Below are 62,500 nucleotides of genomic sequence, written 5' to 3' on the forward strand. Positions count from 1 at the left end.
GTCAGTGTTACGAAGCACTATGGTTCGTTTGGCTCGTATTTCCGGGGGTAGAAGAGGTTGAAAGTTATCGGCTCTGAGTAGTTCTAAGGTAGTGGAAGAAAAGATTTTATCCGCATCATCGTCCGTCCTGGTGAGTACTAAGAAAGCGTCTGGTGTCGTGATAATCCGAGTAGCGTAAATGAGTTGGTCAGATAGTGTTCTTAAGAGTTTTTGTTTGTTAGTCCCCGAAGGGGAAGGAGTGGGGAGGGAGACTGGCTTACCAGTATTTATAGGCTCCTACTCACTAGATGGCAAAATCTGATTGGTTCACTAAGAATTTCCTATCCAATACAAAATATAGTACAAAATTCTAATCTGTCATAGCTAATGCAAAAAAAGAGAAAATTTATGATGTACAACAGTTAGTCTATTACAGAAATATTTTAGCCTGAACGAAATACTCAATGCTGATTGGTTGAAACAAAGAACACGTATATGAACTTACGACTCCTAACTATGCTATAATGACACTCTCACCAAGTTCGAAAATATTAAGAGAAAATTGATTATTTGGTAGCTATTTCTGTACCATTTAACTCTGGCTTCTCTTACAATAAATAAAGATTCCGTTATCCTAAGGTCTGAGTTACAATATGCCCTATACTTTATGTTGAAGTCCTGATCAGTAAATGCATGAATACAATGTAATGCGTGTTCTCTTATATTTGAGAAACTACGCTCAGTGATACAAGCATTTGTTTTATACGATACTCCCAAGTGCTCAGAAATTCGAATTTTTTAGGTTCCGACAGGTGGAACTAATATACTGTGACATACAGTCCGGACATCTAAAACAATATACAATTTTTGAGCACAAAGGAGTAGGAATAGCATCTTTAAATTTAAATAGAGAACCTATGGTATTTTTAACAAAAATAAATCTAAAATCAACACTCAGAACATGTTCCTTGAGTAAATGAGACATTGTATTGCGTAAATGGTAACTAAATTGTCCAAAGAAGGGTAATGTAATGTATCTAACTTTTTTTGTTTTATCCTCCACAATTTTGTGGAGGATAAAACCAAAGAAGTTTGATAGGCTATTAGGAAAAGTAAAACAATACTCACAGAATTATTTGTTGTTTTATTCGAATCAGTATACAATGCCGTTTGTGTGATTACTTTTTCAAGATGGCATCAGAAAGATGGTAGCCATCTGTAGCGATGCACTGTTGAAGGCGATGTCTGAAGTTTTTGGCTGCTCTTCGGCACATCTCAAGGGGTATTGCAGCGATTTCCTCCCGAATTCGCATCTTCAATTCTTCCAAATTGTGTGGCCGTTTTCTGAACACTTTCTCCTTGAGATATCCCCACAGGAAAAAGTCACAAATGCTCAAATCAGGTGAGCGTGGGGGCCACTCGAAATCACCCCTCCGAGAGACGAGGCGTGCCGGGAACATCTGTCGCAATTTGACCATTGCAACTTGAGCAGTGTGGGCTGTTGTTCCATCTTGTTGGAACCAGATGTCTCCCAGATTTGTTTCCTCACTTAATTCTTCCAATTTTGGTTCAAAAAAGTCTTCCAACATTGCAAGATAACGATGAGAGTTGACGGTGACAGATCTTCCATCCTCCTCAAAGAAATAAGGTCCAATTACCCCAAATTTGGAAACTGCACACCAAACAGTAACTTTAGGGGAATGGAGCGGTCTCTGGTGAAGTTCTCTTGGATTGTTTTCAGCCCAATAACGACAATTTTGCTTATTCACGCTTCCAGAAAGGTGGAAGTGGGCCTCGTCACTGCTGAAAAAAGTTGACGGTTCGGGGATATGGTTTAACATTTCCTGGCAGCAATTCCTGCGATTTTCAAAGTCAGTAGGCTTCAGTTCTTGAACAATCATTATTTTGTATGGATGGAACGATAAATCGTAACACAATATCCACCTTAAAGATCGGTTAGACATGGCCAATGCAAGTGAATGCTTCCGGGCAGAGCGTCTTGGTGATTGTTCGACAGCTGCTTTAACTAAGGCCGCATTTTCCGGTGTTCTCACCGTTTTTGGTCTTCCACTACCCCTAGGTCTTCTTGTGGAACCAGTTACTTCTAGTGCTTCAACCCAACAACCTGATTGCCTTGCCATCAGGGATGGGACCATGGCGTGGAATGTTGAAGTGAAGGCGGAAGGCGCGCTGGGTGGCGATGACAGAACTGTCATTTTCGAGATACGTGCGCACTGCAAAGCCGCGATGTTCACCCGACCAAGGCATGGCTGCTGCTGAAAACGGCGGGGTTTGGCGGTCACAACGAGACCACACACATCTTCCCATCACCACCAAAGCCGTTGCGCGCGCATTTCAAAACTCGGGCATTTGATTTGCCCCACCCTGTATATATATATATATATATATATATATATATATATATATATATATATATATATATATATATATATATATATATATATATATATATATATACCTTGCCATCCCCACCTCCTGCCATAATGATCTTGCCACACTGACTTTGCCACGGCCTGAAGAGTGGTGCAGGGAGCTTTATTTCTAATGTTGCGAAGATTTATCGCAATTAATCTTAGAAAAGAGAGATTATGATATGGAGTTAGTGATGTATTGGGAGGTAGGTAGTGTTAAGGAACAAGATCAAAGAAAGTATTGGTGTGAGCTGTTCCGGCATGGCGATGTATCTACCATGCCAGAAGGACAATAAGGTAACAAAGTGGCTGGAGGACCATAACGTGAAGTGGCTAGGAAACTCGCCAATCACCTGAACCCAATAGAAAACTTTTTTTTTTTTTTTTTTACATTACAAGGGCACTGGCCAAGGGAAAACAAAGTGTTGGAAAAAAAAATCCCGCTGGTTGCCAGGCCCTGTTAAGAGGAAAGTAGGAGAAAGAGAAAACAAAAAATCTAAAAGGAGGGTCCAGTTAACGTAAGAGGTGTCTTGACACTCCTCTTTTGAAAGAGTTTAAGTCATAGGCAGGTGGAAATACAGACACAGGTAGAGAGTTCCAGAGTTTACCAGTGTAGGGAATGAAGGAGTGAAGATACTGGTTAACTCTTGCATTAGGAAGATGGACAGAATAGGGATGAGAAGAAGTAGAGAGTCTTGTGCAGCGAGGCCGCAGGAGGGGGAAGGCATGCAGTTAGCAAGTTCAGAAGAGCAGACAGCATGAAAACAGCGGTAGAAGACAGATAAAGATGCAACATTGCGGCGGTGACTTAAAGAATCAAGACAGTCAGTTAGAGGAGAAGAGTTGATAAGACGAAAAGCTTTAGATTCCACCTTGTTTAGTAAAGCTGTGTGTGGATCCCCCAGACATGAGAGCCATACTCCATACACGGGCGGATAAGGCCCTGTACAGAGCAAGCAGCTGGGAGGGAGAGAAAATGGACGAAGACGCCATAGGACACCTAACTTCTTGGAAGCTGATTTAGCAAGAGTAGAGATGTGAAATTTCCAGTTTAGATTTTTAGTGAAGGATAGACCGAGTGTGTTTAATGTAGAGGAGAGGGAAGTTGAGTGTTATTGAAGAAGAGAGGATAGTTGTCTGGAAGGTTATGTCGAGTAGATAGTTGTAGAAATTGAGTTTTTGAGGCATTGAACAAAACCAGGTTTTCTCTGCCCCAATCAGAAACAAGTGAAAGATCAGAAGTTAGGCGTCCTATAGCATCTCGCCTTGAGTCATTTAATTGTTGTTGGGTTGGGCGTCTGTTGAACGCTGTTGAATAATGCAGGGTGGTATCATCAGCATAGGAGTGGATAGGGCATTGAGTCAGATTTAGGAGATCATTGATGAATAATAGAAAGAGAGTGGGTGATAGGACAGAACCCTGTGGAACACCACTGTTGATAGTTTTAGGGAAGAACAGTGACCGTCTACTACAGCAGCAATAGAACGATCGGAAAGGAAACTGGAGATGAAGGTACAGAGAGAAGGATAGAATCCGTAGGAGGGTAGTTTAGAAATTAAAGATTTGTGCCAGACTCTATCGAAGGCTTTCGATATGTCAAGGCCGACAGCAAAGGTTTCACCGAAGTCCCTAAAAGAGGATGACCAAGATTCAGTTAGGAAAGTAAGAAGATCACCAGTAGATCTGCCTTTACGGAAACCATACTGGCAATCAGAGAGAAGGTTGTGAGCTGATAGATGCCTCATTATCTTCCTATTAAGGATAGACTCAAAGGCTTTAGAAAGGCAGGAAATCAAAGCTATAGGGCGGTAGTTAGAAGGATTGGAGTGGTCACCTTTTTAGGGACAGGTTGAATGTGAGCAAACTTCCAGCAAGAAGGATAAATAGAAGTAGAGAGACACAGATGAAAGAGTTTGACCAGGCAGTGAGCGAGTTCGGAAGCACAGTTTTGAGAACAACAGGAGGGACTCCATCCGGACCGTAAGCCTTCCGAGAATCAAGGCCAGAGAGGGCCAGGAAAACGTCTTTATAAAGAATTTTAATTTTAGGGATGAAGTAGTCAGAGGGTGGAGGAGTAGGAGGAATATGCCCAGAATCATCCAAAGTTGAGTTGGTAGCAAAGGTTTGAGCGAAGAGTTCAGCTTTAGAAAAGAAGAGACAGCTGTAGAGCCATCTGGATGAAGTAAAGGAGGGAAAGACGAAGAAGTAAAGTTGTTAGAGATATTATTGGCTAGATGCCAGAAATCTCGAGAGGAGTTAGAATTGGAAAGACTTTGACATTTTCTATTGATGAAAGAGTTTTAGTAAGTTGGAGAATAGATTTGGCATGATTACGGGCAGAAATATATAGGGCATGAGTTTCAGCAGTTGGATGGCTACGGAACCGTTTGTGAGCCGCCTCTATCATTGACAGCACGAGAACAAGCAGAGTTAAACCAAGGCTTTTTAGCTTTAGGGTTAGAGAAAGTATGAGGAATGTATAGCTCCATGCCAGAGATAATCACCTCTGTTATGCGCTCGGCACAAAGAGAAGGATCTCTGACATGAAAACAATAATCATCCCAAGGAAATCAGAATAGTACTGCCTTAGTTCCTCCCACTTAGCAGAGTTAAAATGCCAGAAGCACCTCCGCTTAGGCGGGTCCTGAGGCTGCACTGGAGTGATAGAACAGGTAACGGAAATTAGATTGTGGTCGGAGGAGCCCAACGGAGAGGAAAGTTTAACAGAGTAAGCAGAAGGGTTGGAGGTTAGGAAAAGATCAAGAATGTTGGGCGTGTCTCCAAGGCGGTCAGGAATACGGGTAGGGAACTGCACTAGCTGCTCTAGGTCATGAAGGATAGCAAAGTTGAAGGTTTGTTCACCAGGTTGGTCAGTGAAAGAAGATGAAAGCCAAAGCTGGTGGTGAACATTGAAATCCCTAAAATGGAGATCTCAGCAAAGGAAAGTGAGATAAGATGTGCTCCACCTTGGAAGTCAAATAGTCAAAGAATTTTACATAGTCAGAGGAATTAGGTGAGAGGTATACAGCACAGATGAATTTAGTTAGAGAGTGACATTGAAGTCTTAGCCAGATGGTAGAAAATTCTGAAGATTCAAGATTGTGGGCACGAGAGCAAGTGGTGTCGTTACGCACGTATGCGCAACATCCAGCTTTGGATTGAAAATGAGGATAGAGCAAGTAGGAGGGAACAGAAAAGGGCTGCTGTCAGTAGTCACAGACAACTGTGTTTCGGTTAGGAAGAGAAGATGAGGTTTAGTAGAGGAGAGGTGGTGTTCCACAGATTGAAAATTAGAACGAAGGCCACGAATGTTGCAGAAATTGATAGTGAAAGTATTAGATGAAGTGTCAAGACACCCAAGGTCGACAGCAGAGGGCAGTCCGACCTGGGGACATTTATGGTCCCTCCCAGAGGGGACTCCGAGGCAGGGCGTGGTGAAGCCATTATTAAATTTTGATTTGAAGAGAGTGTAAAAGTGTAAGGTGTTGTAGTGTAGTGTAGGAAGTAGTAGAAGTTGTCTTTAGAGGGCAGGCTGCAGCTGCTCAATTGTATAAATGAGACCACAAAGGGAACCGGGAAGAGAGGACACGGGAATCACTCAGTCTGCAGCACTGCCTACATCCCGTAAGTACCTCTCCTGGAGTATTCCACCGGGCGGCAGGTGACTACTGCCTACTATGTCAACTCGAGTTATCAAAGACTTAGTTAAGTAGGGTGAGTCAGAGTGTCACGTGACTACTTGTCTCTTAGAATACAGAATCGTTCTGCATTGAAGAATGAAATGTTGCTTCTCGTTTTTAACCAATACTGGACGCCATTTGTTTCGCACTTGTCGGTCGAGCAGATTAAATAACTTTTCAAAATCATCGTGACCAAATATTGAGGCAAATATATAACCAGTTCACAAAAACATGAGTGTTAGGAGATGGTTCTGGGATACATGATCAGTATACGTCGTATTATCTCTCCTTCCATCTTACCAGTGACGGCATAGGGTAACTTTCGTGTCTCTATATGACTGGGGTTCTCAACCTTTTTAGTCTTGTGTATTCCTTGAAGCCTTTCAGTATTGGTCACGTATCCCTTACCCACAATGGACCAGCAAGAAGAGTAGAAAGAAATACATGGTTTATTGACTTGGTTTATTAAGTTTAGAACGAGTAAGAATAACTATTATATTGTGGGTTTCCAAGGTTGTGTGACAACTGTAGTCCAAGAGAGCTTTTTCTCAAATGACATAACTCCAAGAGATTCCTTGTTAACATTGTCACTTTTAGTACCTACTGCTCTAATGGAGGACGCATCGAGCCTAACACATATGCGCCACTTTCTATATAAACATGTTTGCAGATATTCAAAACCGAATTATTTTCAAAAACTTCCTCTCACGTACCTCAGGTTGAGAACTCCTGCTGCAGGACAAGGAAGCTTTCAGAAGTTGACAACATTTCTGTCACCTCCAACGGCTCACTAGTCACGGCCAGTGATACCACTCTTACACTTTTTAACCCAGATATATATATATATATATATATATATATATATATATATATATATATATATATATATATATATATATATATATATATATATATGTTGTTGTTGTTGTTGTTTTCAAATAAAACCTGGGTTTCTGGAATTTTTTTTCTTAATTCCATGATTTTTTTTGTTCAATTACTTCAGTATGCACTTTTGCTAGAAGTAGTAATTTGACAGAGATACAGAGAAGAAACTGCAGGAAGTTCCTAGTATATTTGTGTACAAATGAAGAAGGGGTTCCCCTTTCAAGATCGCTGTGTTATTGCTCTGTTGAAAAATCTGAATCCTAAAGTTGCTTTGTCACTTCTCAGAAATACTTCCATCATCAGTTTCGCGGTACACTTTCGAAACTATGATTGTACATTAGAAGATGGTAACATAGTTTACTGTATGCCAAGGAAACTGCTAAACCTCTCTCAAACAGCTACATCATTTTGGAGTGAACTGCAACAGGTAAAAGACGACAGTAACAAAATGTAATTTGGAGTACTTTCAAGACTTACATGTATGTGACCTTTTAGCCTTGCCTCACTCATTGGCTTGTATAGAAAGTGTTTCCCCAAGTTAACATCATAAAGACATCACAAACTAGCAACCATCGTTAACAGACTCCTAGCAAAACAACCAATGGTACGCAAAGAATTAGATGCAATGACTGGGAGCCATCAGCATGTCTTATTACTGATTTGAAAAGTGGCAGGTGTCATCATGTGAAGAGATGCAATAAACTTGAGGTATCAACCCTACACCCTTCCTTTGACACTGACAGCGATGATGGCCCTGATGATCCCCTGCCAGATCTTCTTCAGTAAAACGATGTTAAGTAAGTACCATGAATTACATGTTTTTTAGTACACATATATCATAAAAGTTTTGTGCACCATTAGTATTATGAATTCGTTAATACTTTAAGGTTTATATTTATTATTCTTTTCGCGGAATCTGCCTGGTTTTAGGGAATCAATTTGGGTTTTTTCAGCATTTTGTGAGTGGCAACACTCGTCATGGCCTGTAACCCTTTAGTCTAGACAGAGTAAGTGCGGAGAACGCTGCAGCTTTCCCGGGTCTCAGCTTTGCTAGGTAATACAGAGCAGTGAGCAATAACTACTTTCTGATTCAGAGAGGCATCATCAGAAATATCGACATGAATGAGAAATTGATTATTCATGGCTTCAGTAGTATATTATTGACAGCTCCATTGATAAAAGCGTTAAGAAAAATATATCCTCGCACGCATTTAGTCCTGCATAACTTTAGATTACTCACAATACAGGATACATCTATGAGAACTTAACTGAAGCCTCGCTGATAGCTGGGCTCTCTACACTCGATAATTGCAATCACTATTACAACATTACTGCTTTCCTTTTTTTTTTTTTTTTTTTTTATAGATGAAGTGGACGACCTTAGTAGAGGAAGACGCCGGACACTCTCCTGGCGGTGAAGCAAAATGCGACGCACAAAAGGCAGTGTCAAAGAGCAAAATAGAGAGTTTTGGTGTGGAGGAGGAAATGGACATGGAGGACACAGCCCCTGACGGAGGGTGGGGTTGGGTGGTAGCCTGGGCATCCTTCGTTACGTGGGTAAGTTTCCAGTAGGTAATAAAATCTTTTTCTGATCTTTCTTTAAGAATCAATGCCTGTCATATATATATATATATATATATATATATATATATATATATATATATATATATATATATATATATATATATATATATATATATATATATATATATATATATATATATATATATATATATATATATATATATATATATATATATATATATATATATATATATATATATATATATATATATATATATATATATATATATATATATATATATATATATATATATATATATATATATATATATATATATATATATATATATATATATATATATATATATATATATATATATATATATATATATATATATATATATATATATATATATATATATATATATATATATATATATATATATATATATATATATATATATATATATATATATATATATATATATATATATATATATATATATATATATATATATATATATATATATATATATATATATATATATATATATATATATATATATATATATATATATATATATATATATATATATATATATATACATACACACACACACACACACACACACACACACACACACACACACACACACACACACACACACACACACACACACACACACACACTGTTTCGATAATTTTGTAGACAGACTGTATGGTCCATCACTGTGAACGATATACTAAAACCTGTTAATGAATAAGGAGAAGAAGGTTCTACCATCAGACTATGTGAACATAATCTCATTGGATTAAGCAGAATTTACCTTATTTTAGTATTTCCATATCTTTTACATATGTTCTTTACTTCAGTTATTTATTTATCTTTTTTTTATCACTTGTTAGACACTGGCGCAAATCATCAGCTTAAACTTCGGCATGCTGTTTTCTGGGATCCTGTTGGAGATGGGAACGAACGGTCTCTTTATTAGTTGGATATATAGCGCTGGTCTTGTGATCTCCTGCATCATAGGAATCTTCGCGGATTCCTTGGTGGGCGTGTTCGGCTGGCGCAAGATTGTTACGGTGATGGCAGTTGTGAACAGTTTTGCTATAATTATATCCTCTTTCGCAAACACGGACGTCTTCCTATTCTTCACTTCACTGGCAGCAGGTGCCCTCTGCTAGGAACTGGTGTTCCTTATGTTAATACTGATTTTTCATGAAGTGTTTAGATCATTCAATGCATGTGTGCTTGCGTGTATTCATACATAACATACATAATTAGACACAAAAATCACAATTAAACCCTTAAACTTTCCCTTCGTCTTTCTTTCATACTTTTCGTTTCTTGGTAATGCAAGCCAGCAGTTATCTCATTATCAGAATTCTCTCTCTCTCTCTCTCTCTCTCTCTCTCTCTCTCTCTCTCTCTCTCTCTCTCTGTGTGTGTGTGTGTGTGTGTGTGTGTGTGTGTGCAGAATATTGTCACTTTCTATATAAAATATTGTCAATTTTCCATACTGGTATAATTAAAAAAAAAAGAAAGCAGAATTTAAGACTGTAGGTAGTCATTACATTGTATACATACATGTATGTATGTATGTTTGTTTGCATGTATATATGCTCACCGTTTCTAAGTGTTGCACACCACCACAACCCCAGCGTGATTATTTTTTCAGGGTCGACGGTAAGCAGCCAGATACTCATCACCTACTCAATCATCTGTCAATATTTCACGAGGCGGAGGGCCTTTGCCATTACAATCATGATTCTTGGATCATCATTCAATATGCTGGTGGTCCCTTATTTACTCTTGTACCTCCATGCTGAATTTGGCTTCAGAGGTGCAATTCTCGTTACTGGCGGTGTTTGCCTCAACCAGATCCCAGCAAGCATGGTCTTCCATCCTGTAAAATGGCACTCCAAGAAACCTCACCACTGCGCTACAGTTCAAGAGCGGGATTGCAAGACGGACCACTTACGCGCTGTGCTGGAAGCCTTTATCAGCAACCTTTCGCTACTAAAGTTTACGAGAGTAGTTGTCATTTCTCTTCCATTTGCTGTATATTTCACGGGAGTTGTATTTACATCAAGTTACATACCTTTTGTGATGCAGTCCACAGGTTACACTCTAGAAGACTCAGCCTATTGCTTGACAATAATGGGCATATTTCACATCATGGCAACATTGATCCATCCATGTCTTTCCTTTGCCTTCCGCGGGAGTCATTTCCCCATCATGGCTGTCGGCTATGGTAGCCTCCCTGTCGCACTCGTAGGTAAGACCATCGATTTAATACAGATAATTATTTTAAAGACCTTGAGCAATCTTTTCTCTTGTTAGGCTCTGGTCATTTCACTGTTGTCAGGAGTTACTGTCCTTGTGAGGTCTTCCTCCTGACACAGCCACAGCCTAGGCCCTAGGCCGACTGGGGCCTCATGTGGGTGAAAGGACCGTGGACTATATCCATTATGCACAGCACGTCTAGTTAGTCTTAATACTTTCCCTTCGCTCATTTGTCATTGGTTATTTTAAACCTTCAATTAGAAGTCACTTAAATTTCGATGCCTAGTGATGTGACATATTTGCATCTATTTATTTATATGTACTGTATAAACACTCCTTAAGTTATGAACAATTAAGTTAGGATCTAGACGACCGTTCGTATGCCATATGTTCGTAAGTTGTTGATTTTGTTAAATACTTTTGATCTACTGTACCCAATCAGGTTTTGCGCTTGCTTTCTTCCAAAGTCATACCAGTGACTAAACTAAAGGATTGCGAAACCATGGGTAATGAAAACCCAAATCATGGATGTTCGTAAATCGGGAAGCGTCTGCATGAAGAAAATTGCAGTCGAGGTTTCTGGCTAAACGTAAAAACTCACAAGAAAATTAAGCAGATGCGTTTTGACATGTACTATTTATTGATAAGAGTTTGAAAAGGCGGAGAACCAAACGCTTGTCCAACCAACTTTTATAATGCTGTCATTGCAGTGCTATTATAAAAAGTTTCAGATGTTAAAGATCCGACCGAAGAAATGTTAATCTTTCACCAGTTATATTGGTAATGTTATGTCTTATCGTTTATTTGATCGATCTATTGTGAATTCATGTCATATAAACCTTTTTATATTTAAAAAGGATGTTAATAGATCATCTGGCATCGCTTCCTTTAAGACTAAATGAATTAAGTTTATTAAAGATTTTCTTCATAGAGGAAGTTTCTCAGCTAAAGTATGCTTTTATAGTGGGGCCAAGCTGTCCCTTGCTGTCCTCGCCTGTCGCTTTTCTGCTGCACTCCGTGTTCACTTTGAAATTATCCTCGCTAAATTGATTTATCACTCGGAGGAGGGGAAAATTTTATTTTGGAATTATTTACATGTAAAAGGATTTTGAATGTAATAAATTTACCAGATGTGAAAACTTAAATCTATTATACGTAGTTCATATCAAAAAATAAAAGATTGTAGTGTTTTGGTTTAGCCTACTCACTCCGACATTTCAAGAGTTTTCCTTTGCTTTCAGGATTCATTCATGGCACGAATATTCATGTGAAGGCGGCGTCGATGGCATTTTTCGGAATGTCAATGAGCTTCGTAGGAGTCTCCATTGGGCCAGTGATAGCGGAAACATTCGATGCTTCCATGGTGCTGCGAGTGCTCAGTATAAATGGAATATTTGACACAACCGCCTTCCTCATCATTGGACCTCTAACAGGTAGCAGCTTAACTTTCTAACAGTAACTGGCGTCACACGCAATTCTTTAAATAGTTACCCAATGAATAAGTTCTTTGCATTTTAATCACACTAATAATGTTTAGGATTGTATTCAACTAAACTTCGCTGAACAAAGCCTGCTACTTTCGCGTTTATATTGTCCATCTCCCTAGTTTAAGAGTAAACCATACAGTATTCCCAATAGGATATTTCATCACTGTTACTGGTAATACCTGGAACTCTGCCTGATACTGTATTTTCTATTGTCTGACTTCTCTTTCAAGATTTCAGCACATTTCTCACAATTTTGATATGCTTGCTTCTTTAAATATTCTTTAACTTTTGAGTCGTCGCATTAAAGCCATTTAACCATAGAAAAACAAACATTCCGGCTCTGAATTGTTTGGCCATTCATTTCTTAGAATGTGTGACTTTCCTCGCTGGACATCCTGTATATGAATAAGTAGACATCTTTACCTTGTTAAGACAATAAACCTCGCTACCAAAGAGGGAGAAAAAACTGTGAAAGAAACTGTAAAGATCATTTCAAAAGTACACTGAATGCCCTAGTGGTTGTATCCTTGCTATTGTTCTGGTACATAGTGATATATATATATATATATATATATATATATATATATATATATATATATATATATATATATATATATATATATATATATATATATATATATATATATATATATATATATATATATATATGTGTGTGTGTGTGTGTGTGTGTGTGTGTGTGTGTGTGTGTGTGTATATATATATATATATATATATATATATATATATATATATATATATATATATATATATATATATATATATATATATATATATATATATGAGTCAACTGAAAGACGAAGGTCCGTCCTGGTCTGGTCTGGTGTCGGTCGGGAAGTTTTGCCTTTGTAATTGTAACGGCGCTTCTCTAACGATCTTTATTGTTGTTTTTCATTTATGCGTGTTGCCTTTGCCGTGTCTTGATATCGCTATGTTTCTAGGGTACTTTGAGGCCTGTCCGCAGTATGCATCATGGTGCGCGGCTGCGTGCGCCATGTAATGTTGCATGGACGTGTTGAAAATCGGATTTTCAATTGGGTATTCCCGTACAAGTCATATCAGTAAAGGCGGGTTCACACGTGTCGATAAGTGACTGAAATTGCAAGTTGGTAGAGTTTTTGACTGAATATTGGTGCCTAGCGACTGAAGAAACCAGTCGCAAAAGAAGAGAAAGGCTTGAAAATGTGGTGTCGATGTAGAGAAGATTTTGGAGTTGGTGAGGGAAAAGAGCACATCTAGGACCCTTAAAATGAATTATACAGCAAAAAAAAAAAAAAAAGCTTACGCAAATCGGCGTTCAATAAAATAGCTGTCACTCCCCGATGACTGCTTCCCTCTATGCAGGGTGTTGTTGGAGGTGAGGATTGAGTACTTGTTATGATTTAATTTGATCGTTACCGGAGGAAGACATCTTGTTGGGTAGCTGTTTGTTTACGTTAACTTCTCGCCAACCAGTCAATACTTCACAGTCACTATGTGTGAACGTTTTCCGACTAGAAGGGCTCTGTCGATACTTCTAGCAACTTGCAATTTCAGTTGCATATTGACACGTGTGAACCCGCCTTAGACGAGAAACTGATAGAGTCTGTATAGCTGCATGTGCATGCAAACATTGACGTTTTGCAACATTTGGCCGTGAGAAGTTTGCATGAATGTCAGGCTTAGTTATTATTTTTTTCTGAGCATAATGCCTTCGCAGATTTCATTTCAAGTCTCTCTCTCTCTCTCTCTCTCTCTCTCTCTCTCTCTCTCTCTCTCTCTCTCTCTCTCTCTCTCTCTCTCTCTGATGCAAGAGTGAGGACAGAGCTTCCTGTCCTCTGATGCCAAGACAAAGGTCTCTCTCTCTCTCTCTCTCTCTCTCTCTCTCTCTCTCTCTCTCTCTCTCTCTCTCTCTCTCTCTCCACGAGACAAGAATTTCTTTGTACTGGAGGCCGGCCGTCTCTAAATATGGACTGTAAATCTTAGTGTTTTCTATTTTTCATATTTTGTTTGTTACTTCTTTTACTTTGTTCTTTATCTTTTTAATTTCTATCGTTATTTTATCTTTGATTTTGTTTCATGCGAATTGAAGTATTACGGTTCAAGTTTTTTGGTTTCATATTAATTATGTAACATGATTTTTGTGGCATCCCATTGATTACTTGGTCCCACTCAGACTTACAATAATATCATTACTTTGTTGCCTGTTACATAATCATGACCTTATTCGCAGCCTAGTACCTTCCTATCGCTCCCATGCGCACAACAAATCTTTCCCTTGAGCAGTGGTTCTCAAACTATGTTCCACGGAACTCCAGGGTTCCGTGAAGACCTTTCAAGGATTCCGTGGCAAAAATCTATAGCTATACGTTTGACAAAACCTTATTTTCATTAAATGATACGAACAGGAATGAATAAGATTAAATATGAAAGGGATGAAATCACTTGCATTTTAGGAAAGAGAGAGAGAGAGAGAGAGAGAGAGAGAGAGAGAGAGAGAGAGAGAGAATACTGAGTGACTATATGAAGTCCACGTCCATTTAGCGCCTTTTATTATATGTTTGGGGGGGGGGGACTTCTGCCTATATTGGGTGAAGAAGTTATAAGGGGTTCCGCCGAATACCAGAAGTATGAATGGGTTCCGTAATGCCCGTATCACACGGTCACGTATATCCGCGACAGCGTGTCGCGCGTCTGGAATATCGACGACCGATTTTCAGAGGATAGCGGGTCATCGGGAATGATACAAGACCGTTGTCCATTTCACGCGACTGGAAGACCGTAGTGGAAAGACTATAATGAACATACTCCACAAAAATACTGAATTATTTTTTTTATATATAATGCTTTATTTGGCATATATCATCAATATAATGCGGTAATTTTCATGATTTGCATACCCATCACTTATACTATATTTATTAATTACCTACAGATAGTATCGGATTTTGTTTTGATTTTTTTACCACCACAAGTGCTGGACTAGCCACCTTCGCGTCCAAATCCTTGCCTTCCTTTTTCGTTTGTTCTGCTCTTGCAGTACAATTGCATAAAGTCCAACAGCTAAGATAGCGTGGTCAACTGGGTCCATTGTGTTCAGTGGCGCTCCGCCCGGGTTTGTTGTTGTTGTGGAGGTGAAGGTCTCGGATGGAAGATCAACGCCGTGTGCTGTTTCCTGCGATCTGATCGTCGAACATACTGGTCGCGCGACACGCTGTCGCAGGTATACGTGACCGTGTGATACGGGCATAAGTTTGAAAGGTTTGAGAACCACTGCTCAAGAGTCTTTGATGGAATCATTATTTAGTAAAACGCCTGAAAAGTCTAGTATAGGATTTCATAACAGCCCCCATTATTAGTTATCTTGCAAACTTTAAAAAAAAAAAAAATGGTCTTGAGACATGACCTCTTCATGAAGAGGTCATGTGAGACTGATTCATCAAAATGTTTATCTAGAGTATCCCCAATCTTCTTCACAATTACGGATTCTGTGATTGTATATGTACTTACAACATATTACCTCACACACCGTGCCGTAATGAGAGATAAATTTACATGGGGAATGTAAATTTACCTGAGAATGCCACCCCTGAAAGTGATAAAAATGTGAGATTACTGATTAGGTATAATACCTACACATCATTATCATGAATAAATATATTATACTATACATACATGAACTTCATATCAATATTTTGCGCTTATTCAGTTTTGCAAAGGCTAAAATAACAGTCGGAACATCAATATTTTCAGTGGCCTCGCTTGTACTTCCCTCTCCCCCCTTTCCCCAGAGAAATGTGCCGCCCGGGGCATTAGCCCCGCTCGCCCCCCCCTATCACTATGCCACTGATCAGTGATCACACACATTTACTTAGGTATGGTGAAAGATCTGAGCGGGAGCTACACAGTGAGCCTGTACGTGCCGGTTGCCTGCATGTTTTTCTTCTGCTTTCTACCTTTTATCTGCATGCCTGCCGCCAAGGCCCTCGACCGCCGACGTGAGCAACATTCTACGCAGATGAAAGAGAAAGAAGGAATATAACCGAAGAAGCAATCAAGACCTGCCAGATGCTTTAAAGAAACCTCCTATCTGCTGTCCCGTTCCTGTTTCTGCCCCGCCTATGAGCTACGACAGGTTTAGTGAAAACCCCTCAGTGAAAGCCTCTCTCTCTCTCTCTCTCTCTCTCTCTCTCTCTCTCTCTCTCTCTCTCTCTCTCTCAATGGGTGTGGGAATAAAACAGGAAGTCATGTTTATTGAGAAAGTTTAGAGGTGTCACCTATAGAGAGATGCAGAATGAACGCAAGGAAGATCTTCGTCACTGTTTTAATCTGTATAATGGACGTATATGTGAAATGTAGCAACAGGAATGTAGTGTAGCAGCATGTAGCAGCTAATCTAATTATGTACGGGAATTTTCTCTCTCTCTGCTCTCTTCTCCCTGACACACACACACACACACACACACACACACACACACACAGAGAGAGAGAGAGAGAGAGAGAGAGTCTTCCCCATTACTGATGTCCAAGCTCCTCCCGGTTTCTCCCATTACTGATACATTCCTTTGGCAGTTTTTTTTCCCGTTAGGTAGATGAAAATTCTATCAATAAATAATTTTGCTTTATTTATTTTTTATTCTCTGCGTGAGAGGAGAGGGGTTGGTGTCACTGAAGTGAAAGCTATAACTGTATGAAGGTAGTTACTTCCTATACAATGGCCAATTAAAACAATGGTGGAGTGGACTGTGGGAGACAGGGGAAGGGAGGTGGGCTCATTCCTCTCACATGATCTTGATCTTCACGATTTGACCGGATGGTGTATGTAAATTTTCCCCATTTCTTTTAAGATACAAGTGGTTTTAAAATGTCTTATGCTTTCTACCCGAGGGTTTGATGAATGAATGTAATAAATTCGATTTCTGAGGAGTTTATCTTTTCTTCAACAAGTTTTTTTCTTAATTATTTGCATTGTTGTTTCTGGTGGGGATGACTCCACAGGAGATAATTTTGTTCTTTCATGAGTTAAATTAACTAATCTTCGTTTTCCTCGCTCATTTATAAACTTGTGGTTTTATTGTTCTCTTTTTTTCCGAACAGAAAATAGACACCACCCATCTACTTAGTTCGCTCTTTATTTTCAATGAATTTTATTGACAAATTAGCCACATAGTTTTCAATTACTGTAAAAAAAAAAAAAAAGGTCACTATGAGAAAGGAAACTGCCTTTTTTCTTTCTTTCCTCTTCGCAACCAAAAGGAGGGACATCCCAGCTGACATCTCAGAAAACGGGAAAATTTTAAGCCTCGTATGAAAACAAAGCCCCGGAAATTCATTCATAAAGCCACTGAGGGGATTTTTAGGGACTTATTCTGGACTAAGACTATTAATTTGGTGTCCCCTTATTTGATCTAGACCATCCTGGCATGAGAAAGACATAGTTTGCTACTATTACGCATTGCGATAAACTAATTATAGTGGTCTTCTGATCTCGGCAAGTTAAAGCCGTATGAGGTCATCTTTCATCAAAAATTTGATGCTATGGTGCCAAAGATGGTGACTAGAACTGTAAAAATGGAGTTAATTAACTATAAAAGAATGTAGAACTAAATTTCTTAGGAGCTTTGTTTGGCAGGAAGCAAGTGAAATGAGTTCATGCTTACTTTAGAGACTAAGAATCATAACTTTTAATTAATCATGGTAATTGAAAGCGTGATGAGAGATGAATAAATCGTAGATAAAGGTAGATCTTAATTTATGAAGAGTGTTGTTTGTTAGGAAGTGGTGGTGAGTTCAGACATTATTGGAACACAACAAACATTTCTTGGTCTGGTGCAAAATGGCGACGCCAAGCCCGAGGAAATTCCAAGAGAAGATAGCGTTACTGCAACAAAGGGAGGCCGAGGGGAAAATCGCATATGACACTATAATGAATGAAGTCCAGGGGCTGAGGTTGCTCGTACGTGTCCCTTAAATCACTTCTTAGTTCACTCGAGCCACACCATTTTTTCCCTAATTTTTGCACCTCTGTCCTTAACGCCTTTTGATATGCGCTAGTGAAGTGGTGTAGTGGTCAGGAGGAGAGATAAGGCCTGTGCAGTGCTGTGGCTTGTGAAGTGCCAGGGTTGGTGGAGTGGAAGGGCAGCGAGGCCAATGTGTGTGAAGAAGTGAAGGCTGGTGGGTGTGTGGCACTGTCTTTGCTCTGGCACTCCCCTTACACTGTCCTGCTCCTGCCCACTGTGCCATGGCCTCTCGACACTCCTCGGCAGCTTACAGGTCATGGTGTCACTACTCACATGTTCGTGGGAGTGGAATTATGACATTATCAGTGAACTGCTTGGTTTCATCTCATAAATAAAGATGTTATTTTTACTGGCATTCCTCCTCAGCCTGGAACTTTGGTTGTCACAACTTGTGTCTTAATAGGAGTGGAAGTGTTACCTAAAACTCTCATTATTAACTTGAATAATTCGATTTTTTCTCAATTGGCAAGGAGTGTTGTTACTGAGGGCATATCTCCCCTGCTTCCTGGTTTGGGTGTTCTCTGTGGTGCAGAGAACACATACAGCATCTTGATTTTCTATAGCTTTATGTATTGCAAAATAGTCTTTAATTTTCTTTACATCTGTGGCTACACTGTTATCATTACCACACAAATGCACATTCACCAGATCAGAGCCATGGTGGAAAGGGAGTCAGTTGTCGTGTTTCTTATCGCTAACTTTCCTCGTGTTTACTTTTGAGAGGGGAATGTGAACTATGCATGTGTGTTTTGTTGGTTTGTTGTGGATCTCTGACTTGGTGCAGGTTTTGGTGTCACACATTATATTTTATTGAGAAAAGAAGCATTAATGAGTGTTATCGAAGCTATCCCATTTTATCTTATAATTATCAAACAAAAACTGACTTCTTGTGTATTTTTTATTGATTTGTTATGATGATAAAGATTTCTGGTCATTATTTCAGTTTGCATTAATTTTTGAGGTTTTATATTACTGCACTAGAAATATTTACTGTGGTTTTTCATCACTATGCCTCTGTGCCTTCATATTCATCAAACTAACTATTTTGTGTTTATTTGTTGATTTATGTTTCTTTTTAGTCCCAAATTCAGTTTGTTTTGAGGATGGTGGTCTTATGTTATTCTTGAAATTATTGCCATGTTCACATATTAGATTGTATGTTTGGTATTGGCTCCACTCTCTTGTGTTAGAGTTAACCAAGGTTCGTTCTCACTGTAGGAGGCAATAACATGACTTTCTTACTTCTCACTGACGTGACGGAAAGAAAAAAGTTCAGATGATATTAAGATGACATCATCATTGAGTTACCTCATTTTCATTACTGATCCCTTCATTACATAGATTACAAGTTACAAAAATAGTATCACATTTTGCAGATAAATAAAGCAGATGTGTGGTAATTATTTCTGTAATCTCTAGAGCTTATTTTTATCATTGTGCAGTTTTTACATGGGCTAATATTTCCTGTAGGAGGCAGTAATGTAGCAGGCTTATTTGTATTGTACAACCTTAAATGAAGAATGTTTACATTTAACCTAGCTCGACTCCCGAAGATTCAGACCACTTCCCGACTCACTCATCCCATGTTATTACTATGGCTAGGTTAGGTCTTTAGATTTCTTAGGCTAGGTTTAATCATGTTTTTTTCATGTACATAAGTGTAAGTCAGCTAAAACTAAAACAATTTCAAAAAGTTGAACTGAAAAGCCTTCTGAAATTGCAAATCCCTATTGAGATAACAGTCCAAAATAACATTGAGAAATGAAGTTGAAGGTTGTTTACTTTACATTTCTATTTACAGCCCAAGCCCTCAAGCCAAAACAATGGACAACAGTTGTTACCACCGCAGGTACAGTCTCCTCCCTTCCAGCACCCACCACAGCAGCACTCCTCCCAAAGTGCCTCCCTTCCGGACTTCTCCATCAACCTCCCGGTGGGTGTGAGTGGGCCTGTGGCTGCACCTGTGGCCTCAGCATGTCTTAAGCTTTACTTCATGAATTCTCTAAACTTTGTGAAGTAGTAGTTCTAATTTTTTTTCTGAATATATAAATTTTGTTGCTTTTATGTTTTTATTTTGTTTATTTTATTAATTTTTTTTAGCATGTTCTTATTTCTGGGAATTTGCAAAGTTTTTATTTTTTATTTCTATTTATTTATTTGTTTATTTGTTGATTTTTTATCACTATTATTTTGTTATACATGTGTAGTAGATTGATCCTAAACTTGAAGGTTGTACAGAATTACAATACTGTTCATACAAGATTCTGAAATTATCATCCCTTTTTCACTCTGGAGAACACACAAACAATTATATTTTTGTCTATAAGGAAGATTTCCTTTTGAATTTGTTTAATTTATATATTCATTACTATTTTTAACACATTAAAATCTAAAAAAATTACATACCATTTATGAAATAAATCTCATGCATTCTGAACAATGAAATTTAACACTTCTTAATCTGACACTAATGTGGGTTATAAAATTATTCCTTTTAGATAAGAATTGTATAGAGGAGCAATCCTTGTTTCTTATCACCGAGTGGCTCTTTTTTTTTTTTTTTTTTTTTTTTTATGCACCATGTGTTTTGCTTGAATGCATTTGTGGTCTCCATCACTTATTCACTTAATTGGTGATTGGGTTGACTTTCTTGGCAGCACTGTTAGCTGTAACAATGTGGATTTTTAATTCTCATGAGGATAGAAGTGGATAAAAGCTGCAACAGTCATACAAAGTCAAAGTGAACTTTGGCAGCAGCTTGAATAGTTACCTTTTGGCCACAGGTCAGTTGTTTCTTACTACACATGGTGCCTATGTATATAGTCATAGACAACAGTTGAGTAATACATCACACTCTCAACCAGTATATTTGACATTTTCCTCAATGTTAAGGATCTGCTAGGAAATGTATTGATTTTTATAAGCAGTTAGTAGACCAGAAAACAGAGTATTGAATAAAAACATGAAGCGCTGGCAGAAGTGAGCGGTGAAAGTTACTGATCTGACTCTTGTTTAACTACAAATGGCTGTGGAACAGCACATACAACCAGTGTTATTTGAGGAAAGACTGTAGTAAGCTAATGCTGAACTACCACTGCATGCCAAGGCTGGTCTGATGCATCACTGATGATGAGTCTGTTGCTTCAACCATATACAAGACATTCACATTCTCCTGGTGTTCGGTGTTTTTGCCGATTCTCTTGCTTTCATACTTATGGTTTCCAGCTTCTCAAGCACAAAATCCTGATCCATTACTGAGGGAGTCATATTGTCAGTAAGCTTTGCCTTGGACTGAAGTTTGCATTATCTTAATGAAAACTTAACTGAAAGTTGTGTCCTTCAGGATGGAAATTATGTACATAAATCATACCCACAAAATATTAGAATAATTTACAACTCAATGTTTGAATGTTCTTCATTTCTCTTATTTGTCTCTTTGGTTCAAGATGTTAATGATTCCTCTAATAGAAAGTATTGTGTAATACCTGAACAATTTTTTTTAGAGTAATTTCTTAAATACATCTAGTAAACAGTTCTAGAATGGTAGTGTTAAGCAGACCAAATAAACCTTGTTATGTCACTTGAATCATACATATTATTTAAATCAGGCCTGAAACTGCTGTCTGAGTAAAGCAAAAGAGCTGAATATTTATTATTTTGTTTAGAATTATGTAATGATTATGGTGCATGTTTATATTTTTTATTTAGTTGTTTGGATCTTGCTGTGGGTTCCGTAGGGTGTGTTGGCTTATGTTCCCCCGTGCTGGCCGAGGGTCTGTGGTTCACCTGAGCTGGGAGGTGTTGCGCTGCGGCCTCCACATGCCCTGCGCACACACCAGGTTCTCACTTGAGTAATGTTTTGGGGGAGATTAGGTCACAGTATCAACCTAGAACTCAGGAGAGCTTTTGGTATCTATACACAGTTGATGTAGGGATTTTTGTTCTTGTGTTGTGTCTCTCCTTGTTCTGTTTCCCTCCCACACTCACAAACACACACACACACACACACACACACACACACACACACACACACACACACACACACACACACACACACACACACACACACCCGGTAGCTCAGTGGTTAGAGTGCTGGCTTCACAAGCCAGAGGACCGGAGTTTGATTCCCCGGCCGGGTGGAGATATTTGGGTGTGTCTCCTTTCACCTGTAGCCCCTGTTCACCTAGCAGTGAGTAGGTACGGGATGTAAATCGAGGAGTTGTGACCTTGTCCCGGTGTGTGGTGTGTGCCTGGTCTCAGGCCTATCCAAAGATCGGAAATAATGAGCTCTGAGCTCGTTCCGTAGGGTAACGTCTGGCTGTCTCGTCAGAGACTGCAGCAGATCAAACAGTGAAACACACACACACACACACACACACACACACACACACACACACACACACACACACACACACACACACACACACACACACACACACACGCACACATTGTAATGCAGTTAGGTTTTAGTTTCGATGACATTTAAGTGTTGCATAAATCTCTACAAAAAAACTTTGTTTCTTGCAAGACAGATTAAAGTCAGGCTCCTTTTATTCAGCTCACAACTTTGGATCTAATATTCTCCTGATGACTTGCTCTTTTTGTGCTTTTCTTTACAAGCAGTATAACACAGTGTCAGAATGAAGAGTTATTTTAGAGGTTTTTCTTAGGAAAGAAATAATACATTTGTAAATGCAGGAGCTACAATACTTTTCTACTTTGAGATCTTATTTGTTGAAGTTTAAGACTGCAGTTTTTGGTGTTTCCTTACAAAATTTACTGTTAGCTATAGTGTGAGTCGTGTCGTTGTGACAGTGCATATATGCCAGAGATTGGTTAAATTTGAGAAATGTTCTTTTGAAATTTCCTTTGGTGTTTGTCACTAACATGTTTATGTTTAATGTCATATTTTGCTGAAATATGGAAGAGTGTATGACTAGCCATCACATAGCTTGGCGCTTGACTAACACAGCTCCTGCATAAATGAACCATGCCCAAACTTTAGTCACTGAATAGCAATTATATTCTTTACTGACTCCCACTTGATATGAGGAAGAAGCTAAGTTTGTTTTCAGGATTTACTTTACATATTCTTATGCTTTACTGATATTTAGTATGAGAATTAACATGTGTATATTGATACAAAAGAAACTATGCTCTGTAAAAAGATGTTGAGAAACAGACTAGAGTATAATTTGAGCACGGGCAAACCAATACAGCTTAAGTGAACCACACCTAAATGCCATATACAATTGTGAGAGTTTCTCATGACAACTGCTTCTTGCCTTTACTGCAGGATCAGGGTAGGGTGCCTGAATACTACATGAAGGGGACAGTACAGGTAAAGTTGCTGCATTTTTGTAGATCTTATTAACATGAACTGAAGCCTTCATCTGTCTCCCCTCTGTTTCCTTCTGTCTTTGCACCAACAAGGATCCTCCAGATTCTTGCTGTAATCTACTCAGAAAGTTTGGGTCTGTCTCACTCTTTTCTAGTCAGTGATCAGGTAGTTGCACTCTTCCTAAATGCTCACCAAGTATTATCACCAAGCACTGAGAGAGCCAGAGGGGAGAGCCTTTGTGTCCTTAACCTGCACTGGAAGGGAAGAGGTCCAGGCTGCTCTGGACAGACTATAGTAACTTATTTGATGTTGTAGATATTAGTGCAGTAACTGAGGTGGAGGCCAGTGATGGTGGGGGCTTAGTAACAAGTGCTTTTGTGCAGGTATAGGCCCTCATGGGAAGGTCAGAAGGTCATTACAGTGCAGGGCAGCATTTGTTACTGGCAGAGCCTCACCTGTCTGTCAGTGGCCATGTGGAGTAGTGTGGTTTAGCTGCACCACCACCATGACTCACTCTTCAGCAGACCCAGGCTATCCTAGTGGTCTTAGTGGACTCACATCTCACAACTACCTCATAGAACATGATTCCTTTTCTTACCATCTTTATTTCGATCTTTATCAACTTAATTCATTGCTGTTTCTTTGAACAAAGGTTTTATTGCAAGTAGTTTCATTTTTACTTTTGACTTAAAAACTGCCATTTGATTATAAATACTTTTGGCCTGAAATTTACAATTCATAAGTGAGTTTATATTTTGGCAATGATTTAATTTTTCAAATATTTTAAAAACTGACACAAATATCATTGTTGCTTATGGTTTGGTTAATATGGTTTCATTATTATGATTTCCTCAATGTGTTGATTCCTTCATTTTCTTTGTAATTCAGAATGTAAATTACATGAAGAAGAGAAGGGACTCTTGTATAGCAGAGAGCTTGTCCTCAGAAGTGTGTGTTGTGTTTCAGGGTGCAATGCAGGACTTGAACAACCTGCAGAACGAAGTGTATTCTGGCGTCCCACATCAGCGCGTCTCTGTGCCAACCCAGGTCAGGACACACCAGCACGGCCATCCCCACATGACCAACTCCACAGTCTACCCTGTGCTCCTCTCACCTCCACCAGCCTCGGAGTCCCTCTTGCGATCCAACTCAGACTCCTCCCTCCACCAGAACCTTGTCCATAGTGGGAAGGCAGCTAACAACAGGAAAGGTATGCATTGTGTGGCTCTCTCCTTTGAATTTTAGATATAATGAAAATATGAAAGTGTTGATGATATTTTTGAGGTGCTAGTAATGAGCATAGAAAACTGTACTTATCATGATCATGCTCCATCAGTGTCATCGCCTGCGGATGTTGGTAGGATGGATCAAGGCCTTGGGGTGAACGTTTATTGTCCTACAAGACACAACCAAGAACTCCTGAACAGACCCAAGTCAGGCTGTGAGCTAACACACCCTTCAGAGATAACAGGGTATGTTTTTTCATCATATTTCTGGCTCAACTTGTATTTTTCATTCACTTCTCTCAGGCATCTGCATACTGAGGATAACTGACTGTCTATCATCCATGCAGTTTTACATACAGCCTCAATGTGCATGTTGCCAAACTACATATTTCTCTTTCCAGTGGTCTTGGTCATCGGGTAAATCACATTCAACGGAGCCCTAACATCCCCATCCCCACCACCATCACCAACACTGGGGGTGCTGGGCCTGGAGGAGGGGGAGGTGTGGGTGGCACGCTTCCCAACACTGGTTCGCTGCCAGACCTGACACAAGTCCAGTACCTGCAACCCATGAACACTCCAATACCTGATACAGACCTGAATGTAAATATCCTGTCTAGCTTGAGTTTTCTTCATATGCACAGGTCTTCATAGTGCTAAGATACATTTTTATAGATATTCCAGCACTTATAGCATGTTATATTGTTATAACATTGTAGTAATAGGACAGTCAAGACCAAGCAAATCCATTCAGACTTTGGTGAGCACATATTCTTGACTGGTAAGGTGTTATTCTAATTTTTCAAGAGTTCCCGGAGAGTCCAGTCCACAACAGGTTAGCCAGTGTATGCTTCAAATCAGTTTGTCAGTGTTTCCCAAATGCTACAGGACAGAGCAGTGTATATGCAGTTGTGTTACTTGAGAGGATATCTTTTTCTCTGCCAGACGATATCCCCGGGGTCATCCAGGTTGGTGACCACCTTCCCTACAGGGGTGCTTGCCGACCCTTACAGCAGTGGACAGGCATCCCCAAGAGGCACCTCACCTGGCCCCTCCCCGTCCGTCATGCGCAAAAGCAAGCCACAGAAGCCCTACCAGCCCACACAAGTCAATCACCGAGGAGTCCACCACAGCCAGAACAAAGTAAGTTGCTGCCCTCTGTGGTGCCTGACTTGCTCCGCCCTGCACTGCTTCACGGCAGCCATTGCTCACATCACCATGCAGATTTTCATCCATTAGTTTGCAGTCATTGAAAATTCTGTTTGTGTAATGGAGGTCTTGCAAGACTAAGCAGTAATATGCAAAAGTGATAGTGTTTACTAGCATTTTTCTAGATAGACTTAGTATTACCTTTTTTTTTTTTCTTGATTTTCTTAGATGTTTTCTTTAATTACTACTCCATTATCACAGTTCCTGAAGAAATGACCTTAAGAGTCAGTGATGCATTCTGATCTTTTTTCCTTATATGCAACATCCTATACACCTTTCCTAAGCAGGGCAGCCAAGCAAGAACAGTGAAAAACAAATGAGTAAATAACTACTGTGCATCAAGATAATTTTTCTATTTGGATTAATCTTGGTGGCAATCACATGAATACCATCAGAATGACCATTCAGTGACATTATAGAAGACAGTCTTTAGAATAATTAATATTTCATTTTAGAGCAGGTGTACCAGCACACCTCAAATCCTTCAGCTCTATGTGTGTGTGTGTGTGTGTGTGTGTGTGTGTGTGTGTGTGTGTGTGTGTGTGTGTGTGTGTGTGCATGCATGGGTGCATGTCTTGTACCCTTGTTTTTATTGGTAGGTGTTTTAACATGAAGTTTGTTTTTTGATGTCTATAAAACTATTGATAAAGGGTAAAGATGACTTGTACATACATAAAAATCCAATCTTTTGACATAAGTATGGGAAAGTTGATTAGACACTGTCCCTTTCCTTACCAGCCAGTAGACAATTCCTGTCACTCCTGCTGCCTGGTCTGGTCTTGTGTATATAGAGTCTGAATGATGCTCATCCCTTCATGCCAAACGCTGTCTCCTTAAATAGTAGTGTTCCCAGCATTATAGTGCCTTTTAAGATACACGTGTCGTTCCTTAATTAGCAAATTGTAGTGCCGTGTTCAGTTTGTGTTTTTAGTGTGTATGTGTGTAACCTAATATGTGTGTGTGTGTGTGTGTGTGTGTGTGTGTGTGTGTGTGTGTGTGTGTGTGTGTGTGTTTGCATCGTGGTAATCAGTGTCCTAACCTTCCCAGTATATCTCCCTCAACACAGTCCCTCAGTCATACATGCCAAGATTTTTTTTCTTTTTATTATACTTTATTCATTTATTATCGTGCATGGTAATGTATAAATCAACGTTATTCACCCTTGTTATTTAGTGTGTGAGTTGTTTGTTTTTCCTTTGGCTTATGTTTTGTTTCAGAATCATTTGTCTGTCCCTACTGTAATTAATGCACGCTACCTCCATACATGTAAGGTTAGTACTGTGCTCTGATTTAGTAGTATTCCTACCTAAAAAATAACACTGGGCATAAGAAAAATTCTGTCACTTAGCCTTTCAAAAGTAAATGCCAGTGGAATCACATCCTGTTTCATATAGATTCAGAAACTCTATTAAAAACTTGATTCATTACTTAATCCTATATATATTCACTGTGGCATCTTTCAATGAGATAAAGATACAGAATTTTTCTCATGCTTGATAAGTATTAATGAACTGTAAAAAAGAAAGATATATGCCATTAACAAGTATGCCAGTTTTTTAGTGTGGCAGAAATAGTGTTACGCTGGTCCCCACAAACCAAAGATAAGCTTTTCTGCAGCCACATGTTTAAGCTGGGAGCAACACTCATCACTCTTTACATTGCAGGAAGGTGCTAGAAGAATCCCAAGGGCTATGTTCTATATTTTCCTGTGCTTCACATTACTTTTAGAAAGCTTATCTTACAGAGTAATTGTTTATAGCTAGGTTTAGAGGTTTAGAAGTATGTGTGTATGTGTGTGTGAGAGAGAGAGAGAGAGAGAGAATATATGAAGAACAGGCATGAAAGAAAAGGGAAGAGTGGTAGGCATATTGTGTGGGAATATTCAGGAAGGGTAAAAGAGCATAGTAAGATAACCAGTTAAGGAAAAATACAATATATTTTTTGTGGGAATCAATCCTTTTTGTGTGGCATTATTTAGAAAAGAAGAGAAAAAAAATGCATTTATCTAACAGTAGAAATAGTTTAAGATTTTTTTTCATCAAATCTCTGAAGAGCTGGAGATTCAGGAATAAAGTAATAATTCATTCACTAATTAAAGACTTGTGAGAGACCAGTGTAATCCATAAATCAAATTACTCCATCATTCTGTCTTGCTTCATAAAATTCAATACTATGAGGGTGGCTTCTCTGTGTCTTAATCATGGAGTGAGTCGCATTTTGCTTTTGTGTTTTTGTATGTCCAATGGAAGTGTTGTACAGTCATGGTCACTCGTGAATCACCACACTTCCTTTATATCTGTGTTGCAATTTTCCCTCAGTCTTAAGTCCTCTGATCTGCTAAGAATCTATTGGCAGTCCTACTGGCACTAGATTCTCAGCAGATTACAGGATTTTAGACTGATGGAGGAATGTAACAGAGTGGGAGTGTGGTGAGCTTATTCAAGTTTTTGCCACATCTGTATTTCTAAGTGAAGTCTATTCTTGGGCTTGGGTTGTGTTGGTCCCTCACGTATGTCACCAAGTTTACACATCACTCCTGCCAGTGCTTGTGTGGCCAGGCTTTGCTCTCAGCCTTTCCTGCCTTCTTCATAAATCTGTGGAAGGCTGTTGTCTGTTATGTCCTTCATATCTTTCTTAATTTCTAACAATGCTCATTTTTTGTTATACTTATCTCATCTAATCTAATATGAATTTTTTTTGCTTTACATTAATATCATTGCTTCAATAAATTCCTTCAATTTCTATTGATTATTGCATTTTAATATTTTGTCAAGTTTTCTTGTTGCTTACTGATACATTAATGCTCTCAAAATGTTCAAATTTATCCTGTAATTTCACTGTAATTGCTGTTTTAGAAGGCATATTTAAAGTGTTCATATGACTTATTGTGTGGAAGCTTAACTCTCTCTCTCTCTCTCTCTCTCTCTCTCTCTCTCTCTCTCTCTCTCTCTCTCTCTCTCTCTCTCTCTCTCTCTCTCTCTCAAGTTGTTATATTAATCTTATTCTTGAATGCTAAATATATTGATCCATATTGAAGTAATGAATTGTTTATTGTAGCTTTCAAGAGCTAAAGTAACTCACAGTGTCAGTGTGCCATCTTTTTGTTGTTTAGATGGAGCATAGTAAACTAGAACAGAATAGCATGCACAATAACTTTAATCATTACTCCCCTGTTAAATTTTCCATGCCCCCAAACTCACCAGTTCTGGGTCCACAGGGGATGACTGTCGACAACAGCACAATCGTGGACCCACACATGGCTAACTCGGGGCTCAACCTCTTTGGGCAGCCCTTGTCTCCCAGTGGCTCACATCCTCCTAGTCCAGTAAGTGATCCTGTACTCCTAACTTACAGGGGTGGATAGGGTGTTGCTGCCTAAGCCCTAGATACTGGTTATCTGTAATGTGGTGGTGGTCTTGGTCTGTGGCCTAGACTTCTCTGCCCCTTGAATGTCACAACCATGTCACGTCCTGTCACATCCCCGGCAAGACTGTCATAGCCCAATACCATGAGTTGCATGAATGTGTATCAGAGGTTTTGCTTCTTAATGCTAGTATTTCAGTAACTTTTGCCTCATTTAGTTAGCTTTGAATTGTAAGTATGGTAATATTCGGTTCATTAGCATTGATGTGTGTGTATTGACTGACTAATTCACTATCAAAAAGCCATAGATACATAACATAACATGTGAGGGTTATTTTGTGGTTCAGACATTCAGAGGTAAGCTAATATTTCATGTCAATTTGTGAGTCACCTTTGAGCTTTGATGTCTGATTGCACTGCACATAGATCCCAGTAGACACACCAACCTTCGTCCTCACATCTGCCAAGTTGTATCATCCTAGACTGAAAAGGAATGGGTGAGACAAACAGGCGTTGGGATAGGTTACCTGTTTTCCTAAATGTTGTGTTAGAAGGCTTGATAGATAGCATCCCTGATGGTGACCTGTCCCTTCTCCCTGCTTCCTGCTTACATACAGTTGCAGGAATTGATCCTGCATTCAGTCCTCTGTGTTTGATGTAAATGGTTCCCCTGATATTGCTGTTGTCTTTTTAAATATTCATTACTTACTTATTTTGATTTATTTTGTTTATTACAAAACAAATATGCAAAACTGTATATTTCAAATGTTTTGTCCCTTATCCATGGCTCCACCTTTACTGTATTTAAGTGTGTGTGTGTGTGTGTGTGTGTGTGTGTGTGTGTATGTGTATGTGTATGTGTTTGGGTGAAAGTATCTGTGAGAATATATTTCATTATTTCATTATTGTTTCTTGAAATAATTTTCTGCATCCTTTGATTTGTCTTTGTTGATGGATTCAGCTGGCTTTATCTATATGAATTGCTTCCATTATTTTTATTGAAATTTATAACATCTTTCATTTCAAGGGATGTCAATGTTTTAGTTTTTATTCAGGTTATTTTTTGCTATTGTAAGTAGAGGCACAAGCTTCATATGGGTAAATTTATCATTTATTTTATTTCTATGAGAAGTGTTCACAACGGGAGTCTGTTGTCCTGAATGTAGGCTGCCAGGAAAGCTTTAGTAAGACTGAGCTTGGTACCAGCTGTGCTATCACCTCAGTACAAGGCTGAAGGGCAGCCAGCAGCCAGGCCAGACAAGCATGGGTGCATGAGTAGAGATGTAATGCTTGTGATGAATGTATTGTTACAGAACCAACTCAACTTCATGGATTATAGAAATCCTGTTAGTCCTCAACTCAGTCCAAGAAGCTCACCAGGACCCTGCCACACCCTCCAGGTGAGAGTTCTTGATCTGGTCCTGTCAGGGAAGATGTGTTCACCTACAGACTCAGCGGTACTCCTCACAGGACTGCCAAGGAGCTCTTATTAACACACAGAGTACACAGAAAAAATGAAGCTTCAAGCAAGGATGTCAGAATAATGTGAAAATTTTCAGTTTATTTTATCATGATGTGTTATATATGTATATATATATACGATTGGTTAGCCTTTTATTTAGTAGTTTGTTTATTGAATTGAAATTTTCAAATATTCTTAATTTAGTTATTGACAAGAAGCTGGACATGTTGCACAAGGATGGCCTTGATTCATGGTGCTCTGCCCTCTCAACAGACTGGTGGCTTGGCGAGTTACAGCAGCAACAGTCCCAGTGACTCTCGTAGTGCTCCCCCCTCACCCAGTGCCCCCCAGGCCTCCCCAGCCTCCTCTCCAGGGGTCACCCTCAACAAGCCCTTCACCTATAATGAATATCACACTCATGCACAAACTAATCAGCTCAACCAGCAGTTTGAGCAGTGCAAAATGGTGAGTTTGTTTGGCAGTCTCATGTTTTATTTTTGTATTTGCATAACATAAATTTATTCATGCTAAAAGTAGTTGATACCTCAGTGTCATGAATTATAGAACCCATCCTTAAAAAATCATTTATCTATCTCATCTTTCCATCATTTTTTACACTGCTTCCTATCGTTGCATTGCTCATTCTGCATTCACTCCTCATTTCAACTTGTACAGTCTCTTGCTTATTGTTGTGCATCTTGAAGGTACTGTAGAGCCAACAGTCTTCATTATTACCATAACATTTTCTGGAGTTGGCAGTGTAAAGGAAATGAGAATGACGAAGTCTCTCTCTACCCACACACACACACACACCTGTCATATCCTGTTTGAAAGATGTTTGTACTTGTTTGTTAGTTATTGTTTGTTTACAAGAATGTATTGCTGTATGTGCTTTTTATTTTATCTACAAATGTGATTTGTCTAAAGAAAATTATTGATTCTTTTATCTAATATAATGCACTCTCTCTCTCTCTCTCTCTCTCTCTCTCTCTCTCTCTCTCTCTCTCTCTCTCTCTCTCTCTCTCTCTCTCTCTCTCTCTCTCTCTCTCTCTCTCTCTCTCTCTCTCTCTCTCTCTCTCTCTCTCTCTGTATAGATTGACAACTCTCCAGTCTCTGCCAGTACCTATGCATCAAGTGGAAGCAGTAATGTGCAACCACAGGTGAGGAGATGGAGAAGATAACTCCTGGCATGTCTGATATTACTGAACTTATAATTATTGTTGTTGTAGGTATTTTTAACAAGCTCTTCAGTAACTGCCTTTCATTTTTATTCTCAAGGCTACTTTTCTGCCTTTTTTTAGTAACTTCCTTCTTCTGCACTTCATTTTTTTTTCTTATCTTCAGGGTGGTCGACTTTTGGAGATTGGTGTTGAAGGGAATGGTTTCTTCATGAATGTTCCAGCGTCCAATTCTGGCTGCCCCATCCCCACTAGCCAGGCCCACCCGCCTCCCACAGGGCCACCCCCTCCATACCCACAGTCCACTTCCCCTGCACACCATCAGTTACAGCAAACTTCACAGCAGCAACAGGAACAGCTTCAACAGCACCAACAGCAACAACAGCAGCACCAACAACAGCAGCAACAGCAGCACCAACAACAGCAGCACCAACAACAGCAGCAGCAGCAGCAACAACAGCAGCAGCATCAACAACATCAGCAACATCAGCAACAGCAACAACAACAACAGCAACAGCAGCAACAACAACAGCAACAACAAGAACAACAGCAACAACAGCATTCACAACCACAGCAGCCACAGCACCACCAGCAACCCTCCCCAACCCACCCACAACACATTACACAGTCCCCCAACCACCACCCACATCACCCACCCTCCCCTGTCCAATCCATATCCTCACATGCTCCTCCTTCCCCTGCACAAGACCCTCTCAGCCCTGCCAGTCACAACCACTCCATGCAGCATCCGCCCACTCCACAGACTCCACAGACACCTACTTTCATCACTCCACAGGTGGTGGTCACCATACCTCCAGGTAGGCTATTAGTGCAACAAAAATTTTCATAGTTTTTTGTTAGAAATCCAAAGTAAGAACATGAATCTTAATAAATGTTTAAAAGCAGTTAATTAAAGCATTATATAAAAAAAATGGCTTTATTGGCACATTCAACTTTGTCACATTTTTATACTAATGTATATTTTTCAGCCTTTCTCATATGTTCTATTTTAAGTAGCTTAGTGATGTAATTGTTAGCATACTTAGTGTACAATTGAGGAGCCTTGTTTGAATCCTGAGCCAGGCAGACAACATTTAGGTTTGCCTTCTTTAGTGATATAGTCTTTGTACACCTGGCAGAGGATTGATGCAGGATACAATCATGTGTCTGTCTGTGTGTGTGTGTGTGTGTGTGTGTGTGTGTGTGTGTGTGTGTGTGTGTGTGTGTGTGGAGTTGCTGAAACCTCTTATGTTTACAGAAGGGACTGAAGACAGCCTTCTCCAAGACAACATCACTGGCTGGGACATGTTTGGCTCCTCTACCAATTATGAAGAGTCATTTGAATCTTCTGTTTTGGATGACTTGAGGCAAGCCATTTACTTGATTCAATGATATTTCCTTTTGGTTTTATTTTATTTTGTTGTTGTTTTGCAAATTTTGCCTGTATGTAGTGTAGGCTGTATAACTCTGTTACTGGCTTGGGCAGATGTGTTCATAGTGGTACCTTTGAGGCCCAAGCTGCTCACTGCACCTCTCATGACGTGAAGCCACATTGGAAGGTATGGTGAAATAGAAAGCCTAGAGATTTACTTGTAAAATGCATTGCTTGGTCAATACAAACACTACAGCAGGTCCATTAGCATCAGTGGTGTTGCTGTCTCACTAAATTTGTGTCTTTATCTTTGTCACAATTTATTTTTTTTATGTTTATGCTGATTTTCATGCATATAATTTTTCCATATGATTTGAATGAATGGGACCAAGTTGACTTTGTCCTAATATTGATTTTATTGTCTAATGGTAGAAGATTAGTATCTAATGGATTTCCTTTTCTTTATTGGGAAGCTATGTTGGGAAGGATCTTATTTTCTCATAAATTGATATAATACTCTTTGTGGGAAAACTTTCCAGCTTATGAAAAGATACTGTCTTTTATCATATATGAAATACAAAACTATGTTATATGGAACTCATTGAGTAAGATTATTGGAAGAGAAAGGCTTCAGCAATCTCAGGCCTAATCTTGTCTTTGGAACCATGTGTAAGTGACACTTCTGTGGTCCTCTTAGTGGTTGTCCACAGCTTCTTATTTCATGTACAGAAATAGTGATGCCCTCATCTACAAAAAATTACTTAGAAAGATAAAAATTAAACCAACCTGCCATTCTGTTTGTCTTACAGTAGGCTGGATGAGAATGAGCTAAGTATGATGGTGGATCAAGGAGCAGTGGATCAGCTGCTAGTGGACCAAGAGACTGAGGAAAGCTTCCGGAGAGACCACCGTACCACCTCCTCGACTACCACTTCTGGGCCATAGCCTCCATTTCCTTCTCTTTGGGAGGGAGAATGACTTAGAAAGGAAAGAGAGGAAATAATTCACAGAGCCACAACATCCCTAGCTGCTGGTATTTGCTTCACCAGTGACCTTGAGCTATCTTCCACCAGCAGTGTATACAGTCTGCAGCTGCCAAACCCCTTTTCTGTTGAGCCTCCTGTGCTGGGGCCTCTGGTGGGTGCAGGGGTGACTCTGGTGCTGTGGTGGCAGCAGAATAGCTATATTCTGAGGGTGGTGATGGTGGTGGTGTATTGTTTAAGCTCCTTCCAGTACCAAGTCTTTGTGCAGGTAGAGCGTATTCTAAAAAGATAATTTTTTCATCTTATAACATGGAGAATCATTCATTCTTGAAATGATAACGGTGCTTGTTTTCCCCAATGCAATAACTTTGACTACAAAATTCATTGTTGCTTGAGGCATCCCTTGCTAGGCAGTGTCATTCTCCCTTGTGCTGCTGTTAACCATTTTCATTTTTAATTTCTTGTACAATGCTTTTCACTTCAATATGCATAAATTAGAAGAGGCACCCGCTAGGAACCATAGAAATATGGTCTGCCTTCACACAAAGTAACACACACACACACACACACACACACACACACACACACACACACACACACACACACACACACACACACACACACACACACACACACACACACACACACATTGTTTAAATAAATTATTTAAAAAAAATATTGCAAGAGAGTAGGAATGTAACACTTATGGATAATTCAACTGCAAAGAGGTATGCTGGGAAAATTGGACTATGCAAGGAGAAAAAGAGTCATGGGAATATACACTACTAAACCTAATAATGATTAACACTATGACAGTGGATTGGGGGAAACTACAAGAGTTGGAGGAAATGAGGAAGCATTGAGGCTTGAGTTACAGTTTACAAAAGAGAAATTGAACAATAGATTATCAGTGCCCTCAAAGTAAAAGCAACCATCTATTAATTGAATTTACCCTAGACAAAGGCTCAGCAGTAAACAGGGACGAACTTCACAAAAGTGGAAGATATAATTACCAAAAGGCTGACTTCATGGAGTTCAGGGAATACTTTGCAGAAATTGAGTGGAACCAACTGTACATAACAAATAATGTACAGGGAAACTGGGATATATTTATGAATATTTATAAAGAAGTTATCAGATATGTTCTTAAGATCAGATCCAGTGAGAAGAGAAAGGAAGACTGGTATATTACAAGATTAGCTAAAATGAAAAAGGAAGCTGCATGGAATAGATAGAGAAAAAGAGGACAGAATAATTGGGAAGAATTTAAGGTAGTAAGAAATTGATGTCCAAACCCTAAGAGGAGAACAAAGGAACTATGAGAAAGATGTAGTTGACAAAAGCAAAAAATGAGCCAAAACCCTTTTCTAAATATGGTAATGGGAAAATGAAGAAAAATAAAGCAAACAATAGATGGATTAAAAGTTGATAATGTCATGTATAAGGATGCAAGATCACAGGCGGAAATAATTAATAGGTGCTATCAATCGGTATTCATCAAAGAAAAATAAGTTTGAAGGAGCAAGAACAGGGAGATCCATGTGGAAGTCAAAGAAATCAAGGTTATTAAGATGTTGGATGTGAATAAGGCTTAAGGACCAGATGGGGTGTTATATTGGATATTGAGGGAATGTAATGACCAGTTGGTAGAGATATTACATAACATTAGAATTAGATTGGAAAAGGGCCAGTATTGTACCAATTTTCAAGGTAGGTAACAGAGAACAACAACTGAGCTACAGACCAGTGTCCCTAACAATTGTGGTTGCAAAAATAGTGGAAAAATAGTTAAAGACAGATGGACAGCTAGAAGTCACATACATTAATTGAATGACAATTTGGTTTCAGAAGTGGAAGATCATGTCTTACAAACTTATTGAGTTTCTACAGTAAAGCAATAACTATAATTCAGGAAAGGGACGGATGGGCAGACTGTGTCTACTTGGATCTTTTGATAAAATACTGCATCAAAGATTGCTATGGAAAATTATAAACATAGTGGTTTACAGGGAAAAGTACTGAATTGGATAAGTCTTCTTAAAAGACAGAGAAATGAGAACAGTGATAAAAGGTGAAGAATCCAAATGATGTTGAGTTGTAAGTGGAGTTCCACAGGGGATAGGCCTGGCCCCAGTAATGTTCATAGTGTATTGTATATTAATGAATGATACGGTAGATGAGGTGGACATTTATATAAGCTTATTTACAAATGATGCAGAGTTACTGAAACGAATGGAAAATGACATGGATTTTGAAATGCTAAAGAAAGACTTGAATAAGATATGTACATGAGTGGAGCAAGAAATGGGAAATGGAATTTAATGCAAAAAAATGCAGTGATGGAACTTGAGAAAAGCTAAAGAAGACAGACAATATCTTACACTATGGGAGGAGTAGAAATTCTGAAAACTAAAGAAAAAAAGACCTGGGTATTAGAATAAATGACAATATTTCACCAGATAGACATGTAAACAATATAGTTGGGAAAACATATGAATTACTAAGAAAAATTAAATGGACATTTACCTATATAGATGAAGAGATGGTGAAAAAAAAGTTAATAGAATACATGGTTTTTACTTAAACTAGAATGTACTGCACTTTTATGGTTACTATATAATAAGAAAGATTTAAGGAAGATAGAAAGGATTCAAAGAGCTGCAACCAAACTGGTTCCAAGTTTGAGAGACCTAACTTATGAGGACAGATTAAAGAGATTAAAACTTCCAACATTGCAACAGAGGAGAGAAAAGAGAAAAAAGAGGAGACTGAATTGCTATACACAGGGTATAGAAGGGGATGGACCAAGTTGACAAAGAAAACTTATTGGTGTGGAACTCAAGAAATAGAAGGGGACATGCATGAAATTGAAAAAGATGCATGTAGAAGAGACATTAAGAAATATAGTTTTCAAAACAGAAGCATAGAAATATGGAAAAATTTGGATGAAACGGGTTCAAGCAAGAAATATTCATGACTTTAAGGCTAAACTGGACTGCTATAGATATGGAGACCGAACAGAATGAGCATAGCTCTTTTCCTTTAAAACACAACTAGATAAATACACACACATGGACATGCTCATGCACACACACACACACACACACACACACACACACACACACACACACACACACACACACACACACCACAGTATTTATTAATATCATGCATTGGTAGACCTTGGGCTTGTCTTGCCCTAGGCTCTTTGCCCTAATTTTTCAGTGATAGTGATTCTCTTAAAAAAAATTTATGCTCCTGCTTTATCCCACTTTGAAGACAAAGTTATCATTTTAGGATACTCAATTGTAACAAGAGGCGATAACAGTAGTTGGTACCAAATCTTGCTGACACCAATTCATTCTCCAGATCATCCTGTCCCAGCCTGGCAGTGCTAAGGCCTCAGTGAGGGTAGGGAGAGGCCCTTGTGCACTGCGGGGTTAGGCTTGATTGGGAACAAACTGTACTTAACGGCCAATGCTCTCTCTCCCCCACCCTCTCTCTCTCTCTCTCTCTCTCTCTCTCTCTCTCTCTCTCTCTCTCTCTCTCTCTCTCTCTCTCTCTCTCTCTCTCTCTCTCTCTCTCTCTCTCTCGTAGAAATTTTGTTTTTTAAGCAATACAAAAATTTAGATTGAGTTTATTTGTGGCATTGTTGCAGCCTGTTGTCCGTATCTCAGAATTTGGATGGAAGTGATTACCTGATTTATTTTGTATTTTTTCAGATATGTATTATAATCAAAATATTGTTAATCAAGTATAGTAATTTCATGAGTTCTCCATTAATTTTGGAGGAGAAGAGTACAATGAAATGTGTTTATGTGATTTATGTGATGTTCACAGTCCTTAGGAACATGTCACATGCTAGCAATTGTTACATTTCTTAATTTTATTGAAAACTTTATTAGTTATTTCCACTGCATTTTCACATGGAGATCTAGTGTGCTAGGCTGTGGGCTGGTTGATGCCCTGGGGAGGAAATTATCTAAAAATTAAACCTTTCATCATCAATAGCAGTGAAGAGCTGCTCCATGGAGGCTATTGGCAAAGCAGTGTCATCAGGCTTGTTATCACTTACCCAAGTTCAGTCTGTACCTATGGTTGTAGCTCTTGAAATGCAAGTGTTTCAACTGTTACCAGCACATCACTTTTGAATCCTCAGATACTTATTCCTGTTCCTCACAAACACTGCACTGTCAAGAAGAGGCTTTTTGTGTAGCTCCCTTGCAGCTCCCAAGTACTAGCTGGCCAACAGTGAAACCACCAATCATTAGGGCCACTTCTTTCATTGAGGCACTAGTGTGTTGCCAGCCAGTGTGTTGGGTGTGGTAGCTTTCACCTTCTCCTCTTAGAATTACTCCCAAGCTTTGGTGGCAACTTGACTCCATATTGTCATGTTTATCAATTTCTTCACTGTCTTCATGTATTTGAATGTGAAACTTCTTAGTGTCTTATCATTGTGTTGACATTAAGTGTTAACTTACAGTCATTCAGATATTTATGAAAAGAAAACAGATCTCATGCAAGACCCAGCCAAAAGCAAATACATCAACAACGAGAGAGAGATGAATAAGAAGCAAAGAAGGATTTGTGCTGTGAAGTTGGTGTGAAGTGAAATTATCTCATGGACTTGGTCAGTCAACTACCAGAAAGAAAGTTTATATGAAGATGATGAGTTCATATATATTTGTCTTGTATACAGAGAAATCTGATTTTTTCCATGGAGCTGTGGTATTAGCTGTTTATGTTCCCTTGTGATTGAGGTGATGTTCCTCATGGTTATACATATATGAATATATATTCTTTTTCCCTCCTCCCAAAGGTTTATACATCTTTTGAGGGAGAAGTGAATCCCAGGCTGTGGCACGTGCTGACTGAGGGTCTGTGGGTGGCTTGGCTGTCCCAGAACTTTAATGAGGTGGTGGAGGTGTGTGGCGAGTGCAAGGGAATGGCACCACGTGTGTTCTGCTTCTCCTCCGATACCTTACACTTGGGTGTTCCCGTGCCCTCCTTCCCCATCCAGCTGAGGGTGGGGAAGGCAGTAGGTAGCCCTGCTGTAGACCTTCCCCAGCATCGTTGTTGATCAGGAAGTTTTATTGTCCATTGGTTGTTGAAAAAGTGACACTAGCACAAGAAATCTATATATTAATTTTAAGCATGATAAGTACAAATTTCAGTAGATGTATATATTCCAGAGAAATACTATATAGATTATACTGTGTAGTGTGAGGAGGTGGTGGTGACCATGACCAATATCTTCTGCTGTGATGAGTGGTGGTGTCGAGTATTGTTCTTTTCTGTTCCCCACTGTGAGACCTAGGAGCACAGTACTGTACTACCTGCAGCACACACTGCATTCATTCAGTCTTGGCTGTAGATATTTCCTTTATTTTGTGTTACATATTTTTTTTCTGTTTCAGATTTGAGCTTTTTAAATGTAAACTCCTCACCTTTACTGGTTAACACAGAGGATGGCAGACAGGCAAGGTGGTACACATCACCTTCCCAAACTTCAGTATTAATGTGAGTGAAGCGATGGAAGGCATTAACCCAAGAGATACCAAGTTTATATTAGGCTTAGTGATGTAAATGCTCTTAGATTCTTTTTTATATTGTACATAAGAGAATTAGCAGTAGTTGGGTTGTGTTTGTGGGTATGCATGTGTGCCTGCTTGCATTTGTATGCATGAGTTCCACTTCATTGATGTATGTTTTGTATGCAGGATGGATGAGTGTTTTGCAGTACTATAGTTATCTTGAATTAGGTTGCTTGTTGATAATCAGCCGACCTTGTCCTGTGACTAAAGCCTAAAGGATTGAGTGAAATTTTGATACACCTATATTGCATTGAACAAACATCTGCAAGTCACTATTGAAAGAATTGCTTTCCAGCTTTGAAAAAAAAAAATATATATATATATATAAAAAATAAAAAAAGAGCTGTAGATAATGCTACAAAATTTATTCCTTATTACATACAGATTTTTTCCCTTCAGAATATAAATTTTTAAATACTACTACTTGAATGTTACGTTATTTCAATTATTTACTCCCAACCAAATAAGTTTATAGAATAATTAAGTTTTCACATATGTGCATTTAACTTGGATAGTCCTGCCCTCCCTGTGTCAGTGTGGGAGAGAGAACTGCTCCTTAAAGACACTCCCATTCCAGACAAGACCCCATCTCCATTCCCCTCCATTACCACCCTCACACTTCTTTACACACCAGTGTATGTCCCACTGTTAAATAATACTTCAACCATATACATCAACATGTTTTGTTGTTTGTTTTCCCCTGATTTGTGATTTTTTTTTTTTTTTTTTTTTTTTTTTTTGTGTGTGTGTGTGTGTGTGAGAGAGAGAGAGAGAGAGTCATGTTTGTAGATGTGATTGGATGTTTGAAAGGCTTTATAAAAGTGGATCTTATCACTCTTCTTTAAAGTTTTCTTTTATTTTGTTATAAGATGTTTACTTTGAATCATGTAATGTATCTCATGAATCTAAATTGTCACTGCCATGCACACCGTGACAACATGGAGCTGCTCGGAAAGAGGGGAAGGCACCAGACCATTAATGCCTGATATCCTGTCTGAAGAGGCAGTTTATTAATATCTTGTTACTGACGACCTTTTATTCATGTGTTCATTAGTAAATCATGGGCTCTGCTAACCATCTTCAAACCAAACTGGTGCCTTTCTTTTCAAATTTAGCTTTATTTTCCTAGCACTCATTTCATCCATCCCTGAATATGGCACAAGCTTGAGGTTGCTGCCTGTGAGGAGGGGAGGGTGTGAGCCTGCATGAACTTTTGAAGGACAAAGTACAAAATTCATCCACATGACAGTTCAGATTAAAATGCCATGCTCAACCTAAAGCTGGATGTGAATTTTGAAGGTTTATTTAAAGAAATATATATTTTTTTTCAAACTTCATGTTTCATAGAATTTACTGTTTATTGATTAGTAGCAATATTTTACTTACTGTGTATTTTATTTTTTTTATACTTTAATAAGTAGTTGAGTAATGATATTGTTTCACACAAATCAGACTTGCATCATTGACTATTACAGTGTGGTGTAACCAGAGCATCTGTGTACTTAAACCAGGAATTTAAATTTTTAAGAACAAAATGTTCTCCTTAGCCGCATTTTTCTTTCCCATTATTTGCGTCACCTTTATACCGGAGTCTCCTCACTCCAAAGCCCAGCACAAGATGCAGTTCAAACTTGCCCCCACAATTTAAACTTCCAAGTAAAGTTACAAATTCAAACAAATAGCTTTATCTTAAATTAACTTCCAGTAAAAAGCTCATTTTATGTTAAGATATATATATATATATATATATATATATATATATATATATATATATATATATATATATATATATATATATATATATATACACACACACACACACACACACTCATGTATATATGTATATTGCTGTCCTCTGCACTTATCTTCAACCTATGTAAGCATCAAGTAGATACCAATGCCTAGAACTACATGTGTCGTGCTTCCCACACCTGTGTGATGAGGAAGGTGAGGGTGCTGAGGGGCATTACTGTGTGTAGAGGCTAAGGACACTGCACAACCATAACACACGTGGTGACCATCAGGGGTGAGTGACAGTGGCAGTGAGTGGAGAAATTTAGAGTAGCTCTCCATATTTTGTAAACTTTACCTAATATTTTTTAGAGGATGCGAGATGTTTTATATGTCTTACGTAATACCAAGGCATATGCTGTTGGACTAAATTCATTTACAGTAAAAAGTATATTAGTAGTTTCAATTCTGGTTCCATAGCACATATTGTTTCAAGCTCACTTAGTTTTTTACCTATGTTTGAATTATATCTGTGTTGGCTAACAACATCTGGAAATCACAATATTTACCTCTCCGGTTAATGTATGAAGTATGTGTATGATACGTATATGAAAGATATATTTGTTTATTTTTTTTAATGTTGATAGATTTATGTGAGTTAATGTATTATCAGTAAATACATATATACTTATAAATGCATATATCTATATATATCTCAAAACTTTTGATTTATTTGCTCATGTTTGTGAACACTTGCAAATCATGGGCAAAATCAATGACAGGTTTTAGTAAGTAGCCGGTGGAGATTGTCAAAAAATCTTGTCATTATTGGTGGTATGCTATCAGTTTGGTGACTGGCAGGATCTCCACTACACATCAGAAGCACATATTAGTGTGGTCAAGTCAGTGGCAGTGTTCAGTGGGTCACTGCTTGTGGTCCTTCTTAGTTCCTTTTAATTGTTCATCACACCATTTATTTTTTTCTTGTAAAGGCTGACCACATACTTATTTCTCTTTTTAAAATCTTATCCTCAAAATCTTATGTTGCAAAAAGTCTTGTATCATTGTGTATGTCTGTAAGTAAACATATTGAAATGAACATGAAAAATATTTTATGTAAAGCATACGATTATGAATGAATTTCTTTGCGTGTTGAAGAGATTTGATTATGTGTGTGTGTGTGTGTGTGTGTGTGTATCTGTCTGTCTGTCTGTGTAAGCAAGGGACAATCTTCACCTTCATGTGTTCTAGGTGACCTTCAGGGAAATGGTGTGAAGTTAACTTGTTTCTAAATTTACTCAGTGCTGTATATTAACTTAAGGATTACTTTGCCTCATCATACAACCTTTTTGATAAATTATTACTTGTGTATAGTTATAATTTCACGATCACCACTGCTTTAGGTGAGGAGCATTTTAACCCTAACCAGCATTGAGAAAGGCTGGATTTGTGCTGTTAAGACAAGGTTTGACCCACATCCTATAGACACCCCTGTTGTACAAGAGGCTATGGCTGCTGGACCAAACTACCTATTGGGCATTAGGCGTCGGGACTGTTGTTTTTACCAATGTTTCTTACACGGCTAGTCATGCTGTTCTGATTTCAAATTGCTTTAAGTCTCATCATAGATACAGAAGCTGCACTGTGATTTACCAGCTTTGTGACTTAAGCTTTTCAGTCCAACATGAATGAAATTGTGACTGATTACTGCTTAGCAAAACCAAAGAGCCACACAGAGCCATAGACCTCTTTATAATGTCCATGCCACACCCTGCCTCCCCTCTTGTGTCCACCCTCAGTCATGTTCAGTATTTTTGTTAGTGGCAAAGACATTCTTTGCAAATTATTTTCTTTTAAATATTTAAGAAGTGTGAGAAAGATGTCTGAATCCATTGCAAAATCCAGCAAGATTCACCAATAACTACACTAGGTCTATATATATATTATATATATATGACAACATATATAAAGATAGTGAATGATACAGCCAGGCTTTAGATGTCCCCTCCCCCCTTATGTGTGTGTGCAATGTCATGGTGGTATGGCAACTGTCCCCTGGTCAGGCTTCCCCCCCCCCTCCAAGTAGGGAGTGATACTTAGGTGGCAGTGGCGACGGGACTGGTGCCATCCCACCCAGGTAGAGTAAGATAATGACTGTAGTGTAGAGTAGATTCTCTAATGATCATTTTGTTCAGACATCTTTTGACATATTTGCAAATTTTATTGTTATGTCATTTTCAATAAAGATTTTCTTGTATTTTATTGACATTTGTACTTTTAAACACAGGATCACCTTTTTTCTGTGGAATTTGTCAACAATATTGTTTATTTACTTCTTTTCATTGCACAGCATGCCAATTTTCCTGGCTCCTTTTAGGCTTTGACACCTGGGTCAAGAATTTTAATATTAAATCAAGTTGGCTTAAAGACTTTAATATGGCAAGTGGACTCTGTTGTAATACATGACATTGCTGCTTGTATGGGAAAAAGATGAAGAGATCTACTTGATCTACTTACTCAATTACTCTTGAGTCAGGGATATGAAATGGAATAGTTGTATGTATACTAAATTCACAACTGAAATGTAGAACAAGTTGGAAGAATACTGCCATTCCTTGCATCTCCAAGGAGATAACTTATTAGAGGGACAGAGGAGATTGAGCAGCTCATTCTGTTTCTATTTCTGCAGTCGAGATATGACCCGACACATCTTGTCTCATCTACCTCTTGTAAAAACAATCTGCCTGATACAGATAACTTAATTAACCATCTCTTTGTTCCTGATCAGGAGTTCAACATATTGGAGTGAGACAAATACACAAATATTTTGCATTTATTTTTAACATAAAATGAGTGACAAGTTAGGACCACATTGGGATTACTCTTAGTACCCCCGAGTAGCCAACACCTGGCACCTTTCCTACTGGGAATGATGGGTCCTGGGTAGCAAAACACAGGATCAAAGTACTATTTCATCCTATAATAGCATACATAATAAATATAATGCTACCAGCTTTTATGCCTGTGCTGCTGTGGCCAAATCCAGTAGAGCTAAATAACTCACTTATTGCTTTGTACAATAATAAATAAACCTGAAGGTTGACTCGCCAACTGACCACTAACTGTGTCACGCTTCTGGTGACCAATTTATTTTTTAAAGTGAGTTCTGCTAATGGGGACCCCTCAGCTAACTCACTAATACACCATACAAAAAATATAAGCTATCTATGCATCATCTCTCATCCACAAGAATTCTAAGAGTCCATTCCATGCCAATCCACACTAAGCCTAATCCAACCAAGCTCTTCTCATGGATAAACCTCAATGAGAACATACAAAGAAGATTGGCAATTATGATGAAATTCAGACATTAATACCTGCTGAATGTTCTTTACAGTTATAGGCTTAGAATCCTTCCCTGTATTGTCTAGACTCAAATCTTGTGATGATGTTCTCCAGCTGTCTTCGGGCTTCACACTGAGGAAAGTTCTGCATGTCATAGTAGTTAGGGGCCACCTTGATGAGCCAGTCAGCTGGAAGAAAGAAAATTTTTGATTACAATGAAACCTAAAGGTGATTAAAATGCACATCATAATATGCATATATAAAGAAAATGCATAAATAACCTTAACCAGTATACACATTTCTGATATTCATATAACTGTCTTACGTTTAATATCAGTAACTGTTCTGATGTAATTCTTGGTGGTGAGGACAAACTCATTGTACAGAACCCACTCTGGTTTGTGGTCAAGGCAGGTGGAGGGATGCAGTTGGACCACTTGGTTATCTTTAATGGTCATGTAGTGGCCAGTGCGCTCCAAATGTGCTACCTGAAATATCAACAAAATACAATTGATGTGTGTCTTGGAGGTGTGCTGGGACAATACCAGTGAAATTATAGCCACAGAATGAGAATGTCTTGGGCCACCTTTACACCAATACAAAAGCAGCTCAGCCAACATGCTCCTCTTCAGATGTCAAATTTTAATATAAATATGAGAATACCACTGAACCAAGTTTTATGCATACATAATATACAAATTGGACACTTCAATAGAAAACGAAGAGATCTCTCATCATCACAATCCTTGCTCACCTGCATGAAGAACCCTGAAACAAGTGCCTTGCGGATGTTCATGTAGTAGTCACGGGAGTTGAAATCTGTGGAGGTACGCTTAAGGCTAAACCTGTCCATGATGCGTGACAACTGCTGCCGAACGTTGTCTGCAGACTTCAGTGAACGATAGTTGACAAAATTGTCATAGCACCACTGGACGTCCTCCATATCTACCGGAGTATAAAGGATCAGAGGGAAAAAAAGAAAAGTGAGATTAGTTTGGGCTCAAAACTGAACTTTGTAAAAAGAACACAGGATGTCAGTCAACATCCCACACTGAAAGAAATAAAAGGTAAAAGTCTATAAAGCATAAATCTCACCCATCACCCACTAATCCCAAGGAATATGAGCAACAAACCAACACTTACTTTGCTTGAAGGCGTGGTAGACGTTCAGCAGGGTGAGGTGATCTCCATCTATGTGCGCAAATCTCATCTTGGCCTCGTCAGCAGCTTTCTTGGCCTCATTAGGGCGCACAAAGCACTGCGGTACTGTAGCAAGAATGGGGAAACCGACCCGGCCCCACCACAGCCGCGCATGACGGCGGGAGAGGGAGGGTACGGCCCGAACATTAAGCCTCACCCTCCTCACAGGGCGAAGGGCACTGGCCCTCCTGGCTTGCTCAACACTTTACTTCAGCCACCTAAGGGGAGCTACACCAGATTAGAACCACAGCCCCCAACCTTACCACCACAGTCATGCCTACTGGGTCACCAGTCTCCACGAAGAGCTTAATTAGGAGGAAAAACAGCCACCACTCTTGAGGGGCCTCTTGATAACTTATACAATGATTGGTTTCCGAGTTAACATCTCTACCTGTGAGGAGCGATGGAAGGATGTGGTTCTAATATAGCGCTGCTCAGTGTAATGACACTCGCCTGATGGGGGCGTTGGGTGTTACAAAGTGTACAGCTGTTCCAGGACATGAGAATCTGATATAAAGACTCTAAATTTGAGGATATTAATTACTGTCTTAACTGACAATAATTCACTAAAAAATAAACCTCAGAAATTACTTTAAACTTCCTGCATCAAAAAATTCATGAATTTCAATATTAATAAGAAAGTTTAAAATGACTATATGATACACATCATTAGCTCTGAATATGACAAGAAATATTTACTACCTTTCCTAACTAACCTGATAGCATAGCTGTGATGGACAGGATTTCATTGGAGCAATTGAAGTCACAGGAAGCAATTACCATCTTTGCTAACTGAGGATCAAGTGGAAACTCTGCCATAATTGCTCCAAGTTCTGTAAGATTACCTGTAGAAGAGAACATCACCTCTTAAACAAAAAGAAATCCACATTCTTGTCTCTAGCATGTCATAGATTATAGGTACAAGATATACAGAAGTACCAAAGATGAGACTTTATGACATACCATCATCATCAAGAGCTGCCAGATAGTTAAGAAGCTCTAGGGCTCGCATGAGGGTCTCAGGAGCTGGAGGGTCCATGAAGTCAAAATGAACCAAGTCATCTATGCCTAGTTTTTTGAGCTGCAGCACCACAGACCCAAGATTGGAACGGAGGATCTCAGGGTATGTATTGTCCTGAAAACAATTTGCAAGGTCCAGTAAATCATTACCAAGTGTGTGGTATTAGCTAAATGAATCAGATACAAGTTCAACTTCCTTTTCCAATCTTATCGCCATTACCTGCATTTCATTCTTGAAGGCCTTTTCAGTGTAGAGGCGGAAACATTTGCCTGGCCTGGTCCTACCAGCTCGACCAGCCCGTTGCTGAGCTGATGCCTTACTGATTGGGGACACTAACAGGGACTCCACACGGATACGAGGGTTGTACACCTACAAACATAAACACATTCAGCATGCACCAATATTATCTTGGTTACATTATTCCAATTGTTTAGAACATAATGTTACATAAATATTCTATCATATGTAAGTCAACAAAGAGGTAACATACTTTCTGTTTGGCAAAGCCTGGATCAATCACAAAGACGACACCATCAATAGTAAGGGAGGTCTCAGCAATATTTGTGGACACCACCACCTTCCGTCCAATGGCCCCATTTGGCTTGTTTGGGGGAGGAGCTTCAAAGATGCGCTGCTGCAGGTTTGGGGGCAATGTAGAATATAAAGGAATACATTTGAGATCCCCAACATCAGGACCTAGAGCATCCACTTCCCGCTTAATACGTTTGCATGCTTCCTCAATCTCTTCCTGTCCTGTCAGGAATAGCAACACATCTCCCTGTATTTCTTCACATATGTGGATCTGTGGGGAGAAATAAAGAATCCAATAAGATGATTTTAATTTTCTTAAATTCACATCTTATGTAAATATACAACATGAATACTACCAGTGCTTGTCACTTAACTTGGTTGATTAATAGGTTATACCAAAAAGTGGATGCACTATAATCTCTAAAAATAATCCTTTACACATTTAAAAATTTGGTGCTCTTTTTTCACCTGTATGACAGTCCTGATGGCAGCCTCCAGGTAGTCCCTCTCTGGTTCTGGGGTGTAATAGATCTCTACAGGGTGGGTTCGGCCTGGGACATTAAGTAGAGGAGCCTTGTCAAAGTACTGTTGGAATTTGCCAGCATCCAGAGTGGCTGACATCACCACTAGCTTCAAGTCACTCCTTTGCTTCAACACCTCCTTCAGCACTCCCATCAGGATATCAGTGGCTAGTGTGCGTTCATGAGCCTCATCTAACAAGATGACCTGTGAACCAAGGAGCAGTTAAGCAAGTGGTCAAACTAGTGCATGTCCATCTCTATTTGCTTTGTATGTCTGCCTGCTTCTGTCAACCTGTTTGAGGAGTGATGTCTATCTCCATCTTGCCACATCTTATTGTTGCAGCACTTTAAGTCTTTAATAATTCTCTAGGGAAAGCATAGGAAAAGGCAGGTAATTAATAACAGGTCTTACCTGGTAGTTCTCCAGCATGGGATCACTCATAGCCTCCCTCAACAACATACCATCTGTCATATACTTCAGCACTGTTTTAGAGGAGGAACAGTCCTCAAAACGAATGGAGTACCCCACCTCTTGGCCAAGGGCCACATCCAACTCCTGTAGAAGTAATATAGATATATGAGAAAATAAGAGAGCTATAGAAGGCCTCCTGTATACATGATACTGAGCATATGAAAGTAAGATATGTACATCCACCCCAGAAATAGTGTCTCACCTCAGCCACACGCTGAGCCACAGACATGGCTGCCACCCTCCTGGGTTGGGTACAGGCCACAGCCTTTTTGCCTTTAGAGCGTGCAAACTCTACACACCACTGTGGCATCTGTGTGGTCTTGCCAGAGCCTGTCTCTCCAACCAACACTATGGTCTGATTACTGTCCAGTAATTCAAAGAATTTGGTCCTGTACTCCCATACGGGGAGTCCAATTCTTTTCCTGTTTGGCAAAACATTTGTAGGCTTTTAGTACAATTATCAATTTACTCAATTTCTTTCTTTTTTTATAAACAGCAATTTTAAAAAATAGCTAACCATAGGAACATTCTATGAAAGATTGACCATTGTATTTGCACTCACCTGTACAGCTCATAGTATCTAGGGGTGTAGGGCAAGTTGGTGAAGGGATTAACAGACATGGCTACAGCTCCTCGTTGCTGGTTGTTGCTGTTGTAGCTGCTGCCACCACCACCACCAACACCACCGCCAACTGTGCCTGGGTATATATCTGACCGCTGGTAATCACCCATGTAACCTAAGCGTCCTGAGTTGTTGCTGTAATTGCTGTAACTGCTGTTGTAGCCACTCTCTCTGTCTGTCTCTCGGTCATTGTCCTGTGCGTACCTGCAAAAGAGTGACGTTGTGAGGTGAGACCAGGTGGCACATACCAATGTTTAATCATTCAAGGCAGGCAGGATGAACAGTGCATGTATGCTTCACTTCATGAAAGAATCGTGTGCCTAGAAAATATCATTACTTAAAGCAAAGTGCATGAATAGAGCCAGCTGCTGACCTGACAACATTGACATGACCTTGGCCATGTGCTCGTGGCCCTCGCTGATGCCAAGGCTGGCTGAGGGTATTAAGGGCTCTATTAGTGATCCATTCACCAACTTTTTAGATCATGCACATTCTTTTGAAACTTACCGGTTATCTTTTCATGGGATACTTCCTGTACAATGGTGTTAAGTCAATAGTCTGCATATTGCTCTTACCTCTACTAACTTGCGTGTGCAGGCTTAGCTATCCAGAGATACTACACAGTAAAAGGCTAACATGCCCTACATACAGCTTACTAATGAAGTACCTGCATGTGTCAACTGTGATATCATCTCTCTCACATGCCTCACCATTGTCACACACAAAACACAATTCAAAGGGAAAGTACTGAGGTATTACTATTTTGACAAGTAACAGTATCAATACACATTAGAATTTATAATTCATGATTACAAGGTTACAAAACTATATTTACTCAGTTACTATGATTTAAACATTTTCTGAACCTCTCTGATATAGGTTTTTCCTTCTTATATTAAGATTTCATGTTTGGCATGAAACAGAATCACTATTATCAACAAGGAAGTTTTCTAGATTTAAGTGAATAACCTCTGCATCAATCGATCAGTACAATACAGTATCTACAGACTTATACTTAAAAGAGAGGCATCCTTATGAATCATCTTTCCAACCCATCCCTATGGTATGCAATATCATGTCTATAAGCAAAAAAAAAAAATAAATAAATAAATAAATAAATAAATAAATAAATAAATAAAATAAATAAAAATCAATAAATAATATAAAAAATAAAATAAATAAAAAAAATCAATAAATAATAAATAAACAGATAAATAATAATGAATTCATATATATATATATATATATATATATATATATATATATATATATATATATATATATATATATATATATAATGTGTGTGTGTGTATTTACTTATTAGTTGTATATTAAAGGGTTTGAGTGGGGCTCATAGTGACCTGTCTCCACATCTACTTTTATCTAACTTTTCCTTAAATTTGTGCACACTTTCTGCTGCTACAATCTCTACACTCAATTTGTTCCAGATGCCCATTGTCCTTTGTGGAAAAAGTTTACTTTTTATTGTCCCTCAACACTGATTTTTCATGATGATCTTGAGTGTCCTCTTTGTGTGTGTGTTTGTGTTTACCTAGTTGTATATTACTTTTTGTGTGTGTGTGAATTTATGTTTGTGATTAAATAGAATCATCCTGGCTTGGGGAAGAAGTAAAACGGCCATCGTACCTTGTCAAAAAATAATCTACTATTCTGGTAATATTTATCTTAAAAGATTGCACGATCTCAATACAAGTCATCTAGCATTTTGTCTGTTTCAAAACAGTTCCATACTTAGGGTGAAACGGTCACCATCACCAATATTTGAAATTATACATTATTATCGTGTTTAGGTAATCAAAAGCAATTATCTTTGATTCAGTTACTATACAAAACCATTATAAACTTTCTTCATGAAGTTTTCCCCTTGCTTCATTATGTCTTTATATTGGTGATCATACAATTATGACGTAATATAGATGAAGCAGAATCACCACCACCACCACCATTGATGGATCCACCTGAGACACCTGACTGCACCATCACAGGCCGCCATAACTGCACCACATGTCAACTCCGCAACACACACACGTCCAACCACACACCAGAACAGCCACCCGCCATACCAAACAGTCATTACCGGCCAACATACAACAAAAGGAGGCAAGACAATGCAGAAAAACAAAACGAAATCGGTATTTCCCTGCCCTACCCTCCCCGCTATGTCGCCATATTTTCCACTTCCTTCCAATTTTTCAGACATATTTTACCTTTTCCGCAAGGCTGATGGGTTGATGTCTATTTTCCGCTTGGACATGTTGCGTTATGTTAGTCCAATGCACGTGGTCTGCAGGTTTTGCGGTGATATCCAAGCCGACACTACTACCACCACCCGCAGGCCAAGTTTGAACTGGGCCGTTGGTTCTTGCTCATCCACAACCTTGTCATTTTCAATTGTTTTTATGCGAAGTATTATGGGGTTTATATAATATTTCTTGATTTACAAGTGTGTTTTTAACGTTTTTGTAATTCATTTGAACATTATTGAAATACTTAAATTGTTGCTTTTTTTTACATGAAACGTCGTCATTGTTGCTGTTGTATTATCTTCTGTGTCTTCTGAGTTTGTGATGGCTTAAAAAAACGTGAATTATCTTTTTTTGTATTAACATGCATAGAGTGTTTGAGTGTCTAGAGTCACAGAGCGTCTAATAAGTGTCTATAGAGTATGGGACATAGACTATGGTAGGTGGGTAGGTAGGTTTAATCCAGTGTTAGGCAGAATAAAACAAAATAACTATTCAAGTGATCACATTAAAATGTAGCCATAGCCAAAGTGTGTGACAAGTTTGGTCTCAAACGTTTGAGATACCATGCGAAAAATCACAAAATAACAAAGGCGACGAAATGAATGTAAAATGTCTATTGTTTTAAAACGTAGTGTCGGGTATTGGATGTCACATATCATAAAAATTATGTACAAATAACTTGTTGTATAATCTTATATGTGCACAAATTATTTGTTTATGGCAATAATCAATACAGGATATACATTATTAGATTGAAACTCAACTCCACAAACAGACACTTGGCAACGTCGCGGGAAGTGGGGCGATGGTGGCCATTGGTGGAGTGGTCGAGGCTCGGGGATTGGTGGCCTCTGCGGTGACGTCACGACCCTAAACAAAGCTCGCCCCTTCGCCCCACGCTCAGAAAGCTCCTGAACCTCGTTGCATGTAGGCCGTTTGACACTACACCCATAACTAACACCACCACCATTGTTCATCCCAAGTAACATCTTTAAACCAATCCTCTTGACTCCCGCGGTCTCTCTCCACCGACCATTCCTGCGTCCGTCTGTTATTAAAGCCGTGATCGCGAAGCCTTGGCGAGATGGGCGACTTGGCTGTCATCGGTCAGGCTCCCGTCATGGCGGGCGACCCTGTTGACGAAGTTATGGTGAATGGCATGGCGTCGGAGAGCAAGGAGAACGTAGAGGGACTTATCAATGGTGTGGTGGAACTGACTGAGCGTGTGAAACGCCGTGCCAAGCGTCCTTCCAAGTTCATGACCAAAGAGTTGAGTCGGGCGAACTCCGACACGCAGGTGATAGCCCCGCTGAGGGCGCTCAAAAACTCGCGCAAGTCTCGTAATGGCTTCGGACGCGGCCTGCCCAAGAAAGGTGAGTGCTGCCCTGCCTCTTTTACTAATGTTACTGACTAATGAAGTGCCAGGGATGGATGGGACTGTAATAAGTGGTTGTCATGCATGTGTTTGTGTGTTTGTTTTAGCTGTTTCCAAGATTTCAAAAATGGCTGGATTTTAAGGAATGGCTATGTAACTTCAACATAATTGTTACACAGTCACTGCTGGTGTCTGATTGACGCTACCAATACCCAAGTAATTACATCTGGGGTTGGTCTTTTGGTGCTGAAATTTTCATGTTCATACTCGTCATAGCATGCAGTGCACACACCTCGAGACAGATTCAAAAGATGGCAACTGCTCGGTGAGATATTCAAGTTATTTCAGTATCTTTCAAATTGTGTTCAAGGTTTGTAGGGCCACTTTGGCACGTATTGGCTTAGTGGTAATGGTTGGCAGTGGTAATGGTTGTCTGATACTTGTTTAAGACCAAATGGATGACTGTCATGTCTATCTGGTTTCCAAGAACTGACACTGAGTCAGTGTCGTATGTTTTAGGTGACAGTCCTTGTGTGTGTGTGTGTGTGTGTAAAATCCTTCAAGTAATATGTTATTGACAACTATTGATGTCGCATGTCCTTGGCGTAGAGTAAGTATTTGCACCTGTCATTACCACACCTACCAAGTTTCACGCCCCCTGCCTCGTCATAGTTACCGCCAGGCCGGCCGCCCACTCCTCCGTCCTTTCTTGGCACTCGTCCATCCTGGCACGTCTCCACTACCTCCTCATATCCCAGCCCATACGCAGCTCCTTCCCGTTCCCCGAGTACCGCCTTTCCCACCCCTCCGTATAGTTCAGTCCCTTCTTAACTGCTGACAACCCTTAAACCTCGATCCCCTTGCGGTGTCAAAGAGCAGTCAATTTCTCGTGCCCGTCTCCTTTGTCACTGCTATTCCCTCTTCCATAACGTCGGCCATGAGAAGCACAATACGAGTACTCACTCAGCAACTCGACCTCCTCCTCCTCCTATTCTTATTTTCCTCAATAACGACTGTCATCCACTTCATCCATGCCGCTGCCTTCCTCTCCCCCTCCCCCGCCGCATCAAATCACCGCCTTTCCCTACTCGCCATCCCATCCTAATCCCGCACCCCCCTTTTTCACCGGCACTTTGCCTTGGTAGGGTCGTTCACCTACGTGTTGTAACTCTCTCTCTCTCTCTCTCTCTCTCTCTCTCTCTCTCTCTCTCTCTCTCTCTCTCTCTCTCTCTCTCTCTCTCTCTCTCGAGTATTTGTTGGTATATTTTCATGTGTATGTATGTCATACATACACATGTGTTTGAACCTGTCTTTTTATGTCTGCATTTGTTAGGTGTTCATGCGTGCCGGTGTCCGCGCGTGTGTAGTACGTTCAACCTACGCCAAGTGATTCATACCAACTTTCTATGGCCTTGGGAACGTTACTAGAATGTCTTGTATACTCTTGCAGCTGCCACGGCCACTGTTGCTGCTACTGTCTGGTTGTTTTGTGTAATTTATCTAATCATTAGTGTTAAGTTGGCTTGGGTTCATCTTGTGGTGGATACGGTGAGGTGATGGTGGTTAGGTGAAAACAAGCTCGTGTGGTGGTGTTGAGTGGTGATGCGATGCTTGTATTATGAGTTGGTGGTGCCCTCTCACCAATGACACAGCAAAACACACACACACACACACACACACACGTTAACAGACACTGAAGATTTGTATTTTAGCTGAGTATAAATCTATATCCAGTATGTTAATTTTATCATCTTATTGCAGTAAGTTATTTGCAGTGCACAAATGTTACTTCGCCCTACCATGAAAACAATGAACTGACCTATCTGGGCATGGCTATTGGATGGCCACATTCAGCTCGAGATGGCTCCTTAGTAACTGTCATCCTATCATTTTTATTCTCTTCTGAGAGAGAGAGAGAGAGAGAGAGAGAGAGACTGTCGAAGTAATTTCAAATGATTGAAACCTCTTATAAAACTAATGTTGTAGTAATAGTATTCATGACTCTTGATCTTTTAAACCACAAAAGTGCAGGATATTAGACTTGATAAAATATAGGAAAGTTAGAATTAAACTCAAGATTCTAACGGTTGATGCTTGGCTGGTTAAGTGTGTGTGTGTGTGTCCTTGAGGTACAGTAAAGTTGCGTAACACAATATTGAGCTATACCTGACATGGATACAAAGTAAATCGTAGTACCACAAAACATCAACGCATTTTAATTATTCTGTTATTCAGCATTATTATTCAATCTCATATCACGTGCCACAGTTAATACCTAGATGAAGTGCACATAATCTTGACCATCGCCAGGGCAGATGACAAGAGGAAGCTACTGCTAGGCTAAGGTAGTGAAGTACAAAAGGCACCTAGTACTATAGCTGTTTAGGTGTTTGCCTTGTTCTCTTGTTAGCAGTCTTAATCGCCATCTACTAGCTAAGTTTTTGTGAGATGGTGCAAAGAAGACAGTATGCAGATTCTCGTGTATAGTTTTTATTACCACCACCACCACCACTACTACTACTACTACTACTACTACTACTACTACTACTACTACTACTACTACTCCTCCTCCTCCTCCTCCTCCTCCTCCTCCTCCTCCTCCTCCTCCTCCTCCTCCTCCTCCTCCTCCTCCTCCTCCTCCTCCTCCTCCTCCTCCTCCTCCTCCTCCTCCTCCTCCTCCTCCTCCTCCTCCTCCTCCTCCTCCTCCTCCTCCTCCTCCTCCTCCTCCTCCTCCTCCTCCTCCATTACTACTAAAATCACCCTTTGCAACTTGCTTTTAAATAATTATTCTCTCTCTCTCTCTCTCTCTCTCTCTCTCTCTCTCTCTCTCTCTCTCTCTCTCTCTGCGTCCGCCTTCACTCGTGCCTGGCGCAATGGCTGACTTTTTTTTTATGTCATTTTCCGCAGTGTTAGCAGTATGTTGAATGAGCAGAAGCGATGAGAGGGTTGCAGTGTGTGTGTGTGTGTGTGTGTGTGTGTGTGTGTGTGTGTGTAAGCTTCCCTTCGTGTGTAGTTGGTCATAATATCACTTTTAGTTTTTATTTCATTTATTTTTTTTTTCTCTCCATACCTAACTCGTGAACATAGCTTGTTTTACTTACTCTTGTTTGTGTGATGGCAAATTTACTAAGAGAAGAAATGTAGGGACACACACACACACACACACACACACACACACACACACACACACACACACACACACACACACACACACCTGGTGAACTATTCTTAAGCCTCCCCCCATTCCCCTATGCATATTTTCAGTATGTATTTATGTACTGCAATTCAAATAGACCGTATATTATTATTATTATTATTATTATTATTATTATTATTATTATTATTATTACACACACACACACACACACACACACACACACACACACACACACACACACACACATATTTAGCGTGCCTCTGCAGCAGCCTTGTTATAGGGTCTATTTATCAGACAGACATAACATAGCCATCATTATTCTCTACTAGTACTTTATTGACTTTACGTTCCCACCACAACTACAACCACCACTGCCACCTCTGACATCACCACAAGAACTCGTAAATAATCACCATCACCACCACATCCAGTCACGTTCCAGTCATCTAATACTAGTCATGCTCCACCTCCACCACAAACTCCACCCTCCACCAGTCATGTTCCACCAAAGCTCCCACAATCAGAAGTACAGTCAGCATATTCTGCGCCATCACCACCACCACTACCACCACCACTATCGCCCTGTTGTCACGAGGCGGGTAGCAACGGATGGCGAGTGAAAGAGATGAGGGATGGGGAGGGTGGTGAACCTTGAATCGGGGGTGTCTGGAGAGAGTGAGAGGAAAGGGGTTGAAATCGGGGAGAGGAGAGAGTTGTTGGAAAGAGGAAGGGGAGGAGGGTGGTGGCTGGGAAGGAAGACGGGAGGGAAGCGAGTGACTGTGTTGAAGGAAGGGGAGCACATTGTTTATTTATTTATTTATTTTGTTTTTGTCTTTGTTGGCGATTTAAGAAAGAGAAGTGTTGACGTGGTGATTGGCTTGTGGAAGCTCGGGTAGGGGGGGGATCAAGATAGGAATGGTGAGTAGGAAGGAGGGTGTCTGAGAAGCCTGTGTATGTTGTCACCAGGCCAGCGTTTCTTTCAAGACAAGCGCTGTGCTGCTGATAGTGTTATAAACTCAGTTGCTTATTGTTTCTTTGTATTGCGTTTCTAGCCGCCTCGATAGTAGTAGCTGCATTCGTTCTATTTTTGGACGCTGGCAGGAAATAACGGAATAGTAATCAAAGTGGTGACAAGTCCAATTATACTTGAATACACGTTACCATAAGCCTAACAAGTGTGTAGGGATTAGTGACTTTTGGCATTGTGTGAGAGGTACTGAAGAAGACTGCAAGATGTAAAGACCATTTACAAACATGATGGTGACATCACTCGCCCAAGCGCCAAATAGCATCAAGCAGAGCAGATGTTAATTATCGAACGTTTCCATCTGATAACGGAAAATTAAAGGCGCAGGAGCAGAGTTTGGAAATACACGAGCATTTTGTCACGTTTCTCTATGAAATCTGCACGTGCCTCCTCCCTGCTGTCTTTTTACCAGGCTATTTCTCGCCGAGCCCTCAAAACATTCTTGGCTTGAAGCGAGTTGGTGCTGAGGCCAAGGCGGTTTTGGAACACCTGCTCACCCCATGTGACTCACTGCACGTGACTATATGAACACTTGTGCTTATAAACATCTGTCGCATACAAGTTGTGTATTGGTATACTTAGGCTAAGGTAACATGAACTGATTACAGGAAACCAAAGGATAGATACCAGAATATTATAGGAAAGATGTAGTATCAATAAAGGAAGTGACAAGACGTAGAACAGGAATAAGATAGTAGAGGAAGGATAAGAAAAAGGAAGAAGGATAGATGTGGAATGTGAGCAAGGACAATTGAAAGCGAGTGAAGAGCAGCAGGAGAGACAAATAATCCTGCATAGTGATGACAGGAAAACTTTTTACGGTAAAGGTCTCAAGTATAGCTGTTCATGAAGCCACATCCATGGTCACGTAGGCTAGGCAGGAGTGTTTATAAGTAGTTCTGGTTAAGAATGACTTGGTGAAATGGCTGGCTAGGTTAGAAATAGTTAATAGTAAGATAACATAGCAGTCTATTCTGCGTAACCTTTTGTAAATCTTTATTCACTGATCCAGGAATGCACGATTGCCACTTGATCAGGAGCAAGACATTTCAAGACAGACTATGTAGGCACATTGGAAGGGAGTGCGGGTTTCTGTACTTCCATCCATGACTAGCATGAGAGCGGTGAAACGTGGAATGGAGAGAAGCCTGTTGGGGCTGGTGTGCGTGACGGAAGGCTCATGTGCGCACTAATATTCTTGTCCCGTTATATTTTCAGTTCTCGCTTGGAAATGTTTTAATATTTGGCACGGGGCACTGACTGCGTGTCTGCCTGTGCAAGTATTGGTGTTTCTTTTGTGTTGTATTGGAATGAAAAAAAAAAGTGTAATATCTAATGTAGCCTTTGGATTTTGATTGATTTTTTTTTTTCTTTCATTGATTCATATTGCACTTCTATATTTTTCTGGTATTACCAATACACGTTTGGAAAATCATCTTAACGGCAATTTGTGATGTCATATACCTTAAAATCCAAGAAATACCGACTTAAACCAACCACAGTGTAGTTAAAACTCAGTGACGTGCATAGAATCATTGATACCACACTGTCATAGAGGGAAGCGAAGGAAAAGCAGTGATGGATTTGAAAAGCCATACGTGTTATTCTGCCAGCTGTTGTCTAGGCGAGAACCGAGTGGGGTGTTGATTGGTGATAAGATGAGTCAAGTTATCAAGCTTATCATCATCATGAACGTTATCTTCCCTATCTCATGTGGTTCGAGGAGAGAGGGAGAGGGGGGAAGAGTGGCATGGTGGGATAGGGGTTAGGGGGATGGTTGGAGGAGAGAGAGGGGTGGAGTACGTTTGGCGGTTAAAAAAAAAAAAGGAGAGGTATCCGTATATATGTATAGTTTAGTTTATGTTTACAGGTCTCTCTCTCTCTCTCTCTCTCTCTCTCTCTCTCTCTCTCTCTCTCTCTCTCTCTCTCTCTCTCTCTCTCTCCCGCCTTAGTATTGAACGCACGACGCTTCCCCTCCCCCACCTCTCTCTCTCTCTCTCTCTCTCTCTCTCTCTCTCTCTCTCTCTCTCTCTGATTCACTGGTATGTACTACTACTCAATACTGCTCTGAAAGTACGACTATTGCCACTACTATTACTATTTCGGCTTCCATACAACAAAGACCATTATGACTACCGCCTCCCTCACTCATCTGCTTTGTAATTCGACCTTGAGAGAAGCTACTCAGTGTCAAGGTCAGCCTCGTGGATTGGTCGATTGGGATAGACACGGAGGGCGCCTATTGGTCAACGCAGCGTCCCCACCCACGCCTCCCTCCAATCCGCTTTGGGCGTCTCTGAAAAATAGTCGATATATTTAAATTTCTTCTAGCGTTTGGTATCGTGTTTTGTAAGTGTATTGGTTATAGATTTAGATTTATGAAGTGTCTTAGAGTGTATATTATTGACTTATCTCCGTTTTAATCACCAAAGAAATAGTTGTATGAAGTGTCTCAAGTGTGTTTTAGTGACCAATCTTCGTTTTAACCACCAATGAAATAGATGTGAATTTCTGGGCAAAACCTACTTTTTATTCATGGTAATATGAAATTTGAGTGGTAGCTTTTTTTACCCTAACGTTTAATATTAAAACTATTAAGAGTTTTTGCAATAAGTTGAAAGAGACAAGAGGAGAGAAGTAAAGAAGTGAAATATTGATTGGTGATAATATTGGTAGTGAAGGAAGGTTGTAAAGAGAGGAAGGGGCGGAGAGAGAGAGAGAGAGAGAGAGAGAGAGAGAGAGAGAGAGAGAGAGAGAGAGAAAGGGGGGGAGGGAGAGTAAACGTTAGAACAGCTGCGGTCTCTCTCTCTCTCTCTCTCTCTCTCTCTCTCTCTCTCTCTCTTTTAAGTAAAATGTCTGGGAAATAGGGTAGATGATGATAATTATATGAAATGAAGATGGTAACAAATTATAGAAATGGGAAATGAAAAGATAAAGAGGAAGGGAAAATACCAGTTTTTTTTTCCCCTATTGCTTTGTTTGCATGTATTGTTCATGGTGGTGGTGGTGGTGTTGCTACGTTGTTCCCCTTTGAGCGTATTGAAAGTGTAAAATCGATAATGGGCAGAGTGAAGAGGAAGAAGAGGAGGTAATAGAAAGGGGACTGGGGAGGTTGACTTGTTGAAAATGTGTGTGTGTGTGTGTGTGTGTGTGTGTGTGTGTGTGTGTGTGTGTGTGTGTGTGTTCTAGAAGACCTTTTGGCCTCTTGTTCCCTTTCACGTGCCTTATCCCCCCCCCACACTCACGTTATTATTATGGTTATTCGTAATCATAATCATTGCCAAGTCTCCTTATTCCATGTCTCCTCTCCTCTCCACCGCCGCCGCCGTCGCCACCACCACCACTCCTTTGGGCGCGCGTACCTTGTGACCTGTGGTTATTGAAGTTGAAGTGCGCTCTCTCTCTCTCTCTCTCTCTCTCTCTCTCTCTCTCTCTCTCTCTCTCTCTCTCTCTCTCTCTCTCTCCTTTTGTCCATGCTGCATGTCTAAAGTTTCCTGAGAGAGAGAGAGAGAGAGAGAGAGAGAGAGTGAGTGAGTGAGTGAGTATCGGCAGCTATTCGGTATGATACATATTGACAACCTGGAAACCAACCATTTCATACCAGACGAAAACAAGAGGCGTGCTGTGCATGAATAATGTTAAGGAAGGTGGAAGAGAGAAACACGTTCAGAAACAAATAATGGGGATGGAATAAGAAGGGAACTCATACATTGAGGTGCTTTGGAGAAAGAAGCTGGAAATTAATGAAGATGTGGAGTTGGTTGTAAAGGCTAGTGTTTGTAATTAAGGAATGTAACGCAATGAAAGTGAAATTGATGATATAAGAAGAAAATACCAGGATATATAATTAAAATAAGAACATGATTAAGATCCGTTAAATATAAGCAGGAAACGGATAAATCAGTTACCATAAGAAACAGGAAAGGAAATCACACACACACACACACACACACACACACACACACACACACACCAGTTTAGCACGACCCTGGGTAAACACGAAGCCATAATTTCAAGGCCATGGGATTCTTTTCACTATCGTCACATATTGTAGTGATGAATTTATTTTTACATATTGTTTCCTTTCCTTCTGTTTGTCCATTGGTGGTGGCGGTAGTGGTGGTGTGAGGCAGGGTTGAGGAATGGCGTAGTGCTCGCGGTGGTGGATTTTACAGAAATGGTGAGACGGGGATGAATGGGCGGTGAGGAGGGGGCGGTGATAGCGGTGGTGGTGAAAACGGGGAGAAAACGGTTCGTGGAAGGAGGGGGAGGAGTAAGAAGAGTTAATATTACTACTATAGGCCCACCAGTCCCTCCCTTCGCTCCCTCCCGTCCTTACCCCTTTCCCGCCGTGTCTCTTGACCTTTCCCCACGTTTTGAAGGTCAGACTCCCCCTACTCTCTCTTGGGCTACGTAACACTTCTCGTAGTAGTAGTAGTAGTAGTAGTAGTAGTAGTAGTAGTAACAACAACCACCCTTTAGTTTGTGCCAATAGTTTTTTTAGTATATATTTGAAGAACATATTTTGATCCTAGTCACGGTTGTAATAAAAAGACGCAGTAGTTTTTTTGCATCCTATTTTTATTGGGTATTAGTACATGATGCCCTTTTTTTTTTTTTTTTATCGTAGTAGTGGTGGTTGTCGTTGTAGAGGTCAGCAGGTACGTGACTTAAACATGTCCACAGGATCTTAAATATTTTGCTTACTTGCCGTGTGTCAGTGCCAAGTGTTGGCGAATGAGACACAGCTGTTTACATCCTTCCTTGTGTGGGTGTGTTGTGGTTGGCTGCGTGGCTGTGGTATATTGAACAAGGCTGGCTGGTGGTTATGGTGGTGGTGGGCAGAGTTGGCAATGCAAAGTGTTGACTGACCAGTTTATCGCCTCTTCCGCCTTCCCCATCTCCATCCCTCCCCCCCCTCTCTCTCTCTCTCTCTCTCTCTCTCTCTCTCTCTCTCTCTCTCTCTCTCTCTCTCATGGTTTGTCTCTTAGTTGTCACATGTTTCGCTTCTTCCTCTCATTCTCCCTCTTCCTCTCTCCCTTTCCCCTCCCCTTCCCCTGTCCCCTCCCCCTCCCCTTCTTCCTATTATCAGGCACACACCGGAAACAATTATTATGATCACTACTTATCCCTCACTTTTCTCCTTAAATTCCCTTCCAATCTTCCCTGGGGCTCAGTTCTCTCCATAGTTCCTCGGCCACTCCCTCGG

General features: G+C 39.7%; 3 protein-coding genes across 8 annotated transcripts in view; 2 read left to right on the forward strand and 1 right to left on the reverse strand.

Moving 5' to 3' along the window:
• The first annotated feature begins 18,091 nt into the window (after positions 1-18,091).
• On the forward strand, positions 18,092-36,705 carry LOC123508280 (CREB-regulated transcription coactivator 1-like). Of its 5 annotated transcripts, XM_045261859.1 has the most exons (17): positions 18,092-18,230; positions 20,096-20,227; positions 22,032-22,133; positions 23,591-23,635; positions 24,602-24,845; positions 24,972-25,107; positions 25,263-25,464; positions 25,807-26,004; positions 27,288-27,341; positions 29,288-29,395; positions 30,747-30,833; positions 31,169-31,360; positions 31,990-32,055; positions 32,240-32,891; positions 33,332-33,440; positions 33,560-33,632; positions 34,255-36,705. In XM_045261859.1, exons 1-17 carry the CDS (start codon positions 18,111-18,113, stop codon positions 34,255-34,257), a joined length of 2,523 nt encoding a protein of 840 aa, XP_045117794.1. In that variant the 5' UTR covers positions 18,092-18,110; the 3' UTR covers positions 34,258-36,705. The 5 variants fall into 5 exon arrangements, with proteins under 5 accessions (XP_045117794.1, XP_045117792.1, XP_045117793.1 ...); XM_045261857.1 differs by lacking the exon at positions 33,560-33,632; XM_045261858.1 differs by lacking the exons at positions 27,288-27,341; positions 33,560-33,632.
• Positions 36,706-44,572: 7,867 nt separating this feature from the next.
• Positions 44,573-51,850, reverse strand: LOC123508281 (putative pre-mRNA-splicing factor ATP-dependent RNA helicase PRP1). Of its 2 annotated transcripts, XM_045261863.1 has the most exons (14): positions 51,694-51,845; positions 49,839-49,898; positions 49,406-49,669; positions 49,046-49,265; positions 48,784-48,927; positions 48,319-48,576; positions 47,810-48,121; positions 47,539-47,688; positions 47,262-47,433; positions 47,015-47,143; positions 46,242-46,364; positions 45,853-46,043; positions 45,424-45,586; positions 44,573-45,286 (listed from the first exon to the last, which is right to left on the reverse strand). In XM_045261863.1, exons 1-14 carry the CDS (start codon positions 51,738-51,740, stop codon positions 45,159-45,161), a joined length of 2,361 nt encoding a protein of 786 aa, XP_045117798.1. In that variant the 5' UTR covers positions 51,741-51,845; the 3' UTR covers positions 44,573-45,158. The 2 variants fall into 2 exon arrangements, with proteins under 2 accessions (XP_045117798.1, XP_045117799.1); XM_045261864.1 differs by lacking the exon at positions 49,839-49,898 and having other exon boundaries at positions 51,694-51,850.
• A 623-nt stretch (positions 51,851-52,473) lies between these two features.
• The window catches only part of LOC123508283 (programmed cell death protein 4-like), a 22,622-nt gene continuing 12,595 nt past the window's right edge, over positions 52,474-62,500 (forward strand). Inside the window, exon 1 of the mRNA XM_045261866.1 lies at positions 52,474-53,105. Within this exon, the coding sequence (XP_045117801.1) occupies positions 52,817-53,105 (289 nt within the window). The 5' untranslated portion in view covers positions 52,474-52,816. The remainder of the gene's footprint in view (positions 53,106-62,500) is intronic.

Source organism: Portunus trituberculatus, chromosome 24 (assembly GCF_017591435.1).
Source record: "Portunus trituberculatus isolate SZX2019 chromosome 24, ASM1759143v1, whole genome shotgun sequence".
Classification (NCBI taxonomy): Eukaryota; Metazoa; Arthropoda; class Malacostraca; order Decapoda; family Portunidae; genus Portunus; species Portunus trituberculatus.

Bases quoted from the DNA above. Each gene is read 5' to 3' on its own strand.
- LOC123508281 (XM_045261863.1), bottom strand. From the start codon at position 51,740: ATGTCCAAGCGGAAAATAGACATCAACCCATCAGCCTTGCGGAAAAG. The intron at 49,266-49,405 runs GTGAGTGCAAAT...TTTGCCAAACAG, and splicing joins AGATACTATGAGCTGTACAG to GAAAAGAATTGGACTCCCCG. The intron at 48,122-48,318 runs GTGAAAAAAGAG...TTCTCCCCACAG, and splicing joins CCATCAGGACTGTCATACAG to ATCCACATATGTGAAGAAAT.
- LOC123508280 (XM_045261857.1), top strand. From the start codon at position 18,111: ATGGCGACGCCAAGCCCGAGGAAATTCCAAGAGAAGATAGCGTTACTG. The intron at 23,636-24,601 runs GTAAAGTTGCTG...GTTGTGTTTCAG, and splicing joins ACATGAAGGGGACAGTACAG to GGTGCAATGCAGGACTTGAA. The intron at 32,056-32,239 runs GTGAGGAGATGG...TCTTATCTTCAG, and splicing joins GCAGTAATGTGCAACCACAG to GGTGGTCGACTTTTGGAGAT.